This window comes from Notamacropus eugenii, chromosome 2 (assembly GCF_028372415.1).
Source record: "Notamacropus eugenii isolate mMacEug1 chromosome 2, mMacEug1.pri_v2, whole genome shotgun sequence".
In the NCBI taxonomy this organism is placed as follows: Eukaryota; Metazoa; Chordata; class Mammalia; order Diprotodontia; family Macropodidae; genus Notamacropus; species Notamacropus eugenii.
The window spans coordinates 29,099,823-29,171,911 of record NC_092873.1 but is presented as its reverse complement, the minus strand read 5'-3'; the positions used below and the strand labels follow the sequence as shown (position 1 = coordinate 29,171,911).

Here is a 72,089-nt window from a genome sequence, read left to right as displayed (position 1 = left end):
ATGCAAGACCAGAGGGCTCTGGATGTACCACTTTGTCTGATTTGTACTGCATGTATTGTATCATGGAAATTAAATAAAAATTCAAATTAATTATGTTTTCAGAACTTCACTTTAGATGACGATGTACAAGTGCTCCTGGGGGTATATATGGGAGAGGGACTGAGAGGATCACTACCAGAAGACTTAGTCTTTGAATGCTATTCCTGGCAAAGTTGAACAAATGATAAACCTGAAGTTAGCAGTTAAGGTAAGAGACGTTTTACTGAAGTTATACCACCTACTTTCAGGCATCTAGGTAGTACAGTGGATAGAGTGCTGGGTCTGAAGTCAGGAACTCATCTTTCTGAGTCCAAATCTGTCCTTAGATACTTATTGTGTGACCCCGGGTAAGCCACTTAACCCTGTTTGCCTCAATTTCCTCATGTGTAAAATGAACTGGGGAAGGAAATGACACATCATTCCCACATCTTTGCCAAGGAAACTCTAAACAGGGTCATGAAGAGTCAGGCATTTAGGGTTGAACTGAAAAACAGTTGAAGAATAGGAACACCCCACTTACATAGAAGTACGCACTTGACTGAGTAACTAGTCATTTTCCAGTCCTACAGGTAGAAATGTAATGTTGTGCACTGAGAAGAACTGAACTGGGAGGCAGAAGACATACCTCATGGTGCAAGCACTGAGCAAATTGCCTTCCCTCCCTGTTCCTCCATTGTGGGAATTGGACCCTTTACTAGCTCTAACACTGTATGCGTACAATTCTACTCAATTTGAGTAAGATTCACCACATGCATCAACAGCTTTCTTTTATGGGGTTGTCCATGAGGAGCACAGTTTAGTCAGTGCAAAAAGATACTTCTTTAAAAATAAAGTACATTCCAAACACGTTGAAAAGAAATTTCAGTACATATGAGTAGGCTTTTTTTTTGAGAGGATGCAGGCTTTCAGAGGTTTTGTGTAATTATGAACTATATGCTTCTATTTTACAACTTAAAGCCTACAAACTTTAGCTAGGAAAACTTTAAAGCTCTTACATTCTTATAACTTGGAGTGGGAAAAAATATATAGAATCTGAAAATGCAATGATTAAAATTAATAGGAACTTCAGAGTTTAGGTAGTCAGTCCCATCCTTTTTTTATTCACGTGTCTTTGTATATTTGGTGTTCATCCAAAATCTGCTCCAACATTCTTCATGATAGAGACCTTGTTACTTCTTAAGGCAGCCTTTTCCGACCCTTTGTTGAGAAAATCTTATCTTGAGCAAAACCTGCACCTTCACCTTCAGCGATCCCATTAATTCTCCATTCTGACCCAAGGCATGCCATGAAGTGTAACAATAAATAATTTCCAGCACAAGGCACTCCAAGGAAACCAACTTTCTTCCATTCTAAACACTATCATTTTACTCTGCTGTCATTTGGAAGCCCCCAAATACCTCCCCTACCTCAAGAAGTGCAGGACTCAGGTTCTACCTAGAATTCTAGTTCTTTAGATATGTGCTTTGTCAGTCTATCAGATTAAAAAAAAAACTCCTCATCCCTATTCCCTCCTAAAAGATAAAGATTTTTAAATATTAGTCCTTTATATTTAAGGGAAACATATTCTTTCCAGAGAACAGGTTTTGAAAGATATGAAAGGAATGTGTATACAGCATGAGTTTTTAGGCATCTGAAAGTGATCAGAGAAGGATCAATGCTGGAAAGAACACGGGAGGCTTGAGGGGCTAAATATCTATGAACTGATAATTTATGAAATTTTGAAATGGGGGCAGGCATATCTAGTGTTTCGGGTACTTGCCAGAAAACACCATAAGTTGGAAGTGCGAAAAGAGGTGGCAAGAACACTTTAATTAAACAGAATATGGGGGCAAAATATCCTGTAAAGGCAGAGACAAATGGTGAAGAGTGATAGAGAGAGATCTCATGGAAACGGATGGAGTGGAAGGAAGGCAGGTAGTGTAGAGTAAAGGATAGGGAAAGGGAGAGGCAGAGACTATCAGTCATGTAACTGTGGGTTAGAGTCTGCCAGCATGGACCTGATTCAGATGGAAGAGTACTGGGGGTGAGGAAGAAGCAAGAGTTTATTTTGTGTGAAAACAGACCAACTGTCTATGACAGTTTGGAGATAGTTCGTTGGCATATCCACATCATCTGAAAGTCATCAGCACCCTTTGTATACACTGCTGATATGAAATTGCAGGGGCTGGATGTGGTCTGGAATTCACATTTCCCAGGATCAAAACTTTGACATCAACACCTAGATAGCTTCCCCTGAACTAGCACATGTTACTGAAATATAAATTTTCATTAACGTATGACACAATTTGCAAATCATGCTCCTTTGACCTTTAAGACAGTTTGTACATGACTTTCAGGCTCCTCTTTGCAATCCCATTTCCTGCTATTGTCCCTTTATACGGGTTACCTATAAATTTACTGACTATATTGATTAGAAGGAGGGAGCCAGAAGAAGGCACAATTTTCACACAATCCACTTCATCTATTGCCTAATTTTAACAAACTTTGTCCTGCTTAAACGCATTTCCAGTTGGAGCTAAGTCATTACAAACTCAATATTTCCTAGGTTTAGGTAACTCAATATCAGTCCTTTAAATAAAAACTTTTTTGAAAGCTATGCTTAGGTATTTTGAAACAAACACATTGGTTACTCTGTGAAACCTCCAATGAAATTGTAATTCTCTCTCTTCCATTCTATTTCCAGGCTTCCCAGTCTTTGTCTGAGTCCCAGCTAAAATCCCATGTTCTGCAAGAAGCCTTTCTCAATACTGCTACATGTTAGTGACTTCCTTCGTTCCTTATCTAATACTTAAGTTGATTACATTTTGTTTGCTCATAGTTCTTTGCCGGTTGCTTGTCACTTAACTTCAGATGAGTACGACATAATTTAGAAAGTGATGGTTTGAGTGGGGAGAGAAGAGAAAGGAGGACAGAGGGTAAATGGAACAAAAGGGAGAGGGAATCAGAGGTGGGGGAAATCATAGCTTAAAAACTGGAGATTGATCTGTAGAGAAACATTTCAATTTGCCTCTTTTAGAGATGAGGAAACTGGGACCCAGAGAAGACACTGTCTGAAGTTAGCAAGTGTTTCTTCTAACCCCAAGTCTGTTGCGCTTTCATTGGGTAGAGATTTTAGAAAAGTTAATTGAACAAGCACATTTTATATATGCTACGTTCTCATGATACAAAGAAAGGCAAAAAATAGATCTTATTCTGAAGGACTTCGGATTCTAATTGGGAAGGCAACATGTTCAGAAGGAACCCAGTTTTTATCTAGTCAAACCCATGCCTGAAAGAGTCCCCACTATGATGCAGTCTATGGGAGGTTAGGTGGCCTTTGGAAAACCACTACTTTATGCAAGGCAGATCATTTCACTTTTGAAGAGTTCTAACAATTATTTTTTTTTCAGACTTCAAGTCCAAATTTGCTGCTGAGACTTCTACCCACTTCTTCTGATTCTGCCCTCTGGAGCCATATGGAACAATCTAAATCGTTTCCCATGTGACACAGTCTTAAATGCTTAAAGACGCTGTGTTCCAGTTTTGTCTTCTACAAGTTAAATATCTCCAGTACAACTGGCATTCGTGCATATGATGGAATCACTACCATTTACAATCCGGATTGCCCTTTTATGGTCTTTCAAAAAAGTAGGACTCAGAATGGAACCCAATGCTCCAGATGTCATCTAACACGGGCAGAGTGCATTGGGATATCTCATTATGAAAAGATAAAATTCCCTTAATGCAGCTCAGTCACATTCCCTTTTTTCATTGCCACATCAGTGTTGACTCAGTACGACCTCAAACTCTGCTCAAATCTTTTTTCTCCCAAATAATTACTGCCCATGCCTACTTAACTTGTACTTGTAGAGTTGTTTTTTGATGCAAAGTATAAATGGTTACAAATTTATTAAATTTGTATCCAATTTTCTTTTAAAAAAATTCAATCCCTATATTGCATTGTGTTAAGATCTATTTTGGATGAATATTTTATCTTACATTATGCTGGTTACATCACACAGTTTGAATAATCTAAAAATTAATCATATCCATCTATATCTTTGAGTCATTGACAAAAGGGTTAAACAAACTGAGCAAAGATGCATGGGACATGCTAATAGAGAATTCTTTCCTGGTTAACGTCAGCTCATTAATAAATATTCTTTGAGGGATGCCATTCAACCAGTTCCAAAGTCATCCAATATCACTTCTCAACTTAGCTATGCCATCTGATTATACTATGGCTCTCGATCTTCTCCATAAGAACAGCATGAGATAGTTTATCAAACCCTTCACCAAAATCTAGTGTAAGAGGGTATTGGTTCTTTTTGGTTGACCCATGTAGGTTATGAGTGTCTATGCGGGTCTGTCTCGATGTGACTTTCAGGGAGGCAAAAGCAGATATTTCTAGAATGTCATCCTTCCATCCTTCTCCAAGGAGTCTTGGATTCTTGCCAAGAAAGAAAGCAGGAAATTGGAGGTAGTAGCTGGCCACTCTGCTCGTCTAAGAAAGGGTTAAGATTTATAGTTTCTTCCTTAAATACGTTAAGTCTAGGGGAAATACTTTTCAGATTTGAGCTACTCTTTTTAAAAAATATTATTTTGAGTTCAAAGTTTTCCCCCTGTCTTCAATCCCCTCCCCCCACTAACTGAGAAGGTAATATTATACCAATTATATATGTGAAACCATGTAAAGCATTTTCACATGAGCTATGTTGTAAAAAAGCAAGAAAAATGAAGTGAAAAGATACGTGCTTCAATCTTCATTCAGAATTAATCAGTTCTCATTCTAGAGGTGAGTACCAGTTCTCATCGTGGGACTTTTGGAATTACCTTGGATCACAATATTAATTACAGTAGCCAAGTCTTTCACAGTTGATTAATGTTACAATAATTCCATTACTGTGTACAGTACTGTGTAGTTCTTCTCACTTCATTTTCATCAGCTCCCAGATTTTTCTAAAACCATCTAGCTCATCATTTCTAATAGCACAATAGTATTCTATCACAGTCATATACTATAACTTTTTCAGTCATTCCCCAAGTGATGAGCAACTTCTCAATTTTCAATTTTTTGCCGCCTTAAGAGCAGCTACAAATATTATTGTATATATAAACTATTTTCCTTTTCCTTTGATCTCTTGGGGTTATAGAATAAGTACTTCTACTTCTGGGTCAAAGAATATGTACGGGATGATAGCTCTTTGGTCATAATTCCAAATTGCTTTCCAGAAAGGTTGGACCATTTCATAACTCCACCAATAGTGCCTCAGTGTAACTATTCTTCCACATCCCCTCTAACATCTATTATTTTTGCTTTCTCTCATATTAGCCAATCTGGGAAACATCTCAAACTTGTTCCTTGAATTTCTCAGATTATTAGCATTTAGATTAGATTGGAGTATTAGATTTAGAGCATTTTTTATGACTCCTCAGAGTTTTGATTTATTCTTCTGAAAACTTGTTCGTATCAACCGGATAATGGTTCCTATTTCTATAGATTTGGATCAGTTCCCCATATTTTTGAGAAATGAAACTTTTCTCTGAAGCAACTTGCTGTCAGATATTTTTGCCATTTTCTTGCTTTAACTCTAATTTGGGCTGCATTAGTTTTGTTTGTTTAAAATTTATTACATGCAACCAAAATTAGCCATTTTAGTTCCTAAGCTACCTATTGCTTGTTTGGTCATAAAATTTCCCTCATCTACCAGGTAACTTTTTTCCATGTTCCCCTAATTGCCTATGATATCACACAGTGATATCATACACAGTGTGAGATATTTTCTATGACTTGTTTCTGCCAAATTGCTTTCCAGTTTTCTCAGAATTGTTTTTTGGTCAAATAATGACATTTTGTCCCCAAGTTTTGAATTTTTGAGTTTATCAAATTCTAGATGACAATGGTCATTTACCTTCCTCTATTGCGTACCTAATCTTTAACACTGTTCTACTACTGTCTAACCCAATGTCAGATTGTTTTGATGATTGTCACTTTGTGATATAGTTTAAATACGGTATGGCTATGTTACCTTCTGCATGTATTTTCTGTTGATTTCCTTGATATTTTTCACCTTTTGTTGTTCTACATAATTTTTGTTATTATTTCATCCAACTCTCTAAAATAACATGGTAATTTGATTGGTATGGAACTGAATAAATAAGTTAATTTCAGTAGAATTGTCATTTGAGTTATATTGGCTGAGCCTGCCCTTAAGCAATAAATAGTTCCCTGGATATTTAGATCTTTTCATGTGAAAAGTGTTCTAAAATTGTATTCAAACAGTTTTGCAAGTGTGTCTTTTCAGGGAGACTCCAAGTATTTTATACTGTCTGTAGTTATTTTAAGTGGAATTTCTTCTTCCTCTTTCTACTGGGTTTTGTTGATTATATTTAGAAATGGTGATGGTGTATTTGGGGTTAGTATTATTTCCTGAAAATTTCCTGGAGGTTTTAATTGTTTCAATTAGATTTTTAATTGAATGTCTATTTCTTCATTAGCCACAAGGAATGATAGTTTTGTTTCCTTACCACCCATGTTTATTCCTGCAATTTCTTTTTCTTTTATTATTTTAGCTACAATGTCCAGTATAATAATGAATAGTGGTGGTGATAATGGACATCTTTACTTCACAATTGATCTTCTTGGAAAGGCTTCTAATTTATCTCCATTACAAATGTATGCTCTTGGTTTTAGACAGATACTACTTTCCATATTAATAAAGGCTCCATTTATTCCTATGCTTTCTGATGTCTTTAATAGGAATAGATGTGTTTTGTTAAAAGCTTTTTCTGTATTCATTGATGTGGTTCTTTTTGTTATTGAGAGGTCAACTACACTTATAGTTCTAGTAATATAGAACCACTCCTGAATTTCTGTTATAAATTCCACCTGATCACAGTGTTATGATCTTTGTGATATATTGGTGTAGTTTCCTTGGCATTGTTTTTCTCTTGAATTGGAAGTTTTGGAATTTGACTGTAATATTCCTGGTAGTTCCATCTTCATATTTCTTTCAGGAGATGATTGGTGATTTTTTTCATTTTCTATTTTGCCTTTTGATTCTAGGATATCAGGATAGATTTTCCTTAAAATTTCTTGAAATGTGTCTTGGACTCTTTTTTGTGGCTTTTAAAATTACCTCTCATTGATTAACTTTTCAGGTAAGTTGTTTTTCCAATTAAATATTCATTTTTTCCATACATTTTCATTCATTTGGCTTTATTCTGTTTCTTGATGTGTCATGGAGCCATTAGCTTCTATTTGCCCAATTTTATTTTATTTTTTGAGGCATTAAGGGTTAAATGAATAATCCAAGGGCACAGAAGTATTAAGTGTCTCAGGCTGAATTTGAATACAGATCCTCCAGACTCCAAGGCAAGTAAGTCTTCTATCCACTGTACCATCTAGCTGCTCTTTAATTCTAATTTTTAATGAATTATTTTCTTCAGTGAGGTTTTAAGTCTCTTTTTCCATTTGGGCAATTCTGCTTCTTAAAAGGGTTTTTTTTTCCCATCAGCCTAGTTTTTTACCTCTTTTATCATTTGGTCAATTAGATTTTTTAAGGTATTTCGCCCCCCCTCTAGCCTCGTATTTTCTGCTCTTCTTTTACCAAAATATTTGCCTTTTCATAATTGTCTTGCATCGCTCTCATGTCTTTCCCTGTTTTTCCTCTACTATTCTTACTTGATTTTTAACATAATTTTTCTTTTGCTCTTTCTTTAGCTGGCTTAGAAATTATTTTTGAGCTTGTGTCTAATTTATATTTTTTCTTTGAGGCTTTGCTTCCACGTCTTTTTATACCAATGGCTTCTGAGTTTGTTCTTGATCTTAACAATTGCCAAAGCAGCTTTTTATGGTCAGGGTCTTTATTTGTTCTTTGCTCATTTTTCCAGCTTTTTTTCTTGACTTTGAATGCTTTATATTAAAACTTGAAAGTAGGAGAACTGTCCCTAGCTCATTTTTTTTCAATCTGTTGTTTTCACAGATGATTCTTAGAGTCTCTATATTTAGGGTTTCCAAGGTAGTGGGATGCAGGAAGATGCAGTCAATGCTACAGCCTTCAAAACCAACATCTGGCAACACCACTACACTCCTGAACGCCACCCACACCAATGTCAAAGACCTTTTTTCATCCCTCTCAAGTAAGCTGTCCTGTTCTGGAAAAATATCTCACCCTGAGCTTTTGTTAGCTATGCTACTCCAAAATTTTATTTGACGGGTTATTTTGAAGTTTTTTTTGGTGTGGAATGTTAGGAGAGTTCAGCAGGAATGCTCCTTTTACTCCATCATCTTGGTTCCACCCTCCCAGCTTCACTTTTGATAACTCTTCCTTTATGGGAAGGAGGGTCCCAAGCACTCTGTGTGTGTGTGTGTGTGTGTGTGTGTGTGTGTGAGTGTGTGTATGTCTCCCTCTCTCTCTCACACACACACAATGTGTACATGTGTGCATTCACAAATGCATGTGTATGAAGATACACTTAGTTATATCTACACATACATACACGTGCATACACACATATACATATCTCCAAGACTGACTCCATTCCGACCAAATGCTTATTTCACAATGGACAGATATAGCGTAGCAAATAAATCCGTTTATCCAAGTTAACAAACTGGAAATTACAGAAAAAATATGTAGAATATATGGCAAGCAATATATATAGTAGATGATTCCTACCATTGTGATTAAAATAATTCAGTTCAACCAAGAGAGAGAGTCTCAGATCTCACGTAAAGAGAAATTCCTGAAGTGTCTAATGTGTCAAACTGGGGATAAGGACGTGAAAGAGACTGACAGCTCCTTCACAGTATCAGCTTCTTCCCAGTCTTTTTTCTCCCTTTATCAACCTGAAAAAAGTTAAGAATGTCACGTGTTCTCTCTCAGAACTGGAAGTTTAAAGATTACGAATTTCTCTTCTCTCCCACTTTCACCAACTCTTTGCAACTTCTGACATTAAGCAACCCAAGCAATGAACTCTTTTGCGCCAAGTATTACAATAAATATACTATTTCTGTGTTGTCCTAGTTAAATAACTGCCAAAAAAGTTATTAAATAAAGCTAATTACATTGATTTCCTCTCATTCCTCAAGTTTTTCAATCTGGCTTCTGAATTCATTACAAAATGAAACTGCTCTCTCCAAAATGATCAATGCTGACTTAATTGACAAACTTGATAGTCTTTTTTTGAAAGTCCTCATACATTTTGACCTCTCTGCTGCATCTGATAATCTTCACCATCCTTTCCTCGTCAATGCTCTTTCTTTTGGTTTTCCTGTTTGACCACTCCTTTTAGGTCTCCTTTGTGTTTGTGTGTTCATCCTTCATTGCACTACCTACTTGTCCAGTAGATAGAGCACCAGTGCAGGATTCAAGAGGACCTGAGTTCACATCTCACTTCAGACTACTGACACTCACTAGCTGTGTGACCTTGGGCAAGTCACTTAACCGCAATTGCCTCATCCTGGGTCATCTCCACTCATGCTGATGAATATCTGGTCACTGGACTCAGATGGTTCTGGAGGACACGTGAGGCTGGTGACCTAAACAGCCCTCCCTCACTCAAAACAACGTCAAGGGCAAGTCAAGTCATGTCATCTCTGATGGCATGGTCATCTTTGGCAACGAAGGGCCAACACACAAACACACACACTTCTAACACTTCACTATCTCCTTCAATGCCTCACATAAACACTTCTTCCCTGATGTGTATGTTCATTCCCCAAAGGGTCTCACTGGGGCTCATGACTGCTGCTACTCTGGGGTGCAACATTCAACATTTAGCTGGCCTAAATCTAGCCCCAATCCCTCATAGAAATCTCATGAATCCCTGACGCTGCCCACTACCCAAGCCGCACTAGGGCTCTGACCTGAGACCCCAGCCTCTGGCTCAGTCCCCTCACCTCATCATCTCTCTGGTCCCAGTAGTTCTGCTCCCTCTCCTACTGGGTACCCCTCATCTACTCAATTAGGGTGCTCTCTGATTTCCTTCCTCCCCATGTAAGCTTGACTCTTTGCCACCTAAATTCTGCCACCTTTTTTTACCTCAATTTAGTTCTAGCCAGGAAATCCCTCTGCTTCCCTCCAGCCTCACCTGTCATGACAACCCTGTCCCACCTAAACATCAAAATTTGCCCTTTTTTCTTCAACTATGCTCCCAGACTTCCTCTTCTCCTACCCCGTGAACTCTGATTTCTTGACTCCTCAATTGTCTCCCTGTACTGTTCACTCTCTCCTCTTTTTTCCATCCTGACTCCTTGTTCAACCAATTCAAATTCACACTGTAGCCCTCTCCTGAATCCCTAGCCCCTTTATCAATCTACCGCAATGAAGTCAATGACAAAAATAAAGGACTTACATGCATCAACATATTTGCAGTAGCACTTTCTGTAATATCAAGGAGCTGGAGTATGTAAATACCAATGGACTGGGGGAAGTACCCTAATGTGAGAGGTTATTCATCCATAAAAATGATAAATATGATGACTAGACTATCATGAAAGACTTCTATGAACTATGCAGAGTGAAGTAAAACCTCCTGTACATTTAATACAATGCTGAAAACAAGGCAATTCAAACTCAATACCGTGAAAACAGAACAGAACCCTGAAAGTGTCTCCACATCAGCTCTTCGTGGTGTGGGTCTCTGACTACCTTTGACTGTGTCACTGTGTCAGTCAGTCGCTCCCTTACATGTTTTCAGGGATGCCTATCAAGGCAGAGAGGAAGGCTGATGTTGGGAAATGGAAATGACTGAGAAGCAAAAGATATCAAAACGTATTTCTTTTTTCTTTCAAAGGCGATAAATCAAAATGCATGTCTAATACATTCAGATTAGGCTTGGGCTCGTTTCTCCAAAGTCACTGAAACCTCGGGAATGAAAGGCTTCTCTGACATTTGATGTGGCCTTCAAACCTGCTGACATCACACACAGTGAAGCTGACATCATACAGAGTGAAGCTGTTGTCATACAGTGAAGCTGACGTCATACACAGTGAAGTTGACGCCATGCACAGTGAAGCTGATGTCACACACAGTGAAGCTGACCCCCCCCCCCCAGGGACTGAACAGGTGGAATGAGGAGCAATTACAGGAATAAATGAACTGGTGAACCAATGAGCCAACGAACGAGAGAATGACCAAGTGCAAGGGAGGGTCCCCTTCATCCACGGGGCACTGCCCACCCCCGCAGGGATTCCTTCACCTGGCAGGCTGGGGCTAGCCAGGCTGCCTGCACTTCTTCCCGGCCCTGCCTGTCCCCACGCTTCCCCCACAGGGTTCCAAGGCAGGCTGGGCATAGGGCTGTACCACCATCCTGAGCAGGAGGGCCCGCAGGGCAGAGGGGCGAGGACTGAGCCCATCTGCACAACTTCCAGACTCACCAGGGTAGCTTCCGGCCATGCACGCCCAGTTATATTCAATATACAGCATGAAATCTTACAAAAGTAAGCCCCACGATCTTCTGGGAAATGTAGTGCAGGGAACAGGGACACTCTTTACGCATGCCCAAAATGATGGCCTCACTGAAGGTGGTAGTTGCTTCAGGCACGTGTGTTGGGGCTGTCCTGTAAGCTGGCAAGGAAGGGGAGGAAGAAAATCGAAAGAAAGGTGGGGCAAGTGCCTTAATGGGATGAGAGCTTCACCTTGACCAGACTAATTGGTCAGCTATACCCTGACCCAAAGTGCACGTTCTTGATCCAGGCACTTTATACCACCCAGATGCTCAGCAGAGCTTAACCCAAGGCTTTGGAGGTGGCCATCTCCTGGGCACCACCCTTCCCTCCCATCCTGCTTTAAAAAAGACTCCCTCCAAGCAGGCTCTGGTGAGGTTCATCTATCTCCATTGTCTGACTCCGTGACCCAAGCCTAGGGGAGCAGTGGTGGTCCTGGGGATGCAGAGCCACCCACGCTTTGCTTGCCTTTCCTTTGCCCCAGTTACCCATGCCACAAAAAGCTCTGCACACTGGAAGCCAACTCCACTTCATCTTTGAACTTGTCACAGGGCAAAAACCCTAAGTCTTCCTCACATTGGCTGGTTCCTTCTAGGGTTTCCATTTGAACGAGGTTGACCAGGTCCAACATGTCTTCATTGTATTCCAGGCTGCACCTCCTGAATTTTTTCTACCATTTAGTATTACTCGCCCAGCCCCTTTAGCTTCCTTTTCTGTTTCCCTAAGCACCCTGAGGGCTGGCAATGTTTTGCTGTTTGCATCTTTCTTCTAAGTTTAGAAAAAGGGGCAGTACAAAACCCTTGCTTATTCTCACCTACAACGGGTGAGATTTCTTTACAAAATTATGACATAATATGGGTACATATCAATATAATTCATGAATTCCGTCCACATCAGGCAAATTAGCATGACATTTTCAGTCAATTTCTATGAAATATTCAGTCCACTTAATTCAAAATTTGTATTAAAAATCTAAGGGTCAACATTATCTGTACTGAAACATTATTAATACGATATTACCAATTTATTACTGGAATATTTGCCTTCTTGCCTTATCAGAACACTGAAAAGCACATTTTTACAAGACCATTCATATTCATTCTCATTACCTAACATTCTCTACATTTTATGTTCTTTTCTTGATTAAGCCAAAACTGTAATCTGAGCTTCCTATGCACCCACATCACTCTTTTGAAACAAATCTGATTTTCCTCTCATTGGCATGCTTTCCTCTTGTCTTCAGAATTTCATTCTTGAACATCTCCCATCCCTCCTGAGAAGAATTCCCCTAAAAGATTTTACTCTGTGGGATCCTACTTTCCTGTGTTTCCTCTGAATCCTTTGAAATCTACTTTCGTTTAATCTAAGACACTTGCCAGACTAGGTCCAATAATAACATCACTTTTGTTTTTCCCTGTGTTGACTGTCTCCCAAATATTTTGTTTCCCCTATTCTTCTCCTGTTTCGGTTCCTAGATTTCATTATATGAATATACTTTCTTTTTATGAAAAAAGATCAAAATTTTAATAATTAAAAACAAAATTGAATTTAAATATGGAATGCGTAAAATTACATATATACCTTTAAATTCTATTTTCAGTGGGACTTCTATCCTGCTTCCCACTCATCTCCCACCCAATGAGAAATATAAAGCCCATTACAAATGTGAAGCCATGCAAAACAAATTTCCACATTCGAGAAGAAAAAGAATGAGAAATAATATGCTTCAATCTAAATTCTGAATCCATCGGTTCTCTAATTGGAGGTGAATAGTATTTTTCATCATAAGTCCTTTGGAATTTGGTAGGTCACTGTGTTGATCAGAGTTCCTAAGTTTTGCTTAGCTATATTTACATTGCCACAGGTGGGTGGTTCTCATCTTTGGTTTGAAGAAGCTGCAGCATGCCCAATGGCCATGCTTTGATGAAACCATCTCCCAGACTGGCTAAACCAGGCTGAGGGTAACTGACAGACGTCAAACCTGTCAGGGAATTAAAGAGATATCTACCTCAAGAATATGAAGACTTCCCTGAGGATGGGCAGTTTCAATGACCATGAAGGTGGTTGAAGCACGTGCTGTGGAGCACTTAGAGCTTGGTCAGACATCAAAGACACCATGGTCATCCACTGCATACTGGGGAAAGACCAATCATCTTGACTTCTGTGCTGTCATTGGACTTGAGGAACTCTGGAGGAGTTAATCAATTCACAGTTCACAAGCAAGTCAAAATATGAACTTGTGATGTCATTGTCCTCTTCAAAAAATGAAGGAAAAGCAACAAAAATATTTACATTATTGTGACTGTGTAAATTGTTCTCATCATTCTGCTAACCTCACTTTGCATCAGGTCATATAAGTCTTCTGAGATTTTTTGGAAATATACCACATTTTTGTACCGTAACTTGTTCAGCTATTCCTCAGTTAATGGCCATCCCTTCTGCTTTCAATTCTTTGCCCTGACAGAAAGATCTGCTGTAAGCAGTTTTGTATATATGGTACTTTCCCTCTTTTCTTTGATCTTTTGAGGATGTAGATGTAGTAGTGGTATTGCTGAGTTGAAGGGCATGCACTGTTTTCCAGCTTTTAAGAAGTTTTCCAAATTTTTCTCCAGAAAGGTTTCACTAGTTCCCATCTCTACCAACAATGGATAACATGCCTATTTTCCCACATCCTTTCCAGCACTTGTCATTTTGCTTTTCTGTCACGTTAGGCAATCTGATAGGTGTGAGTTGGTATCTCAGAATTGTTGTAATTTTCATTACTCTAATTATTAATAATTCAAAGAGTGATTTTTTTGAAAATATGACTATTAGTAATTTTGATATCTTCCCCTCAAAATTGCCTGTTAACTTGCCAATTGGAGGACGACTCTTATTCTTAGAAATTTGTCTCAGTTTCTGATATACTTGAGAAATCAGATCTTTATCACAAAGACTTGCTGTGAAGATATTTTTTTCCAGTTTCTTGCTTTCTTCTAATGTTAACTGCATTAAAACCTTTTTAACTTAATGTAATAAAAGTTGTATCCTTCCCATGACCTTCTCTTTCTCTTGTTCTGTCATGAACTCTTCCTCTATCCATAGGTCTGAGAGATCATATCTTACATGCTCCATTAATTTGCTTATGAAATCACCCTTTCTGTCTAAATCATATACCCATTTTGAGCTTATCTTTGTAAATGGTATGAGAAGTTAGATTATGTCTGACTTCTGTTAAATTCCTTTCCAACTTTCCTAATAGTTTTGACAAATAGTGAATACTTGCCCCAATCGCTAAGACACTTGGGTTTATCAATCACTAACTTACTATTCACGTTTTCTTCTATAAATTATGTACCCAATCTCTTCTATTCATCAGCCACTTTTTTCCCTATGTGATACCAATTTTTTTTTATGGTTACAGCTTTATAGTATATTTTGAGATCTGCTCTTGATTAGGCCCCCCTTCTTTGGCTTTTTTTTTTGATTCCCTTGATTTTCTTGACTTTTCGTGCCTCTAATGATTTGTTTTCTAGCTCTGCATATTAATTCTTTGGTACTTTTATTGATATGGCACTGAATAAATATATTTATTTAGGCAGTATTGTTTTTGGTATTATGTTGCATTCACCTATCCATGAGCAATGAATATTTCTGCAGTTTTTTAAGATTTGTTTTTACTAGTATGAAACTGATTTTATGATCGTGTTCAAGTAATTCCTGTGTGTTTCTTGGCAGATAGACTCCCATATATACAATCTGTTGTTATTTTAAATGACATTTATCTTTCTCTTCTTACTGAAATTTTCTTGGTGATAGAGAGAAATACTGATGATTTGTGTGTGGTTATTTTCTACTCTCTTTTATCAACAATTTTTTTAGTTAACTCTCTAGGTTTCCCTAAGCCATCGTATTATCTGTTTCCTCATTGCCTGAACTTATTTGGTCAATTTCTTGCTATAGCTTATTGCTATTTCTAGTATAATAGTGAATAGTAATGGTGATAATGGACATCCTTGATTCATCCTGACCTTATTGGAAAGACTGTTAGCTTATTTCCACTGCAAATAATACTTCCTCCCTGCTTTAGATACTACTTATCATTTTAAGAAAAGTTCTCTTTATTTTCATGTTTTCCAGTGTTTTTAACTAGAATGGCTGTTATATTTTGTCAAAATTTTTTCTTCATCTGTTCGAATAATTATCTCCTCCATGTTGGTTTTGTTATTGATATGATTAATTTTGCTTATAATTTTTTTTATTATTGAATGGGTCTTATGTACCTAATATATGTGTGTGTGTGTGTGTGTGTGTGTGTGTGTATAAAATATATATATATATTGATTTTTTTGGAAATGATTTGCAAGATGGCACATGTATAACCTATATAGAACTGCTGGCCTTCTCAATGATGGGTGGTGGGAAGGGAAGAAGGGAGAGAATCTGGAACTGAAAGTTATAAAAATGAATATAAAAAAATTATTTTTTACAGAGCAATTCGGAATTATGCCCAAAGGGCAATAACAAATGTGCATACCCTTTGACCCAGCAATATCACGTCTAGCACTGTATCCTAAAGAGATAATAAAAACGGGTAAAGGACCAACATGTACAAAAATATTTATAGTACCTCTTCCTATGGTTGCCAAGAACTGGAAATTGAGGAGAGGCCCATCAACTGGGGAACTGCTGAGCAAGCTGTGGTATATGAATGAATAAATGTATATAAACACACATATATTACATGTGTGTACACACATGTACATACACATATTCATGTATATGTAAGCACATATATGTATAAACATATACATGTATACATGCGCACATAGATATGTGTACACACACACACTCACACACATGTATATGAATACTACTGTACTATAAGATATGATAAACAAGGAGATTTCAGAAAATACTGGAAACACCTAAATGAACTGATGCTCAGTGAAGTGTGCAGAACAAGCAGGAGAACATTGTTCTCTATAACAGCCACAGTGTGAGATGACTGATTTTGATAGACGTAGCCTTTCTCAGAAAAGCAAGAAGCTAAAACAATTCTAAAACACTCATGATGGTAAATGCCATCCATATCCAGAGAAAGAACTGTGGAGTTGGAATGAAAATCAAAGCAATCTATTTTCTTTTTTTGTTCTGTTGTTTTCTCTTTCTCATGTTCTCTCTCTTCATTGCAATTTTTTCTGTGCAGCATAACTAATATAAAATATGTTTAAAAGGTATGCATGTGTAGAGCCATATCATGTTGCATATGGGCAGCTAGGTGGTGCAGTGGATAGAGCACCACTGCAGGAATCAGGAGGACCTGAGTTCAAATCTCACTTCAGACACTTGAAATTCATTAGCTATGTGACCATGGGCAAGTCAGTTGCCTCATCCCCGGTCATCTCCAGGCATCCTGATGAATATCTGGTCACTGGATTCAGAGGGCTCTGGAGGAGAAGTGAGGCTGGTGACCTGCACACTGTGCAAAACAAAGTCAAGTGCAAGTCAGGTCATTATTTCTCTGATTGCATGGTCTAGTTCGGCAACGAATGATGAACACACACATCTGAATCCAGTGAGCAGATATTCATCAGGATGACTGGAGATGACCCATGATGAGGCAATTGGGGTTACGTGACTTGGGCAAGGTCACACAGCTAGTGAGTGCCAAGTGTCTGAGGTGAGATTTGAACTCAGGTCCTCCTGACTCCTGCACTGGTGCTTTATCCACTGCACAACCTAGCTACCCCTAGAGGGAAAGTATTCATGTGTAGCATCCCTTGTGCACACCCACCCTGTCCCCGACTTAGAAAGTGATATAGTGGCATTCCAATCAAATACAAGGCTATTTTCACACACACACACACACACACACACACACACACACACACACACCCTCCCCAATTGCCTCCAGAACATATATAGATATCGTGTAACTAATTTCTGTAGACCATGAAGACTCAGGTCTTTGTACTCAGATGATGTACTCAGATGTATTCATATTTTGTCAGATGACAAAAGCCTTCTAATTAATTAATGGACTGGAACTCCTTGAATACACTATAGAGATAGTACACCCCCTCAGAACTCCAATTCATCCTTGGAATCTGCGTCTATATGAATAGATCATGGGTGTGGTGGAAATAATATTTGAAGTTGACCCTAAGGAGTCATTATAAGTCTGGGATAACACCTCAGCAAGAGTCTTGAGATAAAGCAAAAGAAGCCTTTATTAGGCTAGCATGGTAGAAATTCCTGTACAAGCATCCACAAGGAGTATAGGTTAGAAACTTTAAAAATATATATAAATATACATCTCTTTTAAACACCATTCTGCAGCAGCTAGTAAGAAAAATTAAATCAGTCAAAATGAAGGTGAGTTTTCACACCAGTTGAATTTCAAGAAGGGATGGGGAAAGCTTTTCTGATGGAAACAGAACAATTCAACTTACCCTTGAATGTGTGCATTTTTATACTTAAGAAATATAGATAACAAGTGTTACCTCCACCAGAGTAGTTTATACTCCTGTAGGTATTACTATTCCAGTAAGGTTTGAATATTAACTCCTGGACTGGCTGAACTAGAATATATTCTATTGTAGACATTCTATGATTCTTTTTGGTTCAGCATACTCTTATCTGGATAGGAATACAGCTACCTCCTCCATACCTGATCTATATTTTTACACTGGCTACTTCTTTGATGTCCCTCCAGCGGGTTGCCCTAGGTTTCAAGTCCAGAACCAATTAACTAATTAACAACTCTAGAATTAGAATGGAGAATGAATTGTAGTGGGAAGAGGCAAGCAACCACTGCAACAATGTAGACATAAGTTCATGAAAATCTGCTTGGGAAGGGAGAAGAGGGCATACTCTAGAGTTGTTGCAAAGGTGAAATCAATGGGCCTTGGCAAGAGCTTGGATGTGGTGGAAAAGAGGAGTGGCGATGAGAGACAGTGAGGAATCCGGGCTGATTCGTAGGTTGTGAGCCAAAGAGAATGGGAAGGTGTTGTTGCTGTCTACAATAATAGGGAAGGTAGGAATGGGGGAGGTTTTGGGGAAAAGATAATGAGTTCTGTTTTGCAAATGTCTTGCAACTGGACAGGCCTCAAAGGTGAAACAGCATTTCTGCACAGAGATTTGGGCAGGAAAGGTAAACTTGAGAATTGTCAGCATAGAGATAAATTAATCTCTACGTTAATTAAATCTACTCTGGAGGTGATGAGATTAACAAGTAAATAGAGGAGAAGAGAACCCAGGGCAGAATCCTGAGAGATGCCCATGGTTACAGGTCATAATTTGGGTTGAGGAATGATCAAATAGGTAAGAGGAAAAGGAGAGACAGAACCAAAAGTCTATAGAGAAGAGATCATCAAGGAGAATGGACTGATCGAGTGTCCAAGGCTGTGTACAGGGCAAGGAGAATCACGATTGAGAAAGGTTTTTCGATTTGACAACTAAAAATCATTTTCACACTAGAATCCTCTACAACTGCCAGATCTTTTTGAGAAGAATTGCCATCTAAAGACCAACATCCTTAATTTTATCCCTGTGAAGCTGAACTATGCAGTTTTACATTTTTCAACATCAAAATAAATCCCATTACATCCAGCTCACTGACATTCTTTTGAATCCTGAGTTTGTATTTGAATATATTATCCCTCCACCTTGTTGACATTGACAAATCTGGTGGATAAGCCATTTAAGAATTTATCAGAATTATTGATAATGACTTTAAATGACCTTGGGGAGGCAAGTTCTAGTCACCAAATATACATTTCTACAGGTCTACAGGCCTCCTGCTGTGGTGACACTGAATCATTCACAGATCTTTCAGTCCAGCTGATGGGGTGCCTGGGGTCGCATGGGCAACTTCCTAAGTTTATGCTGAAGGTGTGGAGTGAACTGGCCAATAAAATGCATGCCCACAATAGTTGCTTCCTCAGGGGACTTGGAATCCAGGTTAGAGAATTGCTTTAAGGCTTCCACTAGCTATCCTAGGAAGAGGGCTCAGCTTTCATAAGCTCCTTGGGTAATTTCTCTGAGAGGGTCATAATTCACAGTCTTTGTAATTCCCATTTGCACTCCTTCTGTTAGGCATAACAACATATGGTCCCTTTTTTCCCTGTCTGCATCCCTTTGATAATTCCATCCAAGATCCACAACCGGACCTCTGTGGCTCCCAGAGTGTACCTGGTGGGTGTGGGTACAGTCAGATTATCCCCAAACCTCTGGATTGAATCCCAGATACTCTTATTCTCCTCAACGGTGCAACAAGTGGAAAGAATGATATTTGAGCCTCCCCATGATCATTTAAATTGGAGACGGATTGCTCTAAAGCCCTCTGTAAACTTAGTCGGGTTTTCTGAGAAATGACCAAGTTTTTCCTTAACCTGGGCGAGATCAGCTATTGAAAAGGGAACATGCACCCGAATCGTTCCTGTAGTGGTATCTGCCATTTTCCCTAATGGGAATACCTTGGAGGGAAAGGAGGATTCAGGAGCTTTGGACTGGGGTAAGGTAAAGAGTTCCCTGACTAGTGAGAGGGGCACTAGGGAACGAAGGATTCTGGATAATGGAGTCTGGGTGCAGAGGCCCAGAAGACCAATGAGCAGGCGGTTCTGCTAATATCAGAGGCTCCTGGGAAATGTAGTTCGGGAGTGCTGCCAGTGGTGAATTCCCTGAAAGTGTAGGTTTCGGAGACCAATGGGCAAGTGGCACCGGCAGGTAAGGGGGAGGGATTAGTTGCAGGAGTCTGTTAATTTCCTTATATGGTTTGGAAGGGGAGGAAGAAGGGGAGGGGCCGATGGAGTGGCAAGGGGGTTGTGAGATTGTGTAGGTGCTCCAGGAGCCAAAGCTGGGGTTCTGAAAGGAGGGGATCATCAAGTATGTGAAGTTCATTCTGATTCCCCTTTGCTGGTTGAAGTTTAACTAGGAGCATCCTACATTGCTTCCAGACGTCTGGATTCTGGGACAGAGTCATAAAAGCCTGGACGTAGGGAACTTCTGTAAATTTCCCTTCCCTGTGGGAAAAGAGATGTAGCTGTAAGACCGTGTTATAATTTAGGGTTCCACCACCAGACCATTGCTTCTGATCCTCCAGAATGTATTGAGGCCAGGCAGTGCTGCAAAAGAACATAAGACACTTTTTGTTGAGGTCTTGAAGACCAAGTTTTTTCCAAGAGTGCCTAGCGAGAAGTCTCGAGGTATAGGAGGAGATTGGTGCATCTTTTCTGCCCGTAAGCTTTAGGAGGATAGGCAAAAGGGGGAAAGAGTACCAACAGTGCCGACAGTCAATCGTCTCCAGGAGTCCTAAGGGAGAGAAAGTGCACTGAACCTCACAAGGCATCTCTTGTTTCAGGGGAGAATGCCAGAGCCCGTTGAAGGCTCTGCCTGAACCCCGGTAAGACTTCGTAAGTGCTGATGGGGTGAACCTCAACTATAGGGCAAGGAGAGGGGAAAGCTTAGGAAGCTGAAGGGAAAAGACAGCTCCCCTTGACTTGGAGAAGACTTGAGATGTCTGACTATGCCCTGGAGGAGTCGCCAAAAATATGATGAGGGTCAAGAAAGGTATAGGAACCGCTAGAGGTCCCTGTCAACTAGTCTGGAAAGAATTCGCTGGATTCAAGCAGTCTTAAATCAAGTAGGCAAAAAAGTTGATTATTATTATGCTTTTCAGTGGGCAAGAGTTCTTAGGGAACTTGCCATTTAAAAGAGTTAAAGAAAACTTTGTATAAATCATTGTATAGTACGATGTGTGCCAAATATGCTAACTAGGTATTTTGGGGAGTGATTAGGGAGTGGTCAGTTTTTGAAGATTTTGATACCTACTGTGCAGGTATTTTACCCAATATTCTTCGGGAAATAGCCCAAGGCAGGGCTATATGGAGGTGTGGTTTAAATCTGAAACGTCACTAAGGCAACCAATGGTAAGGGGTCATCAGAAAAAATCATACTTCTGTCATCAATACCTTGTTAGACAAGATTCATGTAAAGGAGCTCACATACATTTAAGCAGAAGATACATATGACTGGTCAGTGAGTAATAAATGTTGCTATGATCCAGTGCACAGCTCGTCTAGTCAGTATGCAGCTGTCTCTAAGTGATAAATTCTATAGGTGCAGCTGGCTACTATGGCAGGAAGGGAGATAACGGCTCGTGCTGGGACAGGCTGTCCTTGAGCTGGAGGGAGACTGCCTGAGACAGTGTTTTGAGGTCAGAGAAATGTGATTTTTAAGAGATGTGATTTTAGAATTAGGGTCCAAGCACATGCATCCAAACACCCCATCACAGTCATCCAACCAATTCTGAGTCCTTACTGCGTTATTCTTGCTCTCTCAAGGGCAATTTATGGTTAGCTCCTCAATCACATCATGAAGTCGATGGGATATTTAGGGTCTGGTTCTTTCTGCAGTCAGGACCGATGTGGATAGAAACAGTGCCCTGAGAGTTAAAATAACATTGATTGACTTTGTGAATCCTTTGGTGCCCTAAAGTTTCCCTTTACCACAACTTCCCCTTATCCTGAACCATCAGATTCCCTATTCCCACCCCTCATCCTGGGGGAACATAAATTTCCCTGTTTCCAACCGTCTTCCTGGGGAATGGGATTTCATTATTATGTGTCCTTTACATTCTTCACCCTGTGCCTTTATCTTGCAAGACTTACCCTAGATCTCCAACCCCCACAAGGAAACCTGAAAATCATCCCATGTAACTCTGGTCCTTTTCCTATACCATGGCCTGTGTTTAGCTCCTTGCTAAATCTCAGGCCCACCGCTTTGGCTTCAATAATGCTCCCAAGGGCTACAGAGAAAGTCTCAGTGACTCTCTCTTCAACAGGACCTGAGAGCATTCCAACATGTTTGAGTGATTACAAGTAGATAGGATGCAAGCCTTTTTGATGATCTGTTTCCCTGGACAAACATTAGCCATTTTAATTCAAACTCTGCTTCCTTTTTCTTCTGTTCCCTAAGAGAGTGTCTTCTTTTCCTTGCAGTCACAGTCTGGATTCTCCGGGTTCTGTTTACTTTGTATGAATGAGGAACGAAGAATGAATGGGAAAGCATTTATTAGACGTTTATGAAATGAACTGGGAATATATTTAGAAAAGTAAGGCTGTCCTCAAGGAGCTTATATTTGAAGACAAAAAATAGAGGATCTTTCCATTGTCAGTCAGGTGGAAAGACCTTCATAGACCTCAGAGTGCAGTATACAAAGGACCAGAGCTGAGTAGGTCTAGGAATAAAAAGTGCAGAGGCTTCACTCTGGTGCTGGAGTTGGAGTTTTGCTTTTAAACAGGGCTCCCTGGCAGTGGCTAGAGGTTTTGGGGCTGAACAGTGAGGAGCCACTTTCCAGGAAGGAAGGATGGAAAAGATGGGGAGTTAAGAGAGGGCTTTGGAGAAGGATCCCTTTAGGAGGGGTTGGAAGTAAGATCAGCCTGCCTCTCAAGCGAGGCTGTGATCTTCAGTCCAGCCACACACACACACACACACACACACACACACATATGTATATATATTTCTTTATATATATATATCCACTTTTTAGATTGATGTGGTCCTAGTAGATGCCACGCCTGCATCTCCAGAGAAAAAGCAAAGGCACTCTTGGGCATTCAGTAGGTACCTCTCTTGAGACTGAAAACAAAAATTGTTCCACCTTCAGGGTAGCAGTCTTGTCCTTCATGCAAATGGTAGCATGCGGAAAGTCTGGTCTGGGTACCAAGCTCTTGATCATGGATGCATCTTTGCTGTCATCACAGGATTCCCTTGTGAAGACAGGAATAGTCATTTACTAACTTCAGCAAGGGGGAGCAGCTAGATGGTTCAGTGGATAGAATGCTGGGTTTGGAGGCAAAAGACCCGAGTTCAAATGGCCTCAGATATTTACTGTGTGACCTTGAGAAAGTCGCTTAACCCATTTTGTCTAAGAGGCAACTATGTGGTCAGGGGGTAGAGCCTTAGGAGTCAGGAAGCCCTGAGTTCACATGGCCTCAGACATTTACTACCTGTGTGACATTCTGCTCCCACAGTTCCCCATCTCCACAGAGTGGGAAGGCAAGCTTCATTTCCTAATTCTCTTGGGCTAATCTCAAAGCTTAGTCATCACAATTACAATGTGACTGTCTTTGGGCGCTTCATTTCCATTGTGATTTTCCTGTTTTGTGCTGTTCTCCTGGTTATGTTCACGTAATTCTATTAGTCCACATACATTTTCCCACCTTTCTCTGAATACCTGTTATGTACAATTCCTCTTTTTTTCTTTTTCTTTTTTTCAGACCTGTCATTTTACTAGCAATTCCAAGTGTGTTAACTCCCTCCACTTGTGTAGATAAACAACTTATCTCTATCCTTAGAGGCTTATAGGAGAGCTGCCTCAGATCCCTGAAAGGTTAAATGGCATTCCAAGGGTTCCACAGTTTGAATATGGCAGGGTAGAACCTGAACTCTCATTTTCTTGACTTTCAAGCTGGCCTGCTATCTACTGGGGCCTCCTGTTTCTCATCATTTTTTCCTGTGCAATAATCTATCACTGTCATGTGGATATGTAATAGGTATATTTTTAAAATTTTATTTTACCATTTTTTTCAGAAAGAAATCTACCTTTTCTCGTCCAATTGCCCTACTCCTCACTGAGAAAGAAAGAACATCAAAACTCCTCTGATATGCTTGTCAAGTCAAGCAAAATAAATTTCTGCGTTGGCCATGTTAAAAAAAAATAGTCTCATCTGTTCTCTAGACTTACTTATAATCAGCTGAACCTGATGTATCTTTTCCCAAACAACTGCTGTAACTCCCTCAGCCCCCACCCTAATAACAGCATCAATAGGGCAACTGTAATTCTGCACAGACTGGGCTCGACCCCAGGGTTGCCTGGCTAAGGCCAGCTCCACCCTCCCTGTGCCAGGCTCCCTGTCCCAGAGGAATCATTGCCCTGTCCTCCTGAAGGGAGAATCAGAGGAGAGAGGAACCTAGACTGCGTTTGTCCCAGGGCGTCCATTAGACATCAGAGCACCAACATGGAGCTGGTTTTCAGTCTGGGCTTCACAGAATTATTCATGGCTGGCAGACACTTGGGAAGATATCGAGACCCAAGTCTTCCCTGTACAGAAGAAGAAACTGAGGCTCAGAGAGGAAGTGCTTTACCCGACTTCACAAAGGGAAACAACAGAGCGGGTCCGGGATTCGACATTCGAACCCAGGTCCTCCGAATCCACATGCCCCACCCTCCCCTTAGGCTTCACCTGGCCCCCATCGCCTTCCCCCCGTCTTCTATGCATCCTGTCACAGCGCGAGGCTCCACAGAACCTCCAGCACAGGAAGCAGCTAGCCCAGGGCTCAGCCACCCTCGCGATCTTGAGCTGTGGACACCTCCCGCGGAGAGCTAACTGACCTGGCACGTGTGCACTCACCCAGGCTTAGCTTTACCGTTGGGCCGATGCGCGTGACTCCTGCATCTGGAGAACGCATGCGCATTTCGGTCCCCCTCGAGGCGTTGCTGGGGCTATAGCCGTCTCTAGGATCGATTCCTTGCTGTTACTGGCTTAGGAGTCACTTCACTTGGCGCTTCTGGCGGTTCAAGTTTTCTTTGGAGAATCAGCGAAGGCCCAGAGAAGTCCGTGACACCAAGGGAGAACTCCTCGTGAATTCCCCCACCCTCTCTGAGACCCGCTGACAACATGAAGAAGATTTTAAATATCTTTGGGAGGAGGGCTGAAGGCGCAGCTCCCACCTACTTCTCCCGGAGGGACAGCGGAGTCCGACCCTTCGACCCTGCTACTGGTTATTACATCTTGAAAGCCAAGGACCTCGATAAGATCCATAAAGCTGCCGCCTTCGGGAATGTGGAAAAAGTGCGGAAGTTGCTGCTGCACGAAAAGGCTGGAGTCAACGATCTGGATGAAAAGTGCAGGTGAGAGGGCGGTGGGGGAGAGTGAAGGGACGGCCCCCAGGAGCAGCCTCAGACACCCCTTCCTCCTCCCTCCACGGATGTGCCTGTGTCTGGGCTACCCCTTGGCCAAGCTCTTGCCCTCAGCACCTGGGACAGCGCAGGGTCCCGCTCTGCCTGCTTCAGAGTGGATCCCAAGTCCTGTCTGCTGGCACCCCCTTCCCCTCCTGCCTACCCATTTTTAATGAAGGGAAACTCCTTCACTTTTCCTTTAGCCAGCCTCCAGCTGACTTCCACTTTCTCAGTGGTGAGGTGGGAGCAAATGCTACCCTGTTCTAGTGAAATGTTGTTTGCAGCCTTTCACTTGTGCCTGACTCTCTGTGAAGGCCTTCGGGAGATTTTCCTGGCATACATACCAGAGTGGTTCGCCATTTCCTTCTCCTTGTCCTTTTCCAGATGAGCAAATTGAGGCAAACAAGGTTAAATGACTTGACCAGGGCCACGTAACTGATATTTGTGTAAGGCTAGGTTTGAACCCATGAAGATGTGTCTCCTTGATCCAAGGCACAGCACTCCTATTCCCTGGTCCACCTACCTGCCATCTAGAGAAGTATGTTCACTATATAAGGAGTGTAAAAGCAACAAAGCAGAAAAATGCTTTCTGCTTTTATTAATCTCGTTTTATGTTCCACGAACCCAGCTAATCACAAAAGATACTAAGAAATCTTAGGGTTGTCCCTGCTTTCTAGGAGGTCAGGTTAATGGGGATGGCAATCTTCAAGGGAGACTGAGGAGAGAAGCCGAAACTTAGGAGGAGAACCAGGAAACAGTAGTGTTACAAAACACAGGGAGTTAGGAATATCAAGGTGAAAAGGGTTCTAGTTTGAAAAGGCTTCAGCAAGGTCAAGTAGGATGAGGACTTAGAAAAGACCATTAGATTGGGCAGTTAAGGAAGCATTCATATCTTTGGACAGTTTGGAAGTCAGCGTGGTGTTGTGGCTGTTTTTGTTTTTATTTATTTTTAGTTTTCAACATTCATTTCCACAAAATTTTGGGTTCCAAATTTTCTCCCCATCTCTGCCCTCCCCCCACCCCATAACACCTTGCATTTTGATTGTCCCTTCCCTCAAAATGCCCTCCCTTCTATGACACCCCTCCCTCTTCTTATCCCCTTCTTCTCTCTTTTCTTGTAGGGCAACGTAGATTTCTATATCCCCTTACCTGTATTTCTTATTTCTCAGTTGTATGCAAAAACAATTCTCAATATTCATTCCTAATACTTTAAATTCACACTTCTCTCCCTTCCTCCCTCCTCAACCATCCCCACTGAGAAGGCAAACAATTCAACATAGGCTGTATAAATGTAGTTTTGTAGAAGACCTCCATAATAGTCATGTTGTGTAAGACTAACTATATTTCCTTTCATCCTATCCTACCCCCTCCATTTATTCCGTTCTCTCTTTTGACCTTGTTCCTCCCCTAAAGTGTTTGCTTCTGATTACTCCCTTCTCCTATTTGCCCTCCCTTCTATCACCTCCCTCAACCCACTTGTCCCCTTCTCCTCTACCCTTCTGTAGTGCAAGGAATATTTTCACACCAAACTGAAGGAGCATGTCATTCTCTCCTTAAGCCAAATGTGAAGAGAGTAAACTTCTCTTTTTCCCTTTCACCTCCTCCCTTTCCTTCTTCACTGAAAAAACGTTTTCTTACCTCCTTGGTGAATGACAATTTGCTCCATTCCATTTCTCCTTTTCTCCTCCCAATATACTCCTCTTTTATTTCTCAATTTTATTATTTTTTAAGTATCATCCCTTCTTATTCTATTCGTCCTGTGCTCTCTGTGTGTCTTTGTATTTGTGTGTGTGTGTGTGTGTGTGTGTCTTTATAATCCCTCCAACTACCTGAATACTGAAAAAAGTCTCAAGAGTTACAAAAATTATATTTCCATGTAGGAATGTAAACAGTTCAACTTTAGAAACTCCTCTATGATTTCTCTTTCCTCTTTACCTTTTCATACTTCTCTTGACTCTTGTAGTTAGAAGTCAGATTTTCTATTCAGTTCTTATCATTTCATCAAAAATGCTTGAAAGTCCTCTATTTCACTGAATGATCTTTCTTTTCTCTAAAGTATTATACTCACTTTTGCTGGGTAGGTGATTCTTGGTTTTATTCGTAGGTCCTTTGATTTCTGGAATATAATATTCCAAGCCCTTTGATTCCTTAGCAAAGAAGCTGCCAGATCCTGTGTTATCCTGACTGTGTTTCCACAATATTCGAATTGTTTCTTTCTAACTGCTTGCACTATTTCTCTTTGACCTGGGAACTCTGGAATTTGGCTACAATAGTCCTAGGAGTTTCTCTTTTTGGATCTCTTTCAGGAGGTGATCTGAGGATTCTTTCAATATTTATTTTGCCCTCTGGTTCTAGAGTGTCAGGGCAGTTTTTCTTGATAATTTCATAAAAGATGATGTGTAGGCTCTTTTTTTGATCCTGGCTTTCAGGTAGTTCCATAATTTTAAAATTTTCTCTCCTGAATTTATTCTCCAGGTCATTTGCTTTTCCAATAAGATATTTCTCATTGTTTTCTTTTTTTCCAATTTTTGGTTTTGTTTTTTAATTTGTTGTTTTCTCAAAAATCATTAGCTTCCCTGTGGTCCATCCTAATTTTGAAAGAACTATTTTCTTCAGTCAGCTTTTGAACCTTCTTTTTCATTTGGCTAATTCTGTCTTTTACAGCATTCTTCTTCTCATTTCCTTTTTGGAACTCACTTGCCAATTGAGTTAGCCTATTTTTGAAGGCGTTATTTTATTGTTGTTGTTGTTATTATTATTGTTTTATTTCTTTTCAGTATTCTATAATCACTTCCATATAACTTAGATTTTTCCCCCTCCCTCCCCCTCCTTCCCATCTCCTTTCCCCATCTTTCCCCGAGTTGGCATAAAATTTTATACAAGTTCTACACATACATTCTTATTAAATACATTTTCGCCTTAGTCACGTTGCATAGAAGAATTAGAAGGATTGGGGGAAATCATAAAACAAACCAAAGTGTCAATACAAACGAAAATGATCTGCTACATTCTGCAATCGAATTCCATAGGTCTTTCTCTGGCTGTGGAAGGCATTTAGCCTTAAGAGACCATGGAGAATTTGTTAAGTCCTTGCATTGCAATGAAGTTCTAACTCTTCCAGAAAAATCCTTGCACGCTGAGATTGTTTCTGTGTATAAAGTTCTTCTGATTCTGCTCCTTTCACTCACCAACAGTTAACAGAAGTCTTTCCAGGCCTTTCTGACTTCTTCCTGTTCATCATTTCTTACAGCACAATAGTATTCCATTACATTCATATACCATAATTTATTCAGTCATTCCCCCGTTGATGGGCATCCCCTTGATTTCCACTTTTTGGTCACCACAAAGAATCCTGCTAAAAATACTTTTGTACATGTGGAATTCTTTCTCATTTTTATGATCTCTTGGTCAAAGAGTATGTACATTTTTGTAGCCCTTTGGGCATAGTTCCAAATTTCTCTCCAGAACTGATGGATCAGCTCAGAGCTCCACCAACAATGAATTAATGTTCCAAGTCTCCCATATCTTCTCCAACATTTATCATCACCCTGTTTTGTCACGTTAGCCAATCTGATATTCATTGACTACTGGGTTTTGGGTAACTGACCTATTCCATAGTCCTACCCTTCTTTTTCTTAGCCAGTACCAAGTGGGTTGGATAATTGCTTTTCTATCATACAATTTCAGATCTGGTAGAGCTAGGCCACCTTCCCTAGCAATTCTTTTCATTAGTTCCCTTGCTGTTCTGGACCTTTTCTTCTTCCAGATGAATTTTGATATTATTTTTTTCTAACTCTACAAAATAATTATCAGATAGTTTGATTGGAGTGGCACTGAATAAGTAAATAAATTTAGGTGGGATTGTCGTTTTTATTATATTGGTGCAGCCGACCCACGAGCAACTGATGTATTTCCACTTACTTAGATCTGACTTTATTTGTGTGAAAAATGTTTTGTCATTGTGTTCATATAATTCCTGGGTCTGTTTTGGCAGGTAGACTCCCCAATACTTTATAGTATCTACCCTAGATTTAAACGGGATTTCTCTTTCTATCTCTGGCTGTTGGGTTTTGTTAGTAATATACACAAATGCGGAAGGTTTGTGTGGGTTTATTTTGTGACTTGCAACTTTGGCAAACTTGTTTATTATTTCAAGTAGTTTTTTACTTGATTCTCTTGGATTCTCTCAGAATATCATCATATCTTAGTTTTTTTTTTTGCCTACGCTAATTCCTTCAATTTGTTTTTCTTGTCTTATTGTTACAGCTAACATTTCTAGTACCATCTTGAATAATAGTGGTGATAATGGACATCCTTGTTTCATCCCTGATCTTATTGGAAGTGCATCTAGCTTATCCCCATTGCATGTAATGCTTGCTGAAGGTTTTAGGTAGATACTGCTTATTATTTTATGGAAAGTTCCATTTATTCTTAGCAATAGGAATGGGTGTTGCATTTTGTCAAAAGCTTTTTCTGCATCTTGTTGAGATAATCATGTAGTTTCTGTTAGTTTTGTTGTTGATATTATCAATTACATTAACAGTTTTCCTAATATGGAACCACCCCTGCATTCTTGGTATAAATCCTCTCTGATCATACTATATTATTCTTGTGATTAATTTTCTCTTTTCTAAAATCATATTTAAAAATTTTGCCTCTATGCTAGTTAGAGAAATTGGTCTGCAGTTTTCTTTCTCTGTTTTGCAACTTCCTGGTTTAGGTATAAAAACTTTAATTGTATCATGAAAAGAATTTGGGAGGACTACTTCCCCTATTTTCCTAAATAGTCTGTATACTATTGCAATTAATTGTTCTTAAAATGTTTCATGGAATTCATTTGTGAACCTTCTGGCCCTGGAGATTTTTCTCTAGGGAGTTCATTGGGGTCTTGTTCAATTTTTCTTTCTGAGATGGGGTTATTTAAGTATTCAGTTTCCACTTTTGTTAGTCTGGGTAATTTGTGTCTTTTAAAATAATCATCCATCTCGTTTAGATTGTTGAATTTATGGGAGTACATTTGGGCAACGTAATTTCTTATTATTGTTTTAATTTCCTCCTGACTGGAGGTGAGTTCACCCTTGTCATTTTTTTAAATTTTTTTAAAATTTATTTATTTAACTTTAACATTCATTTTCACAAAATTTTGGGTTCCAAATTTTCTCACCATTTGTCCCCTCTCCCCACTCCAAAACACCGAGCATTCTAATTGCCCCTATCACCAATCTGCCCGCTCTTCTATCATCCCTCCCTTCCCTTGTCCCTATCTTCTCTTTTGTCCTGTAGGGCCAGATAACTTTCTATACCCCATTACCTGTATTTCTTATTTCCTAGTAGGACGAACAGTACTCAACAGTTGTTCCTAAAACTCTGAGTTCTAACTTCTCTTCCTCCTTCCCTCCCCACCCATTGCCTTTGGGAAGGCAAGCAATTCAATATAGGCCATATCTGTGTAGTTTTGCAAATGACTTCCGTAACAGTCGTGTTGTGTAAGACTAACTATATTTCCCTCCATCCTATCCTGCCCCCCATTGCTTCTATTCTCTCTTTTGATCCTGTCCCTCCCCAAGAGTGTTGCATTCAAATTGATCCCTCCTCCCATTGCCCTCCCTTCAATCATCGCTCCACCCTGCTTATCCCCTTCACCCCCACGTTCCTGTATTGTAAGACAGGTTTTCATACCAAAGTGAGTGCGCCTTTTATTCTTTCCTTTAGTCGAATGTGATGAGATTAAACTTCATGTTTTTCTCTCACCTCCCCTCTTTTTCCCTGCACTAAAAAGTCTCTTGCTTGCCTTTTTATGAGAGATAATTTGCTCCATTCCATTTCTCCCTTTCTCCTCCCAATATATTTCTCTCTCACCACTTAATTTCATTTTTTTAAGATATGATCCCCTCCTATTCAATTCACTCTGTGTTCTTTGTCTTTGTTTGTGCGTGTATGTGTGTGTGTGTGTGTCTGTGTGTAATCCCACCAACCACCCAGATCCTGAAAAGTTTCAAGAGTTACAAATATTGTCTTTCCATGTAGAAATGTAAAGAGTTCAGCTTTAGTAAGTCCCTTATGACTTCTCTTTGCTTTTTACCTTTTCATGCTTCTCTTCATTCTTGTGTTTGAAAGTCAAATTTTCTTTTCAGCTCTGGTCTTTTCATCAAGAGTGCTTGAAAGTCCCTGATTTCACTGAAAGACCATTTTTTCCCCTGAAGTATTATACTCAGTTTTGCTGGGTAGGTGATTCTTGGTTTTAGTCCTAGTTCCTTTGACTTCTGGAATATGATATTCCAAGCCCTTCGATCCCTTAATGTAGAAGCTGCTAGATCTTGTGTCAACCTGATTGTATTTCCACAATACTTGAATTGTTTCTTTCTAGCTGCTTGTAATATTTTCTCCTTGACCAGGGAACTCTGGAATTTGGCCACAGTGTTCCTAGGAGTTTCTCTTTTTGGATCTCTTTCAAGCGGTGATTGGTGGATTCCTTGAATACTTATTTTTTCCTCTGGTTCTAGAATCTCAGGGCACTTTTTATTGATAATTTCATGAAAGATGATGTCTAGGCCCTTCTTTTGATCATGGCTTTCAGGCAGTCCCATAATTTTTAAATTGTTTCTCCTTGATCTATTTTCCAGGTCAGTTGTTTTTCCAATGAGATACTTCACATTATCTTCCATTTTTTCATTCTTTTGGTTTTGTTTTGTGATTTCTTGGTTTCTCATAAAGTCATTAGCCTCCATCTGTTCCATTCTAATTTTGAAAGAACTATTTTCTTCAGTGAGCTTTTGAACCTTCTTTTCCATTTGGCTAATTCTGCTTTTTAAAACATTCTTCTCCTCATTGGCTTTTTGAACCTCTTTTGCCAATTGAGGTAACTTATTTTTCAAGATGTTATCTTCTTCAGCATGTTTTGGGTCTCCATTAGCAAGGAGTGGACCTGCTTTTCATGATTTTCTTGCATCTCTTTCATTTCTCTTCCCAGTTTTTCATCCGGCTCTCTAACTTGATTTTCAAAATTCTTTTTGAGCTCTTCCATGGCCTGAGCCCATTGATTATTTATTCTGGATGTTTTTGATCCAGAAGCCTTGACGACTTCTGTGTCTTTCCCTGATGGTAAGGATTGTTCTTCCTCATCAGAAAGGATAGGATGAGATATCTGTTCACCAAGAAAGTAACCTTCTATGGTCTTTTTTTCCCCCCTTTTCTGGGCATTTTCCTAGCCAGTGACTTGACTTTTGAATGTACTCTCCACACCCACCTCGCCTCCAGGTCCCCCCAGCCAGTGCTTAGGGTCTGAGATTCAAATGCTGCTTCCCAGCCTCAGGGCTTTGGGAGGGGGCCGGGCTGCTATTCAGTGTGAGATTAAGTTCAGGTGCTCAGGTGGGGGCAGGGCCGCCTCATGAGGCTCAGTTCCCTCAGGGGGTTTACATGGAGACCTTCCACAATGGATCTAAGCTCCTGCCTGCTTTTGGAGCCCCTGTCTGCTGCTGCCTCTGCTGCTGCCTCCCGAGGGTGCCTGAGTGATGGGGACACCCTGCTTTCCTCTCGGTGAGCCAAAGAGACTCTCTCACTGACCTTTAGCACCTGTGGGTGGAGGGACCTGGGTGGCTGCTAGAGATGCCGTCCCTGAAGCCTGCTCGGATCAGCTTCTCTCGCTTCCTCGCAGGCGAGGCACGGCTGGGCTCTGCTCTGGGTCCAGTGTGTGACATTCCTTTCGGGTCAGTTTTTCAGGTCTTTGTGGAACAGAAATGTCCTCCACTCCTTTGTTCTGTGGCTTCTGCTGCTCCAGAATTTCTTGGGAGTTCTTCTTTACAGGTATTTTACGGGCCGTGGCTTCAGAGCTAGCACATGTATGTCTTTCTACTCTGCCATCTTGGTTCCTCCCCCCCACCCTTTTCATTTTGGAAATTGGTAATGTGGCTTTCTTCTTTTTTTATCAAATTGATCAAAAGTTTATCAATTTTATTGTTCTTTTTTTTCTTACTAAAAGCAATACTGATTTTTATTTATTAGTTCAATCGTTTTCTTAATTTCAGTTTTGTTAATCTCTTCTTTGGTTTTCAGCGTTTCTAGTTTGGTATTTACTTGGGGATTGTCAATTTGTTCTTTTTCGAGCTTTTTCAGCTCCATACTCAATTTATTGATCTCCTTTTTCTCTATTTTATTCATGGAGGCATTCAAAGATATAAAACTTCCCCTAAGAACTGCTTTTGCAGTATCCCATAAAATTTGGTGGGTTGTCTCATTATTGTCATTCCCTTGAATGAAGTTGTTAATTGTTTCTATTATTTGTTGTTTAACTCACTCATTCTTAAAGATTAGATTGTTCAGTTTCCAATTAGTTTTTGGTTTATATTTCCATGACCTTTGAATACATATTATTTTTATTGCATTATGATCTGAGAAGGATACATTAACCATCTCTTCCTTTGTGCACTGGGCTGCGAGATTTTTGTGGCCTATTACGTGGTCAATTTTTATATACGTCCCATGTAGCTCTGAGAAAAGGTGTATTCCTTTCTATCTCCATTCAATTTTCTCCCCATATTTATCATATCTGCCTCATCCAAAGTTATATTCACCTTCACCTCCTTAACTTCTTTTTGTTTGTTTTACGGTTAGATTTATCAAGTTCAGAGAGTGGGAGGCTGAGGTCTCCCAATAGTAGAGTTTTGTTCTCTTTCTTCCTGTAACTCCCTGAACTTCTCTAAGAATTTGGAGCACTTCTCTATATCATTCGGAGCACATATGTTTAATAATGAAATTTCTGCATTGTCTATGGTGCCTTTTAGTAGAATATAGTTTCTTTCCTTATCTCTTTTGGTTAGATAGATTTCTGCTTTTGCTTTGTCTGAGATTAAGATTGCTACTCCTGCTTTTTTTTCCGTCAGCTGAAGCACAATAAATTCTGTTCCAACCTTCTACCTTTACTCTGTGTGTACCTCCCCTTTTCAAATGTGTTTCTTGTGAACAACATATTGTTGGATTACGGTCTCTAATCCATTCTGCTATCCATCTCCGTTTTCTGGGAGAGTTTATCCAATTCACATTCACAGTTATGATTATTATTTCTGTCTTTACCTCCATCCCTTTCCCCCTCATTTATTCTTTTACTTCTCCCTTCTCCCTTCCCCAAGAGTTTTAATTTTTGGCTGCTCCCTCCCTCAGTCTCTCCTCCCTTCTTTCAGCCTCCCTCCCTTTTAATCCCCCTTTCCCTTATACTTCTTCCCTCCCTTTTAGCCTCCCCTCCCCTTTCTTTCCCCTTTCCTTTCCTATTTCTTTTAGAGCCAGTTGTATTTCTACATTTAGTGAGTTTACTGTACTCTCCTTGAATCCAATAAGATGAGAATACCTTTCAAACAATACTCATCTCCTCCCCTCTTTCCCTCTACTCGAATATATTATTGTGCCTCTTTTTGTGAAAGAATTTATTTTTTCTGCCTCTTCTTTTTCACATCTCAAATTACCATCGCTTAACACCCTTAAATCACATTTGTTATCATCACATCATTAAATTTATACCCCCTCCCTCTATCTACGTATATCCCTTTTACTTTTCATAATAAATATGCAATTCTCAAGATTAACAAATATCATGTTACCTTATAGGGATGTAAACAGTTTACCAATGCCATGTAACAAGTTTTTTCCCCTCTTCACCTTTTTATGCTGCTCTTGAGATCTGCGTTTGAAGATCAAATTTTCTGTTGAATTCTGGCCTTTTCATCAGGAAGACCTGGAAATTCCTTATTTCATTGAATATCCTTCTCCTTTCCTGAAATAACATATTCAACTCTGCTGGCTAATTAATCCTTAGTTGTAGTCCCAGCTACTTTGCCTTATGCAATATCATATTGCAATTTCTTCAAACTTTTAATGTAGAAGCTGTCAGGTCCTGTGTGATCCAGACTGTATCTCCTCGATATTTAAATTGTTTCTTTCTGCCTGCCTGCAATATTTTCTCCTTCACTTGATAATTTCGCAATTTGGCAATGATATTCCTTGGTGTTTATAGTTTGGGGTCCCTTTCAGCAGGTGAATGGTGGATTCTTTCAATGACTGTTTTGCCCTCGGTATCTAGGACTTCTGGTCAATTTTCCTTGGAGATTGCGTGGATGATGTTGTCCAGCCTCTTTTTTCATCATGACTTTCTGGTATACCAATAATCCTTAAATTATCTCTCCTGAATCTGTTTTCGAGGTCAGCTGTTCTTCCAGTTACATTTTTTTACATTTTCCTCTGTCTTTTGATTCTAGATTCTCTTTCAGTGATTCTTGATGCCTCGTAGATTCACTAGCTTCTACTTGGCCCATTCCACTTTTTGTCAAATTGTTTTCTTCAGTTAACTTGGGAATCTCCTTTTCCATCTGCCCAATTGTTCTTTTTAAGGAGTTATTTTCAGCAGTTAGGTTTTGTACTTCCTTTTCCGTTTGTCCAATTTTCCTATATAGAGAGCTGTTGTCTTCAGTGCACCCTTTTCTATATTTTCAAAATCATTGGTCAGTTTTTCTTCTATTTCTATAATTTGGGTTTTAAAATTCTTGCAGAGCTCTTTCAAGAAGGCTCTTTGTTTTTTCCACCAGTTCATATTCCCTTCTGAAATTTCAGATGGGAGTACACTCTCACTGCTGACCTGTTTGGTATTTGTGCTTTAGTTCTTGTCCCCATAGAAAGATTCTGTGGTCTTTTCTTTTCTGTGTTGCTTTTTACTCATGATAATAACCCTTTTCCTGACTTTTAAGGTAGTTCTCTGCATCTGTGGCAAAGGGAGCTCTGTCCCATATTTCTTGTGCCTAAAACTTGAGACTTTGTGTGTTGTGGCCTCTGGTTCTTTCAGCTAGAAATTAAATGCTGCCGCTTACCTGGTGCTGAGCTGGCTAGTGTTTGACAGTGGAGGCCAGTTAGGACTTTTTGGGTTTCCCCACAATTACCCTGGAAGAAGCTCGTCAGTTGTGGGGGAGGGTTGATCTGGATGCAGGCAGCTCCTCTGCTCAGCTAGAGCATAGGCAAGCTCAGCTTTCTGTGCTCATGTCTTCCTGATTCCACTGGGGTGCTGAGGCATGTCTGTGGTCCTGGCGTTGGCAGTTGCTGACTTCACCTCCCTGGGATTCAGGAACTTCACCCAGTTTGTTGGAGTGGGACTACCTGGGACAGCTCTGATCCTGCACTGATCGCCTTTGGGCCACAGCATGAGGAACCCTTCTTAGCGATCTTTCTAGGCTCTTGTGGTGCGAGTGTGTTTACCCCTTCTGCTGCTCCCACTGTTCCAGGGTTTTTTCCAGAGAAATAATCTCTGTTCTGGTCAAGGTCATCAAGGCGAAGGAAATAGCAATTACCAATCACTCTGCCATCTTGACTCCTGGAATCGGAAAATCAAAGGTGTTACTTTCTTCAGCATTTCTTTGGGTCTCCTATAGCAAGCTGTTGATTCAATTCTCATGATTTTCTTGCATACCTCTCATTTCTCTTCCCAATTTTCCTTCCACCTCTTTTCCTTGATTTTCAAAATCATTTTTGAGCTCTTCCATGGTCTGCGACCATTGCATATTTATTTTGGAGGTTTTGCACCCTGAAGCCTTGACTTCCTCTGAGGTAATGCTTTCTTATTCCTCATCCTAACAGAAGGAAGAAAATACCTGTTCACCAAGAAAGTAACCTTCTATTGTCTTCTTTTTGTCCCTTTTCTGGGCATTTTCCCAGCCAGTTATTTGACTTGTGAGTCCTTTGTCAAGAAGAGAGCATCTTCTGCGGACCTGTAAATTCTCAGTTCCTCCAAAATGGCACAGTCAAGGTAGAGGAGTTTACTCCCTTCCTGGCCTGCACACTGGTCTGGGAGCAATCAAAAACTTTTCTGCCTAGAACCTGTAAATGAAATTTCCTCACCACAACCATCCCCATTTCCATTGCCAGTTCTCCTTTTCATCCATGGGTGGAGCTCAGAGCTGAGAATCAGATCAGTGGCACAATGTCCCTAGGGGCTCTAGGCAGAAGTCTCCAAAAGTTGCAGCTGCAGTGCCTGCTGCTGGAGGTCCAGATTCCTCTCCCCTCTCCTGGCTGAAAGAGCCCTCCTACTGATCTTTAAAGCTGTCTGTGGCATTTGTGGGTTGAGCAATCTGGGAACTGCTAGCGGTGGTGATTTGAAGCCTGTTCCTGGTCCTGTCACTGCTGCATTGTGCTGTTCTGCACTCCACACGCTGAGCTCAAGTCTGTAGGGTTTAAAGAAAGGGCCCAGAGAGAAGATGCAGACACGTATAATCAATGATCCTCTTAGAGCATTTAGACACAAACGAGATGAGAAATGTAGGATGAGAACGAGGAAAGATTAATGAAGTAAAAATGATTTTGGCAATGGGGAAGAAGTTGTGGGCATGTTTGTAGGCAAGCAAGGAAGTAGCCACTAGGCAGGGAATGATTTGAAGAAAACCAGAATATGAATTAGAGGGGAGGGAGATATGCTGCAGGAGATATGTACTCACCTTCCTCTGACACACATGCTGTGATTTGCAGACTAATAACTTTTGCCCTTCCCATAAATATATGTTGTTTTGTTGAGGTGATTATTAAAAAAGCAATTAAAATAGAGTGATGATAACAGAAATGAGTGTAGGAAACTTTGTTTATAATACAAATGTTATCTGAAACTGAAGGAAAAGAAAAACCTACCACCAGTCACTATACAGTTTAGTGCTAGTCCATTCTCAAGGTTGAGATACTTTTCAAAGTGTTCAATATGAACACTTATGAAGAGAATGCTAGCCTGTTGAGCCTGCATGATATGTCAACTAGATAATTATCCCCTAGTTTGAAGACTAACTGTACTTAACATGGAAAGAAACATTCCTAGAATGATGAAAGTTGTAATTGCTAACAGCAACTACATGTGAATTCCGAATGAAAGTTGTCACAGATTCTTGTCGTTCCTCTGTCTTTGTGGTTATATTCTTCCCTAAAATAGACAGCAACGAAGTTGGCCTCCCCCCATATTGCCACTCAGTCAGTGTGATGGCTGACCCGATATCTTTCTCTTTCATGATCCTTTACCCTAACATTTGAGGCTGTTTTGCTTCCTTACTTTCTGATTTCTTTCACCACCCATAACTCGGTTTCTTGCTGAAGTAATTCTCAAATGTATATAAACACGTTTTTAACTTCCTTCCCCTCTCTCTCCCAATGCCTTCCCAGGAATATCTCTGTCTACCCTGGCTCTTTTACCCTGATTCCCATTTCTTTTTGTCCCTTTCCTGAATAAAATATGATCCTACCCTAATCATAGCTGATAGGGATGGGATGCAACTGGATTCAAAAATAGAAAATGAGTGTAAACTGAATGAACCAATCTCAAATTTATTTTAGTTCCCTTCACAATCTCCATAATCAAAGGCTTCATTTCATCTTCCCCTTTTTTTCTGGAAGCATTAGCATCCAATATTTTCAAGAGACACAGAAATAAGATTGAGTGTTGCTTTTTATGTTTTGTATAATTACGAAGTTAAGATAATATTGTCTTGGTCAAAAATGATTTTTGACTGTGGATAGGGTATTGTGCCTGGAAGGTCAGGAAGACCTGAATTCAAATTCATCCTCAGATACTTTCTAGTTGTGTGACCCTGAGCAAATTCCTTAATCATTCTTTGTCTCTGTTTGCTCAATTATGAAATGAGGCTAACAATGGCACCTACTTCCCAAGGTTATGACAAGGATCAGATGAGAGAACATTTGTTAAGTGCTTAGCCCAGTGTCTGGGACACAGTAAATACTTACTACATACTAGTTGCCTTACTTCTCTGGCTTCATCCAAGCACATCATCATTGCAGCTTGGAGGAGGAAAAGGAAGAGCTGTTCCCTCTCCCCATGTGAAGAAGGCATGAGGGAAAAGGCAAACAGGGAGTCCCGAGGAAGAAGAAAAATGAAAACTATCGATCTTTGAGTATTTAGATTCACATTCATTATTTCAGGAATACGTGATATTGTTGGTATGGATATTCCCTCCACCAGTACATATCATGAACCTTAAGGGGCAAGTAGGTGGCACAGTGGATAGAGCCAGTGCAGGAGTCAGGAGAACCTGAGTTCAAATCTCACCTCAGACACTTGACACTCACTAGCTGTGTGACCTTGGGCAAGCCACTTAAGCTGGATTATCTCCAGTCATCTTGCTGAATATCTGGTCACTGGATTCAGATGGTTTTGGAAGAGAAGTGAGGCTGGTGGCCTGCACAGCCCTCCTTCACTCAAAACAAAGTCAGTGCAAGTCATTTCATTATTTCTCTGGTGACATGGTCTTCTTCAGCAACGAAGGACAAACACATACACTCATACATACCATGACCTCTTTACAACTTGGCCGATGATCAGCCAGAGGCAGCTAGGTGAATCAATAGATAGAATGCTGGGCCTGGAGTCAGGAACACTCATCTGTGTGGGTTCCACTCTGGCCTCAGACATTGATTAACTCTGTGACTCTGGGCAAGTCACTGAATCCTGTTTGCTTCAGTTCCCTCATTATTACAATGAACTGGAGAAGGAAATGGGGAACCATGCCAACATCTTTTGTCAAGAAAACCCCAAATGGGGTTCACTAAGAGTTAAACATGACTGAAAGACTGAACAACACAGCTCATCTTTGAGAATGACTTTTGATAAAACAATTGATCCTCCTTTGAACAACCTGGTGAAATCTTTATCAGCTCAGTTAGGTTGATCTGTAGACAGCAGACATACCAGGCTTTTACCTTGCCAGCATGGTAGAGCTACCAAAACTTGCACCCTGCTGGGATAGCTTTTAGCATCACAGAGCCCCTTCACCTGTCCAAAGTTGCATTGCAGTATGGCTTTAGTGGAGATTGTACACACATATGCATATGTGCTTGTCGCAATACACAATATACAAATTTGAAAATGTTTTTTTTCCCCCTGAGGCACCTTCCTTACTAAATACTTTGTAATTATGAATCCTCTTAGTGTAAAAAGTTATTATTAGAATTAACAGCCAACCAAGGTGATGCACACCTATTATCCCAGTTGCCAGAGAGGCTGAGGCTGGCAGATCTCTTGGACTCATGAGTTCTGAGCTGCAGTGGGCTATGCCAGTAGGGTGTCTGCACTAAGACTGGCATCAATATGGTGTGTCTCAAAGTACAAGGGACCATCAAGTTCCCTATGGAGAGCGAACCACTTGAGGTCAGAAACTGAGCAAAGTTTCCATGCCAGTCCCTAGTGAAATCTAAATTTACTGCTGTTTGTCCCCCAGGCACTTTTGTTCATCATATCCCGTAATGAGAGCTAATACATATTGTAGGTTTCTTCAGGTGACAGTAGTGACCACTTATATATATTTTGGCAGTGATTTACAGTTCAGGCATCATAATAATTTTTATTTTTATATTGCTATGTTAAAATTTTTCTATGTTAGAACTACAGTATATAATAATAGAACAATTTTGGTTTTTGTAATTATGAAGCAATCACATCGCCCTCTCATTTCCATAGGACACCACTCCACCTGGCCTGTGCTCATGGATTTCCAGATGTTGTGGCCCTCTTAGTAGAGAAAAAATGCAAGTTAAACCTATTTGACAATAATGGTCAAACACCTTTAATAAAGGTATGCGCTAGTTAACCATTTTGGTCTATTTAATGTCTTTTGGTTTCTCTCAGATTAAGAAAATATGCTTTACTCCTTTAAATACCATGAATGATATTTTAATATACTAAATTTTATCTTAGAGTACCTATTACCTCTTTCTCTACATTATATTGACAGGCAGTAGAGTGTCAGCAGGAGGAGTGTGCAGCTATCCTGCTGGAACATGGTGCAGACACTCTTCATCGGGATAACTACCACAACACTGCACTTCACTATGCTGCCTGTGGACATAACATCAAGATAGCAGCTGAGCTACTTAAGCATAATGTAGTAATGGAAGCAAGAAACAAGGTAGAATCCCACCTCTTGTTAACAGAGTATTTTGTAAGTTAAAACATGTAAATCAGTTAATGTCCAATTCACATATTTATATTTCGTATATTCTTGGAAGCATTTACTTAATGAAAATAACTTAAAATAGTTCTGTAGTCAAAGTTCATTGTCCTTTCGAATTTTCTGATGGCAAGGGAGATCAGAGGAGACAATTTCATTGGCATCTGACCTCCAAATGTAGAACTTCCCTTTACTGCTTTAGACCAGCATCTGTTCTGAAATTTAATCTTAGAGTAGGGATTCTTAACCTAGGATCTATTAATTTAAAAAAAATCAACTTTTACTTTATAGTTATTTCAAACTATAGTTATAGTCATTGGCTTCCTTTGCATTCTTTATATTTTAGGTATTTAAAAACGGTATGCTGAAAAGGTGTCCATGACACACAAAAAAGTAGCGAAATCCTGACTCAAGGAGTGTTCTGAAATGCTGAAATGACCAGGAACTTCCCAGTGTCACCCAGCCAGTATAGGCAGCAGACCTTGAATCAGGGTCTTACTGACGTTGAGGCTAGCTCTCTATTCATTGCATCACAACTGTCTAGTCAGCATTTTCTTTGCATGATATGTTAGGTCTGCTCCTCAGAATGCAATGTTTCCATGAGATACTTGTCTACAGTGCTTTTCTACCTGTAGTCCTTTACTTGTGATAATGCAATGGTAATTTGTCATGTAGAAATGCCATAATGTTTTTAAAAATGATCTTCTAAAAATGTGTTCTTATTAAGCATACAACTACACAGAATTTTCACAAGAACAAATTCTTACGTGTATGTAGGTTTGTTTTTTGTTTTTGTTTTTTTCTATTTCCTAAACACTATGTCATTCCCTTTCTGAAATTACTGAACAATGCCTGAATTTTAAGAAAAAGGTTTAGCTCTTAGTCACTGCCACTTGAGTGAGAAAACAAAATAAATTATACATATGAAGGGTTGGGAAGGGAGGGAAAATGTCAAGGGAATGACTTTCTACAGATTTAACAACGTCGAGGCGAGATTTTCTTGAGTTTTGAGGTTGGTTGTACACACTTCAGGGGAACGGGTGAAGAGAACCAGGCAACCTTAAAACTGACCAGAATATAGTTTTAGCTTGGCAGAGTACAGTGGAAATAAGGTTGGCTGCATGCAGACAATAACTTGTCATGACATGAAGATAGCAAGAAAGGAGGATACTCCTAAAGTAATATGAAACAGCCTCTTACAAATCTTGGGTTTCTATGTCCTGATCACAAATTAATCGCTGGAAGAATTCCCAGAGGCATTCTACTTTCATTTGGTCATTTTATATATGAGGACACTAAGTTCCAGATAGATGAAACAACTTACTTATGAACACAGAAATTACTCAACAGAAGCAGGATTTATGCCCTGTTCTTCTCTCCAAAGTTCCATTGTCCCATACTTCCTTGGCATGTTAGTTAGCAAGTTCACAGATGTTCACAAAATGCCTTAAATTGAATTGAAGTGTATAAATATTTCTTGCATAGGGTAACCATATCTTTAATATGATTTTGCAGGAAGACCTTACACCACTCTTGCTTGCAGTTATAGAAAATGACCGAGATATGGTGGATCTTTTATTAAAGCATGGAGCAAATGTGAATGCCTCAGATAGTTTTGACAGGTACTGTAATTAAAGTTTGCAACAAAAAAGAGGGGAAAGACACTAAAGGAATAAGAACAACTTAAATCATGTAACTCTTAGTGAACAACAGTAATTGGAATTGATCATCATTGTAAATGGATGAAAATGTCCACAAACATCAAGTATGAAAAGAAATGTTATTATTTCTATTTCTATAACAGGGAAGGCAGTTCCTGCGGGCATACCATCCAATGTGAATTGGTGATATCTATTTGCAATTTTCTCTATTTGACTTTAAACTGATTTTTTACTGAAGATCATCACACAGAAGTTTTGTGCACTAGTGATGCAATTGATTCTCTATATGAAATCATCTTCGTGTCACCCATGAGAATTGAAGTGTGTAATTTTTGCTCTTTCTTCCTTTGATTATCCTTAAGGATATGTGCATTAGCAAATACAAATCAATGCAAGAATAATAGGAATGACTTTGTTGGCCCCATGATCTTATAATGCTCCTGGTTCAGATTTTAATTCTGCCATGCCTTTTAATCTTACATAATTTTTGACTTGTCAATTCATGAATTCTTCATAGAGGATCCCAGAAAGACACTGGAGCCTTCTCCTGGTTCTTTTAATATTTGAGGCCGAGGAAAGCACTATGTTCTCTCGATTTCTTCTCTCACTTGTTTTCTTTTTAAGTTTAATTGTTCATACTTAGTTTTCAACTTTCCCTTTTTTAAGATTTTGAGTTCAAAAATGTTTTCCTTCCCTGCTCTCCCTTTTTCTTGGTCCTCTCCCCTTCCCAGGACCGTATGTAACCTGATATAGGCTGTACATGTGCAATCGAATTAAACCTATTTCTATACTAGTCATGTTGTGATAGAAGAATTAGAATAAAAGGGAAAAATCCGAAGACAGAAAAAGCAAAAAAAGGGAAAATAGTATGCTTCAATCTCCATTCAGACTCCTAGTTCTTTCTCTGGATGTGGATTATATTTTCTGTCACGAGTCCTTTTTTCCAGTTTTTCCAGCAGTTTTTGTCCATTCTTATCCTTATCCTTATTCCTTAAAGAGCCTTTGGGTTTATCATACAATAGATTACTGTTGTCATTGACTATGGTGTGTTGGATACCTAATCTATTGCATAGATCCAGCATTTTGTTTCTTAGGCAGTATCAAGTAGTTTGGATGATTGCTGCTTTATACAATTCACTTTTAGATCCAGTAGAGCTAGGCCAGCTTCCCTTGCATAACGTTTCATTAATTTTCTTGATATTCTAGACCTTTTGTTCCTCCAGATGAATTTTATTCTTTTAATCTCTAAAAAATAATGTTTGGTAGTTTGATTGGTATGGTACTCAATAAGTCAATTAATTTTGGTAGAGTTGTCATTTTTATCATATTAGCTTGGCCTATTCATGAGGAACTGACATTTTTCCATTTATTTTGATCTGACTTTATTTGTGTGAAAAGTGTTTTGTAATTGTGCTCATGTCATTGGTTGAATTGTATCTTTCATATTGTCGTAATTCTCTTGGATCACTCTCATTTCTTTTCCCACTTTTTCTTGTACCTCTCTTCTACGATTTTTAAGTTCCTGTCTAATCTGTTCCACGAGCTTTCTCTGGGACTGAGAACACATCTCCTTTTTCTTTGGGATTTTGCCTATAGGTGTTTTGAAATTGTCCTCCACTGAATTTTTTTCTCCATATTCCATGTGACCACGATAACTTTCTATGGGCAGATTTTTTAAAATTGTGGTTGTTTTGCTCATATTTTTTGGTCTTTTTTCTTTCTTTTCAGTGTCAATTTCTATTCAATTTGAGCTCTGCTCGCAGTGTGGAAAGAGCACTGTTTCAGGCTTCTTGTGTGAGGGTCTACAGGTCATGACTGTTTACCTTGTGCTGCACTGATATTCTACTGAGGTCCATTGCGGACACTCTTGTCTGGAGCTGTGCTAAGGGGGTGGGAGTGGAGATGACTGGCACTGCTGTAGGAAGTAGGAGTCTGACAGTTTGCCTGATGTTGAACTGATGTTCTGATGCTGATGTCTGGCATGTGCTATGGCTGGTGGAGTGTTTTTGCATTTCCCTAAGGACACACTGAAGCATTTGTCATTGTAGCCACAGGGGGATGGCTGTTTGCTTAAGCACCTGTAAGGATGGAGCCTACCTGTTTGCCTGGGGCTCTGGTGAAGGCATGTGGGTTCTCAGAGCTGGAGTCTGCCGTTGTTCCTGCCTATTCTGAGGCACATGGGTGGTCCTGCTGTTGGCGTTGCCCTGTTCCACCATACTGGGGCTCATGACCTACCACTGCTTTGCTGAGGTGGGGCTTACTCCTGGCCTAGTGGGACACTTCCTGTCCTGGACTGTGCTCCCTTTTTCCCAGGTAAGGAAGACCTTTCCTGACAACCTTCCAAATTTCTTGGTCTCAAAGATTGTTTCACCCCATATTTTTGCTGATTGTGGTGTTCCAGGATTTGTTTAGGGGCACTATTTTATGGTTGTTTGGAGGTAAATGTGGGAAAGTTATGGAAATTTGCTGCTTACTCCACCATCTTGGTCCCCAGAATTAAACACTATCTAAAAAAGCTCATATTTTAAAACATATGATATTAACCACTAATGCCAGAGTTGATGACTCCATTCGTTTCAGTCTTTATCGTAATCCCTTATTTCCCACCCAATTGTAATTCACTAGCTCCTTTTGGGCTCTTATTATGTTTGCTATTGATAGTTTGGATCAGACAGAAACTGTAAACAGAATGAATATTTCTACCTGCTAGAAAGAGCTTATTAACCCTTCAAAATACCTTTAAAATATCCATGATTTCATCAGTGAGGATACTTCTTAAACTATTTCAGCATTTAGCAGAGTCAGCCTGTTGTATTGTTATCGCTAAGTAGCCAATGGGTAGCAAACCTCTACTTGACATTACTAATATTGGTATAATACTGCCTGAGGCAGAAAGTCCATGAATCATTCAGCATACCAAAAACTCGGTATTTTAGAAAATTTGTGTTCTCATCATGGAAATTCTCTCTACTAGTGCAGCTCATAATCACACTAACTCTTAATCAACTGCCTTCATGACTTAATGGGCATTCCTCAAATCAAGTGGTGCTTGCTTTCTGGTGATGAATCTTTCTGGACTTGTCTTTAAACAGCAGAATTCATTGCTATATCCACGGTCAAGGACTTGTAGGTTTGTGAAGACATAAGATAGCTTGTTCTGGATTAACCTTTGACAACCAAGGGTCAGCTCCACATTTGGAAGTGGCATTGGAATAGCAACGGAGTGAGTTGTCAATTTCTAATCCAATCATTTGCAAAGACCCTCCACTTGACTTTGAAGGCTAGTAGACAAATGGAAACTCTGTGAATGGTCCTTCTGAAAGTCCTGAACTGTTGTAAACAAGTGACTTTGACACCCTCTCTTCTTCTCTGTCATAAATCCTTAAATTTTACAGTCCTTGATAAAACTCTATGGGGACCAAAAAAGCCCTCTTTTTCTTATCTGTCATGTTGGTCTTAATTGCCATTTTTCGTGCTGCACATAAATAGTAAAAGTACTCATATCCATCACTAAGTGTTCATGTTCCACATGCATGTTGACTCATATAGGACATATGATCCTGTTGAAACATATCAAGAAACATCAAATTACATGTCACTAGTTTAAATTTTTAAATGTGAATTGTTTCTTTGGCACTCTAGAACACCTCTGATGATTGCTGCCAGTTCTGAACCAAGCGGTGTGATCAGCCTGCTTCTTAAATATGGTATTGATGTCTCTCGTAAAGATAAAAATGGAAAGAAAGCTGAAGACTTTGCTATTGACACTCTTCATGTCCTGTAAGTAGTAAGATTATAATTCTAATTATTTTTACATCGTTGCATGTAAAATACTTTTTCTTTTATACAACTGAGACTGCCTGCGACTTTCATAGTTGCATAATATAGCAAGCATCTGGCCAGCATACTTCAAGGAACTTAGAAGAAATTAGGCAAATGGGCAAGTTAGGTCATCCAGGTTCAAGAGGAAACAAACACGAGACAGGCTACAAAGTAGAGTCAGGTAATCTGAGAACAGAATTTTCAGAAGTAATAATGATGATGACAATAGCTGCCATCTTTAAGGTTTTCTGATGTTTTACATACATTTTATTATCTTATCTTCATAAAAGTTCTATAATTTACTTATAAGGTGTGATTTAGAGAAGTGAGTTTTTTTGTTATTTTAAGATTTCCACATTTATTTCCACAAAATTTTGAGTTCTATATTTTCTCCCCATCTCTCCCCTGCCCGCACCCCAAAACACCTTGCATTCTGATGGCCACTTCCACCAATGTGACCTCCCTTCTAACACTACCTCCCTTCCCTTATCCCCATCTTCTCTCTTGTCCTGTAGTGCAAGATAAATGTCTATACCCCATTACCTGTATTTCTTATTTCCCAGGTGTATGCAAAAACAATTCTCAATATTTGTTCCTAAAACTTTGAGTTCTCACATCTCTTCCTTCCTCTCTCCCCATCCATCCCCACTGACAAGGGAAGCAATTCAATATAGGCTATGTATGTGTAGTTTTGCAGATGACTTCCACAAATAGTCACGTTGTTTAAAACTAACTATATTTCCCTCCATCCTATCATGCCCCCCATTTCTTTTATTCTCGCTTTTGACCTTGTCCCTCCTCAAGAGTGTTCACTTCTAATTACTCTCTCTTCTCATTTGCCCGCTCTTCCATCATCTCCTCTACCCTGCTTGTTCCCGTCTCTCCTGCTTTCCTGTAGTGTAAGATGGATTGTGATGCCAAATTGAGTGTGCATGTTATTCCTTCCTTGAGCCACATGTGATGAGAGTAAGCGTCCCTTTTTCTCTCTCACCTCCCTTCTGTTCCCCTCCATTGGAAAAGTTTTTCTTGCCTCTTCTATGAGAGATAATTTGCCTCATTCCATTTCTTCCTTTCTCCTCCCAATATATTCCTCTCTCATCACTTAATTTTCTTTTTTTAGATATGATTTCTTCTTATTCAGCTCACCATGTGCTCTCTCTCTTACTCTCTCTCTCTATATATATAGACACACACACATATTTATATACACACATATATGTATATGTATATGTCTGTGTGTGTTTATAATCCCTCTGTCTACCAAGATAAAAAAAGTTTCAAAAGTTACCTATATTATGTTTCCATGTAGGAATGTAAACAGTTCAAATTTAGTAAGTCCCTTGTGATATCTCCTTCCTGTTTACCTTTTCATGCTTCTATTCATTCTTGTGTTTGAAAGCCAAATTTTCTTTTCAGTTCTTGACTTTTCATCAAGAATGCTTGAATGTCCTCTGTTTCCTTGCATGACCATTTTTTCCTCTGAAGTATTATACTCAGTTTTGCTGGGTACGTGATTCTTTGTTTTAATCTCAGGTGCTTTAACTTCCGGAATATCCTATTCCAAGCCTTTTGTTCCCTTAATATAGAAGGTGCTAGAGTTTCTATTATCTTGACTGTATTTCCTCAATACTCGAAATGTTTCTTTCTAGGTGCTCGCAATATTTTCTGCTAGACCTGGGAACTCTGGAATTTGACTACAATATTCCTAGGAGTTTCTCTTTTTGGACCTCTTTTAGGAGATGATTGATGGATTCTTTCAATATTCATTTGGCCCTCTGATTCTAGAATATCAGGGCAGTTTTCCTTGAGCATTTCATGAAAGATGATGTCTAGGCTCTTTTTTTGATCATGGCTTTCAGATAGTCCCATAATTTTAAATAGTCTGTCTTGGATCTCTTTTCCAGGTCAGTTGATTTTGCAATGAGATACTTCACATTCTCTTCCATTTTTTCATTCTTTTCATTTTGTTTTGTTAGATCTTGGTTTCTCATAAAGTCATTAGCGTCTGTCTCTTCCATTCTAATTTTTAAAAAACTATTTTCTTCAGTGAGCTTTTGAACCTGCTTTTCATTTGGCTAATTCTGCTTTTTAAAGCATTCTTATCCTCATTGGCTTTTAGGACCTCTTTAACCAAGTGAGTTAACCTATTTTTAAAGCTTATTTTCTTCAGCATTTTTTGTCTCCTTTAGCATGCTGTTGATTCACTTTTCATGATTTTCTTGCATCACTCTCACTTCTCTTCCCAGTTTTGCCTCCACCTATCTAACTTGACTTTTAATATCCTTTTTGGGCTCTTCCTTGGCCTGAGGCCATTGTCTATTTATTCTGGATGTTTGGGATGCAGAAATCTTGACATTTATGTCTTCGCCTGATGGTGAGCAACCTTCTTCCTCATCCAAAACGATCAGAGAAAATACCTCTTCACCAAGAACGTATTCTTCTCTATTCTTCCCCTCCCCCCTCTTTGTTGGACACTTTCCCAACCAGTTACTTGACTTTTGGATCCTTTGTCAAGATTAGGGTACACTCTGGACACTTGAAAGATCTCAGTTCCTCCAAGGTGGCTCAATCAAGGGAGAGGAGTAAACACTGAACAGGGAGCAACCAAAAACTTTTCTGCCCAGAATCTGTGACCATGTTAGCGCTCCTCCTCACCCCCAGTTAGTGCATGCAGCTGAGATTCATGTCAGCTGGTCAATTCCCCCAGAGGTTTTAAGCTGAGGGACACAAATTGGAGGCTGGCTGCTACCTGCCACAGCCACTACAGCCACCGTAGCCACCACAGCCACCACTGCCCCCCACCATGCTGCCTTTAACAGTGTCTGGAGCCAGGGATAGTGGGGGAGCAGTTGAAAAAGCCTTCTCACTGACCTTTGAAGTTGTCTTTGGCACATGTGGGTTGAGGGAATCGAGATCCCCTGCTGCTGCTGTGGGTTCCACCCCTGAGGGCTGTTCTGGTCCTGCCCCTCCAAGTGTTGCCTGGCCAAGACTAGGCTGTGGTCCACTCTGCATGCGGTGCAAAAGACTTTTCCCGTCGACCTTCCAGTTCACCCTGGGCTGGGAATCTCTTTCACTTCCTTGTTCTGTGGCTTCTGCTGCTCTAAAATTTGTTGAGAGTCGTTGTTGACGCGTATTTTATGGGCTATGAGGGAAGAGCTAGTGTATGTGTGTCTTACTACTCCACCATCTTTCCTCCGTCCACTTTGTTTTTTAACCTTACCTGACACATTTCACTTATATTAGACAAAAGTGTGTTTTAGAAAAAATCACATTACGTCTGGTATGCTTGCAAATGAGAGATAATAAAAGGGGTAATTCATAGATATTAACAGCCAACATTAAAATTTACAGAATGGCAGTTTGGTATAGGGGAAAAAGTGCTTCATTTGGAGTCAGAGATACCTTGGGAGAAATCATGCTTCCCAATACATGTGTGATGCTGGATAGCTGTTAACTTTTCCGTGACTCAGTTACTTAATCTGTAAAATGAAGAGAGGGAGTAGATGACCTAAAGCTCTGAGCCTATATTTAATTCTATATTGCTGTGACTCAGAGTGCAGGTGTAGTAAATATACGTAATTAGTTATACTCTACATACTTTATCAAAAGAATAAAAAAATTTTGGTGACAATCTAATTATTTAAAGTTTGAGATATGATGAAACTTGGTGCATATAATTTTATCTTGTTTGATGTAGAAATATTATGGTTTATATTTTATTTTATACATAGCAATTACCTAGAAATTGAAACATATGAAAGACAGAAGAAATCTCAGCAGCTCAATTCATCCCAAATCAGCAGTTCGGAGAGTTCTTCTGATCCAAAAGTTTCTTTCCATGGACCTGATGAGGATAAAGAAGGTAGGACTGACAAATCCAAAGAAGTAATTAATGGAAATGAAAAAGCAGTCTTAAAATTCGTGTGTACATATACATGTATATATGTATATTCTATTTAAAACGTTTGGAATTGTTCTATTATTTATTTTATATATTTTTTATTACTTCTAATTATTTATTATTTACTAAATTACCCTTGAAGTTTACTATCCTGGAACTGTTTACTAAAAACAACCTCAATATTTTTTGTGTTAGTATTTTCTTTTTTATCCAAAAATTCTTCAAGTAGGTTACAATACCAATTTTCACATTTCTTCATTATTCTAAAGGTATTTAACCAAATCATCAAAAAAGCTTTGAATACTTTTAAAATATATTACATTTAGCAATTTTATTTATATTTGATTCTTAAACATGGGGAAAATAAACATATAAGGACCTCCTATAACTGTAACATGTTTGCATACAGACACACACCCACCCACACACACACACACAGATGACCTGATCGGACATATAAAGATAGAATAGTAAAATAAGTGATGAGCAAAGCCCTCTTCCATTTTTGGAACTCTATGTAAATCATTTATCCAAGCTTTCAAAATGTATACATTTTAAGTGTTTCCAAAATTCGTTAATCTTCATAAAGCTTTCATGTCAGAGATACCATAGAAGATACAAAAGCCACAGGAGTTAGCTGGGCCCTGTAACAGAGATATGAAATATAATACATATATGTTCCTAGAATTTTGGTAGATATTTACATATGTGCCCATCTCCAACATGGCCCTAGAAAGACTTTCTAATCTCTTGATTCAAACTTTCAATGTGAGGAGATTTTCTGAGTTAGCTCTTAATATTTAATCCTGCCAGCTGGGCCCTTTGGAATCTTAATGACCAGGACTTGTAATAATGAATTCATTCCACATTTATGAGATTTCTTTTTCAAATCAATTTACTCATTGCCTTGTGAGAAATGTAGTGTGGGTGTTCTGATTCTGTGTACTCTCATTTGAATGGGGATGAAACTGAGGAACAGAAAGCTTAAGTGACTTGAACATGCTAACAGAGCTAAAAGGAAAGTGTTATCATGTACTTTTAACCATGGTATATTACACTATCTATCTGAAAGAGATGAACTATGTAAACCCTTCCGTGAAAGAAATGAGAAATCATAATGGCAGAAGAAAGAGTATTTAATTGTAGGTATATATTATTACTACCTGAAAAATCACCTTTTCCAAAACAACGTATTTCAATTTCCTATAGCCATTCAGGTGATAAGTGAACCACATTTTCCCTCATTTGTTCATTTGTAAAATAGGCTATCCATAGCTACATACATGAAATTGTTATGACAAGCGATTAAAGCTAAAAAAGTCAAGTTTTATTCCTCAGTTTTTATCATATAACTATACAAACAAATTTTCGGTGCAAATATTTTTAAAGTGCCATATCCAGTTTTAATAAACATAATTGTACTAAGGAATTTCATTGAAGATGGAGTATCTATGAAGTTTACCAATCAAGAAAATGTTATATTCTAGAATACAGAACTAAATATAAAGACAATTGAAGACTAGGAATTCTGAGAGATAAGAACTATTCACAAATATGGTCATGGCAGATAACTGATTGTGGACAATGATTTTATGAAATATATAGCAACCAATAACATTTTCTATAGCAGCCAAAATCATAGTATAAACATAAACTTATTGGTGTTAGAATTTTAAAAGTTTAAAACAACTGGGGATAGTCATAAGAAGAACAATAAATTTTTATAAATTGCTATTATAAAATACATATTTTTCTTCAAATACCCATTCTCCACCAAAAGACATTTATTTGTTGCACTCCATTTACGTTCCTCAAAAAACTGGTAAAATTCTTTATTCGATGGATAAGTGAAGTAGCGCCGCATCGCTTCACTTGTCACTAGACTTGAAACTGATGATCTCTTCACTTCGTTTGAACTTGCGGAGTTAGGGAACTATTTACCTTAAACCATAAACCTTCATTGATTTTGGGTGAAGCTTAGAGTAGTAATAAATTGAGAACCTTTTCTTTCTTGAGTATTTTTAATCGTGAACCCTTTGCATACAAATTTCCTTACAAATCATATTGTCAAAGGGAACAGGACTCTTATCATGAAGTGTGAGTGTGTTAGAATTCTGATCCTGGGGCCTGGTAGTCATTTTCACTTCCCTAGAACAACATCTTGCTTTCTTGCCATTATCTCTTGCATTCTTGTGTTCACATTAATTGTGAATAACCCTAAATTCTTTGTCAGAATCACCCAATATTATGAGTTTTCTGCAACTTTGAAAAATTATTATCTTCTGGAGTTGTGTATTCCCTAATTCTTTATTCTGATTACTTTGATATTTTAATTCAGGGTCGTGGGAGAAAAGCCATAAATTATCCCAAAACACTGAAATCCAAAATTCTTTTTTTCCTGCTCTCTGAATATTGATACTCAGTTTTCTTTTTTGCAACCATAAAATTTTAATTGTGTAATGTCATCTTCCTTCATAGTTCATCGTGGGTAATACCATGAGCCGGGAATGACAAATGCAAGCAAGTAAAGTTATTCTTCTCCAATGAGACAGTGCTGTAGTGTAGATAGATAAAGCAGGCAGGAGTTAGGACTATGTGGTGTATTCCTGGCTCTTCCACAAATTAGCTCCTTCAACTCGTTGAATTTCATTTTCATTTAGTTTCCATTTACAAACAGAAAGTAAAGAGTTTGGAATGCCCTCTGAAATTCTATCCCTTCTAAAGTACTATGTTTCTGTGCTAATTTATTTTTTGATATTCGTGAAGTATTTTTTTTTATTTTGACAATAGATAATATGGCTAGTCAACTGCAATGATTTCATTCATCATCTTCCCTTATAAAATATTTTATACTGTTTAAATACTAGTCTATAGCATGACATACAACTGCCTCTTTGGTTGTGCATTTTTTAAATTCAAATACTCCTGTGACTTGGCGCCATAAGTGCATGAGAACTTTAATTCATAATTTGTACTCCCTTAGGTCATCAATACTGCTTCACTGCATTGCAGTGAATTAATAAGACAGAGAAAAGAACCTCAATACTGCTATCGAAAGAGCCTTCAGCTTCTAAGCTGCAATTCTGACCTGCATAGTGACCACTTTCACAGTCTCTTTAGCTTAAGGCTGAAGATAGAGTGCTATGTGCCCAGGAGCTGGAAAATATTCTATTATATTTAATATTTCAAATTAAAAGAAGCAGGCACATTCTCATTGGAAAAACACAGATCAGAGTCTGAAAAACTGGATTCAAATATCACCTGTGCGAATGTGAACTAGTCACTTGACATTCCTCAGCTGCATTTTTCTCACCTCTAAAATAATTGTGTTGGACTAGATATCCCCTGATATCCCTTCTAGCATTAGTTTATGTTTCCATTATTTTATTGAAAAAAAAGAATAGGGTCAGCACTTAAATGAAAAGTGGAATATTTCAGAACCAACATAGATGGTTAGGAAAGTTTGAAATTTATTGAAATGAACACGGTATAGGCATCTTAATTGTTTACTTCTTAATTCTTTTTCTAAATTTTGTCTGCTTTTCTGAATAACAGTGCAAATGACATTCAATTAGTGTTTAAATGTTTTTTTTTCTTTTTTCTTCGTAGTATTTTTTCGAACTGCATGTAAAGATAGTTTTCAACATTCAATTTTGTAAAATTTTAAGTTCTAACTTTTTCTCTCTCCCTCACTTCCCTCCCCTCTCTCTTTGTTAACATTTCATTTATAATTTTGCATGAATATTATTAGGGAAACTCGTCTATAATTTTCTTTATCTGTTGTGAGTCTTCCTGGTTTAGGTATCAGTAGCAAATTTGTGTCATAAAAGAAGTTTGGCGGGATTCCTTCTTCACCTGTTTTTCCAAATAGCATAAATAGTATAGGAATTAGTTTTTCTTCAAAAGTTTAGTTCAATTCACTTGCAAATCCATCTGGCCCTGGAGATTTTTTCTTAGGAAGTTCGTTGATTGTTTGTTCGATATCTTTTTCTAAAATGGGATTATTTAAGTATTTTCATTTCTCTTCTATTAATCTGGACAATTCATATATTTGTAAGTGTTCATCCATTTCACCAAGAGTGTCAGATTTATTGGCCTATAGTTGAGCAAAATAGTGCCTAATTTTTGCTTTAATTTCTTCTTTATTGCTGGTGAATTCACCATTTTAATTTTTGACTCTGGGAATAGGTTTTTCTTGTTTCTTATTTAATCAAGATAACTAAAGTGTTATCTATGTTTTTGATTTTTTCATAAAACCAATCTTAGTTTTATGTATTTGTTCATTGGTTTTCTTACTTTAAATTTTATTAAACTTTCTTTTGATTTCCAACAGTTCTAATCTGGCATATGTTCAGAGATTTTTAATTTGTTCTTTTTCTAGCTTTTTTATTTGCATGCCCAATTCATTGATCTCTTTCTCTATTTTATTCATTGTAAGCATGTAGAGGTATAACATTTCCCCTAAGAACTACTTTGACTTCATCCCATGTTTTGGTGGGTTTTCTCATTATTGTCATTCTTTTGATAAAATTATTGATCATTTCTATGACTTTCTGTTTGACCAACTCAATCCTTCTGTGATTTACTTACATTTCCAGAGTCTAATTTCGGAGACATTATTTTCTTCAGTTAGCTTTTGTGCCTCCTTTTCCACTTGGCCATTTCTACTTTTAAAAGAGTTGCTTTCTTTAGTGGATTTTTTTCCATTTGCACAATTCTGTTTTTTTAATCAAAGATACTTACACATCATTCATGCTGTAAAGATGAATTAGAACCCAGTGGAAAAACTCTGAGAATGAAGAACCAAAAAAAGAAGAAGAAAATTGTCTCCTTCTATCTGCATATTCTTTTCTTTGCTTTTCAATAGCATTTTCCAACACGAATCTTTTGAAATTGTCTTAGATACTTGTCTTGCTGAGAAGAGTTAAATCGATCGAAGTTTGTCATCATATAAATTTTCTGTTACTGTATGCAATGGTTTCTCTTTTCTGCTCGCTTCACTAGCATCAGTTTGTGTATGTCTTTACAGGTTTTTCTCAAGTCTACCTGCTCATCAATTCTTATGGAATAAATTCTTACAAAATTCTTATAGAAAAATAATATTCCCTTAGGTTCATATACCACAATTGGCTCAACCATTGCCAGCTGAAAGGTATTCCCTCAATTTCCAATTATTGCTAACACAAAAAGAGTTGCTATAAATAGTTTTACTCACCTACAATTTCTCCTTTTTATGGTCTATATTACAAACACTGGAGTAAAGGAGGTTAAGGGAGTGGAGAAAGATAATAGTGTTCTATGAAATTGAAGAGGGATAGAGCATAGAAATGGGTATTGGTTGAAGAAGGACGGTTTTATAGTTCTGATGTCCGTGCAACTGAGGCAGGTAGGGTACCACAGGAGACTTTCGAGCAAGAGGATGGCCTGGTTATGTGCCTAAAGAAAAATATTTCATGCCTTTGTATAGAATGGACCAGAGAAGGTAAGAACCAGAGATGAGAAGACCAGTTAGTAATTTATTGCAAAAAATAATTTTCAGTATTCACATTTCTTTTTTCTCCCCTTTTTCCCCACTTCTCTTACAGATTTATTTGAAGAATTAGTTGTAGATGATCCAGATGTCATTTATGGTATTGTACTTTTTCCCCTTTTTACAAATATGAGGATGAATGAATTTTTAAAAATCACAGCTAATAGAAGACATTTCCTGTAGGCTTCAGGTTTTTACATTTCTGTTCTGAACACCATTTTTCAAATTGTATTTTTATGGTTCCTGGCTTTTTTTCTATATTGCATGAAGGCAATAAATCCAGTTACATATGTATTCTCCCAGTTCAAGTTAATAACCACTAAGCAACTGTTATGTATCCTGTGCATCTCAAATGTCTGCTGTGTTACTGTAGGGTGAAATGATAAAAACAAACATTCCTTTACCTCAAGGAATTTACTTTCCATGAAGCGATACAACATGCAAACTATGTCTGGAGTAAAGGAGGTAAGGGAGAAGGATAATTGTGCTTTGGGAAAATTGAAGGGGGCAAAGGATGAAAAAGGATAATAGTTGAGGAAGGAAGATTTCTCAACTCTGATGCTCTCTGAGTGGAGTCAGTAGGGTACCACAGAAGGTTTTACAGGAAGAGAATGGCCAGGTAAGTACCCTAAGAAGATTACTTTTTGACTTTGTGTTGAAGGGACCAGAGAAGACAGGAACCAGAGATGAGAATATCAGTTAGTAATTTATTGCAAGAATTCAGGTAAAAGTTCATGAAATAGGAGGTGGATTTAGGAATGAAGGAACTGGAGAGGATGACAGATGTTATATAGAGGTAGAATTAAAAGGACTTAGTAACTTTCGGATCTCTGTGTCTACATAAACACACACACACACACACACACACACACATACACACACACGTTTGTATAATGAAAGAAGTGTTAAAACAGAGCCAGACGACTGAGAAGAGGGCCTGTTTTTAACAAAGATGAGCAATATTAAAGGATTGATGACTTCAGAGACAGAGATGAGAAGACAGGAAATGATTCGTTGAGATCTGTTCATGTTGAATTTTAAGGTTCAGGAGGAAAAACAGGCTGAGAGATCGAGGAGACAGCCCTAAAATGTGCTGCCCGGAACTAAGCACAGTATTCATGCAGAGGTCAACCAGACTAACATCTCCTTTGCTCTGAACATGATCTCTGTTTTAATGAAATCTAAAATTGCCCTAGCCGTTATGGCTGCTATATTGAATCATGTGGAGCACATAGTCGAACGAATTGCAAGAAAGGGAGATGAAAATTTATCTAGCCATATTACTTGTGTCTCGTGCTTTAACTTGCCTTTGTCATTTTGTCCACAAAGAAGACATGAGAGAATTTGCCAAATGTTTTGCTGAAATTCAGGTAAAGTATAATGAGAATAATCCTGCGGTCAGTCAGTCTAGGCCCCTGGTCAATACGTGAAGAAAGTCTGTTATAAGCTGTTCTGATCACATCCCAATGAAATTAAGAGAGTGGCAAAGAAATACTATGGAGGAAGATTATCCCTGAGGCATGGGATTTTAGCACTTCCTGAGGTTATGTAAGGTCAAGAAAGAGGAAGACTGAGAAGAAGGTTGTAAGACTTAGTAGTTAGGAAACCATTGATAATCTGGGAATAAGCACTTTCATTAGTGTTAGACCAAAACGTGATAAAAGCTTTTAAGGAGTGAATATAAAAAAGTTGAGAAACGAGATAGTGAAAAGGAGAGGAGATATTGGATGCCATGACTAAGGGAAGGATGGAAGAAAATTTAAAGACCCAGAAAATTAAATATTGATTACATATACTGGTGTTTATCCCTTTCAGACATCGTTGTCCTTTATTTGCACTCTTTGAACCTAGTATAAAATAGCCATATCATATTTGAAAAGGGACCAATTAATCTCTGTAAACTGGCATTTTCATGCTAAATTTGTAATGCATATTGAAAGCTAAAAGCTTAATCTTCAAGAAGTTAGCATATTCATGAAAAAGCGTATCTTCTAGTCAAATTAAAGCCGTTCACATTACAAAAAATGATGCGACTATACTTCGTACATTTTTTAAACTATAGTAATTGAAAGGATCCTAATTGTAAGCATGTTCTCCAGAAAAAAATTTTAGCACTGTGGATAGAGAGCTGGCCTCAAAGGCAAAGAGACATGGTTTCGAGTCTCATCACTGACACACACTGATTCGGTAACCCTGGGCACGTCTCTTAACTTCTAAGTGCCTAAGGAAACTGTCTAAGACTATAAGTTGCAGAGATGGAACCAGCCTCCATTATTAGAGGGAAGTTTCCTTACAGGAGCATTCTCTATAAATTAATGACAGGATAAAAAATCTTAGGTTCAGAGTCGATTTCCAAAGCCTAAGCAGTTTGAAAAGTCAAAAGTCAAAAGCATGTTATTTTTAAAAGGTTATCTGAAAAGACAAGCCTTTCCTGAAGCATCGTATTAAGAAATTTTTTGAGACTACACATGGAGATAAATCTTGATGAGGGAGTAAGAACTGGTAATTGAGAAAGGGAGGATAGGCTCCAAAAAAGAAACCGTTATTGGGAGTATTTTTCCACACGTTACAAAAGAGATAAAATACATGACACATGAATTAAGAAAATAAAATCATAAAGCTAGGTAGTAATTTGAATGACATCCTGGGGTAACTTTAAATAATGCATCAGGTGGATAAAACGGATGTACTATTTAACTCCACCATTTCCTTTTTAGATGCATCTGCCATTAGTCATCGGAAAAAGGAGAGCTACAAATACTCTAAGGATAGGACTTGTAATGTCAATCATCCGTGCCACTCACTGCCAGTGATGAAAGAACACTCAGGATCCAATGAGTTTAGAGTGTCTCCTGTACAAGAAGATAAAGCAGCTGCAGCTGAAAGTGGCCCTGAGAATGTGTACAAGATTGTGATTCCAGGAGCAAAACCAGTCACTCAGAAACAGGGTGAGCCACAGCTCCCTCTTAAAATAGAAGGTAAAGAAACTAATGAAGAGGCCTGTACAGTTAACATTATGAATTTCCCATGGGCCGATTGCTTTCTCAAATTATTACATCCCAATCTTTATTACAAGAGATACGAAAATATAAATGATAAAGTCATGTGATGACAAAATTCACTTCGCGTTTCTCCTCTCCTGGAGCCTAGAATCAAGCAGATGTCTTTCACCAAGTATTTTTATATTCGCCTTGAATCAATGTAACGTGTTTCACAAGCACTGAAAGGCAGTAGCATAGACCAATGTGATAAATTAATCTTCTCTGGGACAGCTGCGATTTGTTACTTCCCTTTTCAAATATTTAACTAGCTAAACAATTCGGCTTATATGAATTTATATCCACACAAAATGCCCATCTATGCGTGGTTTTGGATTCTTTAGAGCTGTCTTCCCCAAAGCTGAAATTTAATCAATTTGCCTTTTCCGAGATATGAAATGAACGAGTTAGTTGATTACAAGACAGATTAATACTAGCGCACGGCATGGCTGCTGTCATAGATTCACTGTTCATGTAGTGGGCCAGAAGACACCTCAGAGGGCTTAATCCTCTTGCTTTATTCTCGTCTGATCTTTAGAAAGGGTGTTTCTGGCAATGGGAGTACTGCTTCCTTCAACATTCCCTAATCACCCTTCTCGCAGGGTCTGGGGAGAAGCGGGGAGCAACTACCCCTACATCTCGACATGTCAGTCAAGGCAACCACAGCTTGTGCACTCCCCTATCAAAATTAGAGGTGAGATTCAAGCCTCAGTGGGGCTAGGATGAGGCAAACACACATTCTTCCCACACATTTACATACAGCGCTCTAGTTTATGCATTCAGCCCTAAGGAAATCCCACTCACTGATGAGTGTCCACCTGCTTTATAGGGTATCAAAGAAAGAAGATGTATTGCCAGCCATAGCCTCCAAGTTTACCTTACATGATCTCTGTATCTCACTGCACAGCCGCAGTGCATAGTTGCAATTTTAGCCTAAGCATTTATATTATTTATTGTATAATGTGGTACAAGTGTGGTGGAGATGTTTTGAACCTTCAGCATGAGAACTCATATCAAATACCAAGGAATAAGAACTCTAAGTACAGAATTACAATAATTGCTTCTATGAAATTAGATAGAATGGAATAAAATTATCATACCAAGGACTATGTTGGTAATGCTGTCATTAGAATCTTCATAAATGAAGGTGATTGTGTCATATTCAGGTTTAAAGATTTATGTTCATTTTGGTTCAGTAGATTTGTTTGACCTGGAACATTTATAGTTATCTCTTCCTAATCTTTGAAAATTCTGTTAATCTTTTTATTCTTGTGAATTTACTCCATGCCATCATACTCTGTCTACCTCTGAGGTACCTGAAAGTGTTACAGTGAATTTCCCATTAACTGCTGGCTTATTATCTGCACACCTTGCAGTCGTGATTCTTGGTCGAATCAGAGTAGCTGAAAGAGTTACTTAATGATAGAGATCTCATTTCCTTTGACTTGCCTTTGGAATATGGTATTAAGGAAGAGAACTTTTTTCCTGCTTCTTTTGAGACAGTCCTTGCCAGTGATTTCACATATTAAGAGCTGGGTTTTCTTCTGTCTCTCTCTTTTGAGTGAATCAGATTGATTTTGTCTTTTTTTTTTTTAAATCGTCCTCTCACTGCCTGAGTCATGATTCTTTGTCTCTGAATTTAGTTCAGAAGTTCATCTGTTCACTAATGAGTTAAATTTAGAATTCCCATCCTCTTGTAAATCACTTTTCTATTCTGACGGTTAGTTTCAGGCAACACAATAAGATCAATTTTAGTTTAATGAGTTCATTAAACAGATGTCTTCCCTATGATACAAGTCAATGTCAAACTATTCTTTTTAGTGCTGGAGATTAGACTTGCAATTCCATTGGGATCAGTTAACTCTCTTGACTAGGGCACTTTTAGAACTTTGTGTGAAACTAATGTTTCAGAGAACTGACTGGAAAACGGAAAGGGGAAGTGGTATGTTAAAAGTCACAGAGGCAATATCAAAATCACGGGTGAAACTCCAGATCAGTCCTTTCTCATTCCAGAGTCAGATGTCTATGCATACTGCCTCTCAAACTTCATTCGTCTCTCTCTGATGCCCTGGCTCTTAAACCTTTGCTTATTGATTCCCTGTGTCTATCAAACAAAATGCAAAATAAAGAAATTGTGTAATACGTTCCATCTTAAAAAAAAAAAAAACAACTTACATATCTCCTTATTACAACCTGTGAATGTTCAGACACTTGTAACTTTAGAAGAGAGATTTCCTAGAGAGAGTATGTAGGAGGAAGGAAATTGGGGAATAATAACTCGAAGGAATGTCATGACTGAAGGAAGTGTCAGAGAAAGTTGAAAGCCAAAGAAAGTCAATGTGGATTCCCTCCTCTGCTGCTTCGATCACTTTCTTACCTCATAGTCCTCTAGTTGCACTTTTGTGTCCTCTATGTATAGAAGTAGTCTTCTCACCTATTCAAAGGAAACGCTTACATTCAATAAAATGTGATTTTCATGCTGAATTGATTATGGGTGTTGAAAGTGAAAAGATTAATCTGTAGCAAGTTAGATTAGTGAATAAAATGAAATCTTACCACGTGACTAAAGTAGTTTAAATGTGACAATATTATTGTGACTAATCATAGAGGAAATGGGAGGTCGTTACAGAAAATAATGTCAGTGAACGGATGGCAACTGTGAGTATTTTCTGTGAGAAAGTGTTTAAACATGGTGGATAGAGAGCTCTCCTCAAAGTCACAGAGACATAGATTGAAGTATCATCTCTGACATACCCTGGCTAGGTAATCCTCGGCGAGGTGCTTCACGCCTTTGTGCTCTGGGACACTCTGTAGCACTATATGAGGCAGAGAGCGTGCCAACTTCCACCACTAAAGGAGAGTTTTCTCACCTGATATTTCGCTGTTGGTGAAGCACAGGTTGCACATTGTTGGGGAAGAAACTATTTCCTAACACTAAAGAATTGGAGAAGTCAAATGTGCATGGTATTTTTAGAAGGGTATCTCGAGAGCAAAGTCTTTCCTGCAGCATCTTCCTAAGTAATTCTTTGGGACTCCTCATGGAGATAAATCTTCATGAGGAAGTAAGAGCTGGATATCCGAGAATGAGACGATTGGCTGAAACCAAGAAAGAAACCGTTGGTGGGATTATTTTTGCACACGTGACACAAGAGATAAAATAGATGATGTGTACATTAACAAGATCAAGTCATAAAGTTGGGTAGTCCATTGAGTCACATGTCATGAGACATTTCAATCATATGTCAGGTGGATAAAAGTGATATACAATTTAGCTCCACTATTTCCTTTTCAGACGAATCGACCATCAGTTCTCGGGAAAACGACAGTTACAGACGTCCTAAAGATGTGACCGTGAAGTTGACTCATCCTGTCCAGTCACTGCCAGTGAGCAAAAGCCTGTCACGATCGACACGCGCTAGGACGAGTCCTGCCCAACGTGAAGAAGGAGCTGGAGCTGGAAGTGGCCCTGAGAACGCATACGCGGCTGCGATTCCACAAGCCAAACCCGTCCCTCAGAGGCACGGTGAACGACAGCTCCCTCCACAAACAGAAGGTAAAGAAGCTCATGGAGAAGACACTGTAGCTGGCATGAGGAATGTTGCGTGGGTCGCTGCTTTTCTCAAGTTGTCACATTGCAGTCTTTATTGCAATAGATAAGAAAGAATCAATGACAAATCATGCGATGGCAAAATTCATGCTTATTGCTAGTCTCATGCAGCCTACAATCCAGCAGGTCTTTTGGGACAGGTATTTTGTTTTCACCCTTAATCAGCGGGACATATTCCGCAAGCACTGACCACTGTCATAAAGAAGTCTTCTCCGGGATAACCGTGATTTCTTCCTTGCCTTCTAAAGTATTTAACAAGCTAAAGAATTCGGCTTCTAGCAATGAATATTCACCTCAAATATCCATCTGAGAGAGTTGTTCTCCAGTTTTGGATTTTGACGGTTCTCTTCCCCAAAGCTTCATGTTAATCAATTTGCCTTTTCCTAGATAATGAAAACATCTAGTGTGTAGAGTGCAAGACTGATAAATACTTGCATAGAGATGGGGGCTTGCATTGCTTCACTGTTGATCTGTTGTTGCCGGGAGACCCAAAAGAGTGCTTAATCCCCTAACGTTATTGTAGTGCAATGTTTTCAAAGCAAATTGCTGGCCATGGAAGGACTGCTTCCTACAACATTCCCTGATCACCGTTGGTTAAGCGTGTTAGGGAAACGGCGGGCAAGCACGCTGTCTCAGTCAAGACAGTCACAGTGTGGAACTCCCAGATCCAAATTAGACGTGAGGTCCAAGCCGCAATGAGGTTTGGATGAGGAAAGCCCACATTCTTCCCACATGTGCAGATAGCCACACAGATACAGACACAGACAGACACAGACACACACACAGACACACACACACACACACACAGAGCATTCTTATTTGTGTATTCAACCGTAAGGCTTCCCCAGGGACGGACGAGTGCCCACCTGCTGTATAGGGCACCCAAGAAAAAGGTAAGTTGCCAGCAATAGCTTCCAGGTTTGTTTGACATGATCCCTGTGTCTCCCTGCATAGTCTCAATTCCTTAACCCAAGAGTTTTCCTTATTTATCGTAGAATGGGGTTGTGTTTTACCTTCCTTTCCAAACACCCCCATGGCATCAGAGAAATGACCACATGACTTGCCCTGGACTTTGTGTTGAGTGAGAGAGGGTTGATTGGGGTAGGTTTAGCGTGGTACAGATATTTTGAACTTTAATCATGACAACTCGTATCCAACACTAAGGAATAGAAACTCTAAGTACAGAATCGCAGTAATTGCTGCTATGAAATTAGATAGAATGGAGTCCATTTGTCCTACCAGGGAATATCTTTGTCAGGCTGTCCTTACAAACTGCAGAAATGATGATCATCGTGTCCTATTCAGGTTTCAATGTTTCAGTTGATTGTGTTCCAATACAAGTTGTTGACCTGGGGCATATGCACTTCTCTCCTCCTCATCTAGAGTAGTTCTGTCAGTCTTTTCATTCTTGTGCATTTCACTGCATGCAACCATATTCTTGTCTACGTCTGAGGCAACTGACTCTTTTACAGTGAATTCCACATGAAGTGCTGGTGTATTCTCTGCATCACTTGCTGTCGTGTTTCTTGGCCTAATCCGAGTAGCTGAGAGAGTTACTTAGTGATTCAGATCGCATGTTTTTGACTTCGCCTTGCAATATGACATCAAGGAAGAAGACTTTTTTCCTACTTCTTTTGAGATGGTCCTTCTTAGTGGTTTCCATTTTAAGACTTAGGTTTTGTTCCCTCTCTCTTCTGAGATCATCAGATTGCTTTTTGTCATTTCCGAAGGAAAAATAAACCTGGCACTTCCTCAGACCTGATTCTTTGTCTGTGAATTTCGTTCAGAATTCATGTGTCCTGTAATGAGTTCAGTTGATAAATGACGTTCTCTTGTAAATACGTTTCTATCCTGGTGGTTACATTGAGAAAACCCAATAAGATCCCTTTCATTCAAACGAGCTTGTTCTGCAGATGGCATGCTATGGTGCAAGTCCATATGCCACAGTTCCTTTTAGTGCCAGAGATTAGACTTGTAAGCCACTGCGAGCAATTCCTTCCCTTGACCAGGGCAGGTTAGTACTTTCTGTGAAAGGAAGGTTTCAGAGAACTGACAAGACCACCGAAAGCAGAAGTGATTTGTGAAAAGTCACCCCAGCAATAGCTAAAGCACGGCTGAGACTCCCCATCAAGCCTTGCTCGTTTCGGAGTCAGATGCCCCTCCACACTGCCTCTCAAACTTCATTCGTCTCTCTCTCTGATCTCCTGGCTGCTGAAGCCTTTGCCTACTGATTCCCAATGTGTACGAAATCAAACGCCAACTGAAGAAAATGTGCAATGACCTTCTTCTTTCCCCAAATCGTACAAGTCTCCTTACTAAAACCTCTGAATTTTTAGACCCTTGAACGATTAGAAAGATTTCATTGCGTGAGGCCAAAAAATCATGAGCAAGGAGCAGCCATCAGGAAGTCCTAAACGACCACAGTAGTACATGGCTTCATTAGAAGCAAGAAGAGAAAGGAACCAGCGATCCCTTGGCTTTCATCAATTTGACGGTGGAGATGAGGAGGGTCTCCCTCTCGAATTCGAATTTTCTTTATTTTTTTCATCCAGATACAAGTTTCCCTTCCCCATATTCATTTCCCCACGAGGAGTGGATGGTGTCGCTTCGCGTCATTCTAAGCAGCTTGTGGCTTGCTTTCCTGCATGTTGGCATCGAGTTACGTAGTCCAAGGATGTTTTCAGGAGGTGACCACAGGATGACATAGAAAGTTTAAAAAGAAATTCCCTGTTATTCCTCAGAGTAAGTCACGTGCTTGTAAATGTTTCAGACGGGAAGACCTCTTGACTACTCAGGACTTTGACAGTCCAACCCTAAGCAGCCTTACTTAATCCTGCTCATCTTCACACTCATCTTCAAACCAAACAGATACCTCTGCACAAGATAAGTCTGCACAACTTGCTGCCCAGTGTTCCCTCTTTGTATCCCTTCAGGTCATCTCTTGAACTCTCTCTTCCTTCAGAAACTGTGCGTGGTGTAAGCTCCGGGACTATTTCCTGCATTTTCCTAGTTTTCCTGACAGTTATGTCTCATCCTACAGAGTTGTTGGTTGCTTTGGAATGGATACTTGTTATAAAGAATGTGAGTTAATATTACAGAGCACACATGACTACACGCATGAATATGCAATGCTTCCCAAGTTTACGAAAGGAGACACAAGGGTCCTTGTTCTTTAGGAACTCCTGAGAAAGAGAAATAGAGATTAAACTGCGGGCAGAAACGAAACGAATTCTATGTTCATTGAGCCCAAGGAACCATGATTTCATTGTTCTGGATGCTGCTGTGGATGTTGTGGAAAGTGAGAGAGATTGAGCCCTCATTGCCCTCTGCCTATGGCCATGTTTGGAATGATATCCACACAGAATATGCACATACGAACAAATATGGCTCAGCTGTAGCTGCAGAAGCTATCCCTCTCTCCTGGAAATTCAAGATGGGATCCAGTTGTCACCAGAAATTGAGTGTCTCTCTCTTTAGTCTGCCAAGGCTGCCAGTCTGCGTGTCCTTTGCTCCCAAAGAGGACCAAAGTGGCCTAACTACGCCAGAGTCAAGATTCCACGTGTCCGACTGTGGAGGATCACACCAACGGTTCCTTTGGATTGTCCACCACAAACATGCACGATTACGCAGTGTGCATAGTTGAGTTCGGTACTCCCAATATGAGCATCCCGCTGTTCCTTGCAGCTGTCTCCATTGTGCTTTGTTCACAGAGCACAAAACCTTCTGTGATGAGGGCAGGCGACGATGAATGCTCGTGTGTCAGTGTATCCCAGGACACACAGTCAATTCCACAATTCTTAAGAGAGCATTTGAGAGTGTCCCTTTATGGACTCTTCTAAGCCCCATGTGAATACTTCCCTTCGGGAGTACCTCGTAAAATGGCTTTTCTGGTAGCGCCAATTTGAGATTCAACATCACCATCCCAAATGGAGTTGGAGAGGTTGAATACTTGGCAGTTTAGTTCCAAGTAAGGACCACAAGGCCTGGAACCTTAACCTACCTTGCCAGATGATCTTCAGTACCTTAATAAGAAAATTCAGATGGAAGCGACTCAGTTCCCTGGCATGGCGCTGGTCTAGTGACCAGGTTTCAGAGGCACACCAGGGTCCATTAGCTCTTCTCTCCCATAGGTTCCTCTGGAGCCTGCCAAGCAATGAGCTTGTTCTGCCAATGCGTGGGTCAACCTCCTTCGCAAGGCTATGTTGCTGTGTAAGTTGCAGGAAGAGGAAGACAGAGAAAAAGGCTGTCAGCTTTCGCAGTCAAGATGCCATTGATAATCTGGGAGTCAACAGCTTCCGTAGAGTCTTAGGCTTATTGCAAGATAAAATTGCCAGAGGAGTTTATGGAAATACCTCTAGCACTGGGAGAGTATAAAGGAGGAAGGAAATTGGGGAAGAATAACTTGCAGGAATGCCATGATTGAAGGAAGTGTCAGAGAAAGTTGAAAGCCAAAGAAAGAAAATGTGGATTCGCTCCTCTGCGGCTTCGATCACTTTCTTACGTCATAGTCCTCTAGTTGCACTTTTGTGCCCTCTATGTATAGAAGTAGTCTTCTCATCTTCTCAAAGGAAACGCTTAAGCTCGGTAAACTGCGATTTTCATGCTGAATTGATTGTGGATACTGAAAGTGAAAAGATTAATCTGTAGCAAGTTAAATGAGTGAATTTAAAGCAATCTTGTCATGTGACTAAAGTAGCTGGAATGTGACAAGATTATTGCGACTAAACATAGAGCAAATGGGAGGTCCTTACAGAAAATAATGTCAGTGAACGGATGGTTACTGTGAGTATTTTGGATTGGTGGATAGAGAGGTCTCCTTAAAGTCACAGAGACATAAATTGAAGTATCATCTCTGACACAGCCTGGCTAGGTGATCCTCGGCGAGTTGCTTCACGCCTTTATGCTCTGGGACACTCTGTAAGACTAAATGAGGCAGAGAGCATGCCAACTTCCACCACTAAAGGGGAGTTTTGTCACCTGATATTTCGCTGTTGGTGAAGCACAGGTTGCAAATTGTTGGTGAAGAACCTATTTCCTAACACTAAAGAAATGGAGAAGTCAAATGTGCATGGTATTTTTAGAAGGGTATCTCGAGAGCAAAGTCTTTCCTGCAGCATCTTCCTAAGTAATTCTTTGGGACTCCTCATGGAGATAAATCTTCATGAGGAAGTAAGAGCTGGATATCCGAGAATGAGACGATTGGCTGAAACCAAGAAAGAAACCGTTGGTGGGATTATTTTTGCACACGTGACACAAGAGATAAAATAGATGATGTGTACATTAACAAGATCAAGTCATAAAGTTGGGTAGTCATTGGAGTCACATGTCATGAGACATTTCAATCATATGTCAGGTGGATAAAAGTGATATACAATTGAGCTCCACTCTTTCCTATTCAGACGAATCGACCATCAGTTCTCGGGAAAACGACAGTTACAGACGTCCTAAAGATGTGACCGTGAAGTTGACTCATCCCGTCCAGTCACTGCCAGTGAGCAAAAGCCTGTCACGATCGACACGCGCTAGGCCGAGTCCTGCCCAACGTGAAGAAGGAGCTGGAGCTGGAAGTGGCCCTGAGAACGCATACGCGGCTGCGATTCCACAAGCCAAACCCGTCCCTCAGAGGCACGGTGAACGACAGCTCCCTCCACAAACAGAAGGTAAAGAAGCTCATGGAGAAGCCTCTGCAGTTGGCATGATGAATTTTGCATGGGTCGCTGCTTTTCTCAAGTTGTCACATTGCAGTCTTTATTGCAATAGATAAGAAAGAATCAATGACAAATCATGCGATGGCAAAATTCATGCTTATTGCTAGTCTCATGCAGCCTCCAATCCAGCAGGTCTTTTGGGACAGGTATTTTGTTTTCACCCTTAATCAGCGGGACATATTCCACAAGCACTGACCACTGTCATAAAGAAGTCTTCTCCGGGATAACCGTGATTTCTTCCTTGCATTCTAAAGTATTTAACAAGCTAAAGAATTCGGCTTCTAGCAACGAATATTCACCTCAAATATCCATCTGAGAGAGATGTTCTCCAGTTTTGGATTTTGACGGTTCTCTTCCCCAAAGCTTCATGTTAATCAATTTGCCTTTTCCTAGATAATGAAAACATCTAGTGTGTTGAGTGCAAGACTGATAAATACTTGCATAGAGATGGGGGCTTGCATTGCTTCACTGTTGATCTGTTGTTACAGGGAGACCCAAGAGAGTGCTTAATCCCCTAACGTTATTGTAGTGCAATGTTTTCAAAGCAAATTGCTGGCCATGGAAGGACTGCTTCCTACAACATTCCCTAATCACCGTTGGTTAAGCGTGTTAGGGAAACGGCGGGCAAGCACGCTGTCTCAGTCCAGACAGTCACAGTGTGGAACTCCCAGATCCAAATTAGACGTGAGGTCCAAGCCGCAATGAGGTTTGGATGAGGAAAACCCACATTCTTCCCACACGTGCAGATACCCACATAGACACAGACACACACACACACACACACACACACACACACAGAGCATTCTTATTTGTGTATTCAACCGTAAGGCTTCCCCAGGGACGGACTAGTGCCCACCTGCTGTATAGGGCACCCAAGAAAAAGGTAAGTTGCCAGCAATAGCTTCCAGGTTTGTTTGACATGATCCCTGTGTCTCCTTGCATAGTCTCAATTCCTTAACCCAAGAGTTTTCCTTATTTATCGTAGAATGGGGTTGTGTTTTACCTTCCTTTCCAAACACCCCCATGGCATCAGAGAAATGACCACATGACTTGCCCTGGACTTTGTGTTGAGTGAGAGAGGGTTGATTGGTGTAGGTTTAGCGTGGTACAAATATTTTGAACTTTAATCATGACAACTCGTATCCAACACTAAGGAATAGAAACTCTAAGTACAGAATCGCAGTAATTGCTGCTATGAAATTAGATAGAATGGAGTCCATTTGTCCTACCAGGGAATATCTTTGTCAGGCTGTCCTTACAAACTGCAGAAATGATGATCATCGTGTCCTATTCAGGTTTCAATGTTTCAGTTGATTGTGTTCCAATACAAGTTGTTGACCTGGGGCATATGCACTTCTCTCCTCCTCATCTAGAGAAGTTCTGTCAGTCTTTTCATTCTTGTGCATTTCACTGCATGCAACCATATTCTTGTCTACGTCTGAGGCAACTGACACTTTTACAGTGAATTCCACATGAAGTGCTGGTGTATTCTCTGCATCACTTGCTGTCGTGTTTCTTGGCCTAATCCGAGTAGCTGAGAGAGTTACTTAGTGATTCAGATCGCATGTTTTTGACTTCGCCTTGCAATATGACATCAAGGAAGAAGACTTTTTTCCTACTTCTTTTGAGATGGTCCTTCTTAGTGGTTTCCATTTTAAGACTTAGGTTTTGTTCCCTCTCTCTTCTGAGATCATCAGATTGCTTTTTGTCATTTCCGAAGGAAAAATAATCCTGGCACTTCCTCAGACCTGATTCTTTGTCTGTGAATTTCGTTCAGAATTCATGTGTCCGGTAATGAGTTCAGTTGAGAAATGACGTTCTCTTGTAAATACGTTTCTATCCTGGTGGTTACATTGAGAAAACCCAATAAGATCCCTTTCATTCAAACGAGCTTGTTCTGCAGATGACATGCTATGGTGCAAGTCCATATGCCACAGTTCCTTTTAGTGCCAGAGATTAGACTTGTAAGCCACTGCGAGCAATTCCTTCCCTTGACCAGGGCAGGTTAGTACTTTCTGTGAAAGGAAGGTTTCAGAGAACTGACAAGACCACCGAAAGCAGAAGTGATTTGTGAAGAGTCACCCCAGCAATAGCTAAAGCACGGCTGAGACTCCCCATCAAGCCTTGCTCGTTTCGGAGTCAGATGCCCCTCCACACTGCCTCTCAAACTTCATTCGTCTCTCTCTCTGATCTCCTGGCTGCTGAAGCCTTTGCCTACTGATTCCCAATATGTACGAAATCAAACGCCAACTGAAGAAAATGTGCAATGACCTTCTTCTTTCCCCAAATCGTACAAGTCTCCTTACTAAAACCTCTGAATTTTTAGACCCTTGAACGATTAGAAAGATTTCATTGCGTGAGGCCAAAAAATCATGAGCAAAGAGCAGCCATCAGGAGGTCCTAAACGACCACAGTAGTACATGGCTTCATTAGAAGCAAGAAGAGAAAGGAACCAGCGATCCCTTGGCTTTCATCAATTTGACGGTGGAGATGAGGAGGGTCTCCCTCTCGAATTCGAATTTTCTTTATTTTTTTCATCCAGATACAAGTTTCCCTTCCCCATATTCATTTCCCCACGAGGAGTGGATGGTGTCGCTTCGCGTCATTCTAAGCAGCTTGTGGCTTGCTTTCCTGCATGTTGGCATCGAGTTACGTAGTCCAAGGATGTTTTCAGGAGGTGACCACAGGATGACATAGAAAGTTCAAAAAGAAATTCCCTGTTATTCCTCAGAGTAAGTCACGTGCTTGTAAATGTTTCAGACGGGAAGACCTCTTGACTACTCAGGACTTTGACAGTCCAACCCTAAGCAGCCTTACTTAATCCTGCTCATCTTCACACTCATCTTCAAACCAAACAGATACCTCTGCACAAGATAAGTCTGCACAACTTGCTGCCCAGTGTTCCCTCTTTGTATCCCTTCAGGTCATCTCTTGAACTCTCTCTTCCTTCAGAAACTGTGCGTGGTGTAAGCTCCGGGACTATTTCCTGCATTTTCCTAGTTTTCCTGACAGTTATGTCTCATCCTACCGATTTGTTGGTTGCTTTGGAATGGATACTTGTTATAAAGAATGTGAGTTAATATTACAGAGCACACATGACTACACGCATGAATATGCAATGCTTCCCAAGTTTACGAAAGGAGACACAAGGGTCCTTGTTCTTTAGGAACTCCTGAGAAAGAGAAATAGAGATTAAACTGCGGGAAGAAACGAAACGAATTCTATGTTCATTGAGCCCAAGGAACCATGATTTCATTGTTGTGGATGCTGCTGTGGATGTTGTGGAAAGTGAGAGAGATTGGGCCCTCATTGCCCTCTGCCTATGTTCTGAGTTCCGTATAGTCTGCTTTATTCATTTCTGCCGGGGGAAAGTCATCTGCCTATGGCCATATTTGGAATGATATCCACACGGAATATGCACATACGAACAAATATGGCT

At 39.5% G+C, this 72,089-nt stretch overlaps 1 protein-coding gene across 2 annotated transcripts; it reads left to right on the top strand.

Moving 5' to 3' along the window:
- The first annotated feature begins 24,928 nt into the window (after nt 1–24,928).
- On the top strand, nt 24,929–63,897 carry LOC140524809 (uncharacterized). Of its 2 annotated transcripts, none has more exons than XM_072639600.1 (9): nt 24,929–25,367; nt 40,894–41,008; nt 41,168–41,341; nt 42,899–43,005; nt 46,687–46,824; nt 50,598–50,728; nt 56,353–56,397; nt 59,015–59,275; nt 62,628–63,897. In XM_072639600.1, the coding sequence occupies exons 1-9, from the start codon at nt 25,135–25,137 to the stop codon at nt 62,990–62,992; spliced, it is 1,569 nt and encodes a 522-aa protein (XP_072495701.1). In that variant the 5' UTR covers nt 24,929–25,134; the 3' UTR covers nt 62,993–63,897. The 2 variants fall into 2 exon arrangements, with proteins under 2 accessions (XP_072495701.1, XP_072495702.1); XM_072639601.1 differs by having other exon boundaries at nt 59,015–59,245; nt 62,628–63,896.
- Nucleotides 63,898–72,089: the final 8,192 nt, after the last annotated feature.

Coding starts and splice junctions, on each gene's coding strand:
- LOC140524809 (XM_072639600.1), top strand. CDS start 25,135: ATGAAGAAGATTTTAAATATCTTTGGGAGGAGGGCTGAAGGCGCAGCT. Junction 50,729..56,352: donor ACCTGATGAGGATAAAGAAG/GTAGGACTGACA, acceptor CTTCTCTTACAG/ATTTATTTGAAGAATTAGTT. Junction 59,276..62,627: donor GCTCCCTCTTAAAATAGAAG/GTAAAGAAACTA, acceptor TTTCCTTTTCAG/ACGAATCGACCATCAGTTCT.